At 34.2% G+C, this 62,373-nt stretch overlaps 3 protein-coding genes across 8 annotated transcripts; 2 read left to right on the forward strand and 1 right to left on the reverse strand.

Moving 5' to 3' along the window:
• Positions 1-634: 634 nt before the first annotated feature.
• LOC111510765 (uncharacterized) lies at positions 635-30,366 on the forward strand. 3 transcript variants are annotated; one of them, XM_074180121.1, is made up of 9 exons: positions 652-1,502; positions 1,564-1,839; positions 6,563-6,821; positions 11,060-11,272; positions 13,638-13,946; positions 21,261-21,601; positions 21,753-21,906; positions 26,472-26,740; positions 30,077-30,366. In XM_074180121.1, exons 1-9 carry the CDS (start codon positions 945-947, stop codon positions 30,206-30,208), a joined length of 2,511 nt encoding a protein of 836 aa, XP_074036222.1. In that variant the 5' UTR covers positions 652-944; the 3' UTR covers positions 30,209-30,366. The 3 variants fall into 3 exon arrangements, with proteins under 3 accessions (XP_074036223.1, XP_074036224.1, XP_074036222.1); XM_074180122.1 differs by lacking the exon at positions 26,472-26,740 and having other exon boundaries at positions 635-1,502; XM_074180123.1 differs by lacking the exon at positions 13,638-13,946 and having other exon boundaries at positions 646-1,502.
• A 12,497-nt stretch (positions 30,367-42,863) lies between these two features.
• LOC111510769 (josephin-2) lies at positions 42,864-44,154 on the reverse strand. 4 transcript variants are annotated; one of them, XM_023166704.2, is made up of 3 exons: positions 43,566-44,154; positions 43,204-43,288; positions 42,864-43,158 (listed from the first exon to the last, which is right to left on the reverse strand). In XM_023166704.2, the coding sequence occupies exons 1-3, from the start codon at positions 43,823-43,825 to the stop codon at positions 42,916-42,918; spliced, it is 588 nt and encodes a 195-aa protein (XP_023022472.1). In that variant the 5' UTR covers positions 43,826-44,154; the 3' UTR covers positions 42,864-42,915. The 4 variants fall into 4 exon arrangements, with proteins under 4 accessions (XP_023022472.1, XP_023022471.1, XP_023022473.1 ...); XM_023166703.2 differs by having other exon boundaries at positions 43,204-43,384; positions 43,566-44,147; XM_023166705.2 differs by having other exon boundaries at positions 42,864-43,152; positions 43,566-44,145.
• A 6,606-nt stretch (positions 44,155-50,760) lies between these two features.
• Positions 50,761-54,471, forward strand: crn (pre-mRNA splicing factor crn). Its single transcript, XM_023166696.2, has 4 exons — positions 50,761-50,958; positions 51,015-51,353; positions 52,328-52,557; positions 52,612-54,471. Exons 1-4 carry the CDS (start codon positions 50,920-50,922, stop codon positions 54,275-54,277), a joined length of 2,274 nt encoding a protein of 757 aa, XP_023022464.2. The 5' UTR covers positions 50,761-50,919; the 3' UTR covers positions 54,278-54,471.
• Positions 54,472-62,373: the final 7,902 nt, after the last annotated feature.

The following is a 62,373-nucleotide window of genomic DNA, read 5'->3' on the forward strand; positions in this document are numbered from 1 at the left end:
TTGTCCAAGTAACCTTATTTTGTTGAAAAATATTGAAAAATATCTGTCATTTCAAAGTTTTGGGGTGTGGACCATCGGGGGTAGTCCTGACTTTGTAGCAAAACAACTGACTCCTGCATGAAAGCTCATCGACGGAATTCATTTGTTCAGTCAATTACCAAAATTTGAAAAGTTATCAAAGAAAAACATTTTTCATTTTGTAACTTCGAGGGCCCGTAACTTGGTTACGAAGACTTTTAGGAAAAAAGGTTATATGAAGTACTGGTGATATTTTGACCCCATCTATACATTCCCGAGAGGAAAAGAGGAAGTACAGGGACACCCTGTATACCTACCTAAGAGAAATTTCCCTGTTCCTTGTCTCGTGTTATTCCTAAAATAAAAACCTTTTGAAGTATGATATTCTTTCAATGTATCGTTAAAGTAATCGACAGAAATCGATTATTGCAATTATTTCCTGTCACTAAATTCTATACACTGTACAAAAACACCGATGTACGAATAACATCCATCATTCACCATCGCTGTCAAAAAAAACATCGACATCGAACGCAAAACATCGATGTTTTGAAAACATCAACTGTCGATGGTCTTCCCTAACAAATGTATTTGATTGAACGTTGAATGAATGAGTATATAGGTATTTTCATAATACCTACTTGATATTTCATGATAATTTATTCGACATCAAGTGTTGCCAATATTTTAACATAAAAAGTCCCCCCTTTTTTTAAGCGAAATTTGGTATATTTAGCCATAGGATGTGGAAATGTGTGATTAGGATTAGGCCCACTGAAAAAGATAACCTAGCTCAGCTATCAGCTGATTTTGACATATAGAAAAATTAAAAATGTGGGCTGTGGTAAAATGTTGGAAAAGGCTAATTGAAATAAAATTGTCTCAATGATAGTAGACTCACACTCGTATATTGAAGATACTTGCAGATGATAACCATGGAAAATAATCAAATGATGACTTTTCAAAGTGGTGAAATCTGCACCACTATGTTCCAGAAGTTATTTGAGCAGAAGAAAGCTAGTAGATTTTGTGATGTTAATCTGTTTGTCAACAACAAGATAATAAAAGCTCATCGTAATGTTCTAGCTTGCAGTTCACCCTACTTTGATTCAATACTCAAACATCACAGAGTTGTAAGGGAACAGTTGACAATATCATGTTTAGATAGCGAAATATTCAATATGATTTTGAAGTTCATGTACACAGGAGAGATTACAATACAATATTCCAATGTAGAAGAACTTCTGAAATTAGCTGATCATTTCATTTTAACCAAAGTAATTGAATACTGCATAGAATTCCTAGGAACCAAATTGAATCTAGATAATTGTTTATTTACATATTTTTTGTCACAGCGTTTCAAGTTAAAACATTTAGGAAATATAGTAGAGAATTGGATTTCTAGTCACATAGATGAAATTTGTAAAGGGAAAGAATTTTTAGGGCTAAATTCAATTGAACTGATGGAATTTTTCAGAAATAAGGTGAGTTTGAATGAATTTGATGTATTTTATTATACATTCTTCTCCTCACTTGATTTTTCAGAATTTCATCCTAACAACTAGCAAAGCCCTTAATCTACTTTCCCAGTGGATACTAGTGGATTTGGAACGAAGAGAGAAAAAGTTTGATATGCTCATTAAATGCTTTCCTACTAATAATTTGGAACCCATCGAAGTATTCAAACACTTAGATACTTGTACTCTATACAACAAAAGTGAACTGTGTTTGTATAAATTTTTAGACTACTTGTTGAGAAATAATTGGATGTTGTCTAATTTTAAAACCCGCTATGATGTCTTACAGGCGAGATATGGTCAGGTACGTATCAAAATTCAACTTGATTCCAAAATCTAGATTAATATTTTTTTCTTGAAAATCCACTTCTGCTGCTATCTAATCTGTATAATATATTTGTTGACAGTCATGCATCAAAATTAATATCTGGAGTTTTATTCTGTATAACAACCAATTCATTCTCTTAAAATATGCAATATGTTATAGCATAAGATATGTTTACAATTCAACAATATTTTTTAACATGTTATTTGAATTGACAAAAAAGGGCTTCTGCATTCATAATGATTCACTGATCTCAGCATTTATGATCAAAAGTTGGTATTAGTTCCATGATCTTTATTGGCTTGAGACGGAATTCAAACATCATGCTTGTAGTAGTAAACATCATAGTAAAAATTGTCCCGAGATAAATAAGTATGTCCTGCTTCTAATTTTGTAGTTGAATTACATTACGAAATAAGGTTTGAAGAGAAGTCTGTCTACAGATTGAATAATGACATATTCAGCTGTTTTGAGATCTACTTTCAGATTACTGTTAATTTTTGTGCTAAACCGGAAATCAGGAAGGAACTAGAGAAAGGACAGGGTGCCTAATAGACCTATAACAGCATTGAAGTATCAGAAAAACCAGTTATTAGTTGAAAATAATTTTGTATAGTAACAATCAAAACATTGTGAAGTGACTTGGTTTCAAAACTTTTTATTATTTACTGTGTTTTTTTTTAATTTTTTGTATATTCTAGGAAACCAATGTCGCATGGTGGCAGTGTATACCTTTCAAGGAAAACAATTGTCAAAGTGACATTTTGTAATATTTCTGCTAAATAGTAAATTTAATAATTGAGTTGGTTAAAGTCAAAGTGGTGTAAATCAGTTTGTTATGAAATTTAGCCAAGTAAATATTTGGATTTCTTGTAGTTTAATACACTTTTTGGTACAATCAGCTAAGTCATAGTTCATGTGAAGTAAGTCCCAATCAATATGAGTAATTCAGAATAATGTAATGTGAATGAGCCAAGTATTTTGGCATATTCGGATTGAGATAAATTATTTTTTCCTTGATGCATATATTTTCATTGTGTGATTACCTCACTTTCCCTAATCAAAAAAAGTTGTATTATGGGTACCTACAATAAAAATGATGTCGGTAACTCATATTTTTCGTTTAGTTTTTTGAAACTTACATGTACAAAGTATCATATGTGAGGTGGTGTAAATCATCTTTTAAGGTAAAGTGCTTAGGTCACTGTTCTCAACTAGGATTTTAATTAGAAGGGAATATCAACAGTAAAAAACTGTTTCAGGTAAAGTTATGTAAGCTATCTAAAACTTAATCATTCGTTAATTAAAGAGTTGATTAAGTAAGCTCCCCTATAATGTGGAATGATGCTATCTTATGTAATTAACTCTCAAATTCAAACTATGTCGGTATGAAAAAACTTTTTGCAAAAACCTGATTATTTCAAAACTATGATTTTTGACGTACACTAGTTTGACTTAAACCGGTGCAGTTCAACAAATATCTTCTAAAAGTACTCCAAATAATACTCTTAAGCCAGGTATTTGCTAGACCCTTGGTTATATTTATTTGTTGTAAAGTAGTATAGGATTAATTTGAGCATGCAAGACACATGCGGTCAGCCTGCGGCTTGAACCATCGACTCACACATCGGCCGATTGATTGAGTGAACAAAGCACCCACGTCAAACCGCCCGGATAACCACCGACCTTTCACTTGTATGAAAACGGAATTGTGACTTTTTTTTTTTCGAAAATAGAAATTATCCTAATCTGACGGCAGCTACTTATTTTCTATCTATAACCCTTCTTGAACAGAGGTACGGGTCATGCAATTTCATTGATATTTGAAAGAGTGTTCAGTTTCAGTTATTCTGGTTAACTCTATACTGAATGCCTGGACTCTCAGCAATCTTAGGTAACAATATAGGTAATCAGTCCCTTATTATACGAGGCATGAACCTGCTGTGAGGGTACCAAAATCTGTAGTAAGGAATCAGAGTACTGTGAAGGAATAGAGTACTGTGAAGGACAAAAAACAGTTATCAATGGAATGAGACAGAACTATTGAAGTCTCAGGCACTTAATGCTGTGACAAAGTATGGAATGAATGTTTTCATTGTGGAAAATCTGTAACAAGACCACTAGTGCCAGAAATGGGACAAATACCAGAGCGGGAATTCTTGAATCACTCGTCGTTCACAACATATGTGCAGGCGACGTCACAGCAAATGATTCCTGAGAGTTTGGTAGTCTCGAAACGTTCGCACATCTGTGATTTGATTGTTACCAGCAGAATGAGTGGGCTAAGGATAACATTTGGATCTCTGTTTAAATTATTGTTTCCACGAACGATTGGCACAACTACATATATGCAGAACTGCTAGTTATTCAAGAAAAGGATCTCAGAAAGCCAACACCAGAGCTTGTTAAACCTCAGTTATAGCTGGAATGGATTGTTGCGGACCTGTCACAGTTACCAGTCACTAGACAAGTTGAAAAAAGGTATATTGGGCTTTTTATCTGCGAGAGCATGAAAACTGTAATCCTGAAGATTGCAAGCACCTTGGACGCTGATTCTGAAATTATAATCATTCGTAGTTTACCGAAGAATTAAATTGGAAGTTCAGTTCACCAGCGAGGTAGCCGGATGAGATTAGTCAAATCAGTGAAGGGAATAAGCCATTGACCTAAGGAAGCAGCGGTGAGTTTTTCGGGGGCTGTATAAAATGTTTCATAGGAAATAGATAAAGGAATACCGGCACACTTCAAATTTGACTAGTTGAAGACATTCAAAGTCAATGAGAGAGAGAGAGAGAGAGAGAATATGCTTTATTGTTCGAAAAAACACAATCTTGTTGACAAAGTAAAGGCCTAAAACAATCTCAAATTAAGGTAAAGTAAAATACACACACACACAGAAAGAAGAAATAGGACAATACGTCAACACCCACATTGTACTAAAATGTCTCATACCTAAAACAATATATAAAATCTAGCACATGAGAAACATCTTACAACATACTACAACAAGCTTGAGTTAAAATGTGTCATTATACAATTCTTGAAAACTATAATAGGGTTTATCCAACAGGAGAGCTTTTACTCCCTTTCTGAAATGTTCTACGGAACTTATTTCTTTAATGTGTTTTGGTAAGTGATTGAACGTCTCACCGTCTCCATAAATTACTGAATCTTTAATTAGTTTCAGTGATGGGATCGGGAGTTTAATGTTTGCAATGATTTTGTTATTAAAATTGATGACACTGAAACAAAAAACACTTGGCCGTCAAGCTCCATACCACCATGTATGTATGTATGTGTATCACTTCAACGAAAGTCATTATTTTGTGGAGGAAAATAAGTTTTTTATCGACCTTTTTTGGGTAATTGTTACCTTCCACAATCTGAAAAATATAAAAATTATAATGAAGAACTTTATACAAGTGTAAAAGGGCAAACTTTTTAGTTTACCCCGATAAGTTACTGCTTAAAAATTAAAGTATTTTTCACAAAGAAAAATCTTCTATTTATCAGTAACTTGTCGTATTTAACAATTTTGCCTATCAAAAAAATTATTAAGAAATAATTCAATACTTATCTTTACGTTTCGGAGGCCAAAATCTGCCTCCATCTTCAGAAATGGACAAAAAAATTCTAATATATTGGCAGTTATTCCTTTTTGATTATTTATTTCTTTACTTCTTCAAAGGAGTTCGACAGATGTCAAACTCCTTTGACAACATGACGGAGGCAGATTTTGGCCTCCGAAATGTAAAGATAAGTATTGTATTATTTCTTAACAATTTTTTTGATAGGCAAAATTGTTAAATACGACAAGTTACTGATGAATAGAAGATTTGAAGATTTTTCTTCGTGAAAAATACTTTGATTTTTACGCAGTAACTTATCGGGGTAAATAAACTAAAAAGTTTGCCCTTCTACACTTGCATAAAGTTCTCCATTATAATTTTTATATTTTTCAGATTGTGAAAGGCAACAAATACCCAAAAAAGGTCGATAAAAAATGTGTTTCACATTGTACTCAATTATAGTTTTTGGGTTTAATGTTAGTTTTTAGTTTTTATTTTTCTTAGTTTTTAGTCTTTATTTTTGTAAGTTCAATTTTTTAGGTTTAGTTTTAATACTAATCTTTATCATAAGTATTTATGTACACCTTTGTAATAACATGTTTGTATATTGGGTGCTGCCCGTTATATAAATAAATAAAATAAAAGGTAAAACTGGAAAAGGAGTCCAAATGCAAGCACTTTTTCCAATAACCAGAAATGCAATACTTTTTTCGACGCGCGATGAAGAAAACCGTTTTCTTTCTCCGTGTTAAAATGGATGTTGAATGTGTAAAATAGGATGTTGAAATGTTTCATTGAATATTATTATTATTGAACTTTTGTTTGAAAATTGTTTTTTTTATTCATTTGATATGAAACATTAGTTGGGAGAAATGTTAAATATATTTAGTTTTTGATGTTTATGGTAGACTTGAAAGTTCTTTTTCGTTTTGTATGTATTTGGAGAAGATACCGATTCCATGAATATATGTTCAATCTTAAGGACTCTAAAATGTAGAATGGCAAAGATTAGACATCATATAAATCCAAGGTTATTGAAATTATAAAAGGCTCCAAGCATTGGCTTGGTCTCATGAAAGGCTGGAATGGCTGTACTACCATTATCATTTAATATAGAGCAAAAAATGTTTCAGATATCATCTGATAAGGGTACTGATATGGATGCAAAGCATGATAAAATAATGATTCAAGAAAAAAGTGAATTTGATTCAATCCAAAATAATTTCAATTCAGTAACAGTAAAAGCCAAACTGAAAAACAGAAAACAATTGATCCTCAAAAAGCTAATGTTATTTGGATTAAAACCAAGTTTAAGAATGGCCGCTTTGAAGATGCTTGCTTGCAAGAAACAAAACATATCGCTGTCTGACAACGAGAAAGAAGAGAATGAAGGTAATTGATGGTGATTATATCACGTTTTCTATTTTATAAAATTTGATACAAAAAAAGAGATGTGGGAATCTTCAAAAAAAAAAAATAAGGAAGTAATCAATATAAATAAAAAATGGAGTTGTAGAAAGCCAAAAACTTTCTTCCCCACAACTTAATCTCTCCTAAAAATAGAACCCTTTCAATTGAAAATAAAATTCTCTTGGGATTAAATCAAATAGGTGAATGAATGTCATCACGATGTCATCGATGACATAAGCAGATCAAGCTTAATCTGTGACATTAAAAATCATAATTCATGAATGAATTGTGTGTATTTTCTATAATGTTATCCAATTTGGTACTGAAGAGCCTTAAGGCAAATGTCTTACGGCTAAACATCGATGTATACCAGTGAGGATGACAGTGTTCCATGTAAGTGTAATTTGTTACCATTAATTCAAAGTAGAACTCATGTGAATGATATCTGATTTTATTCCATAACGAATGTTTGGAATACAAACTGAGTAGAGAAAAGTATCTTCTGTAAAATTCAGTGTTCATTTAAGAGTATTTGTTTCGAAATATTTTTTTTCTTTCGTGTAATTCAATGTTTATATGAGAGTAGGTTTTTCAGGAGGACTTTCTTGCAGTTTGTGTCTGAAAGTTACTTCTTTGCATGATCTACACATCCATGTATAGAGTTACTTATTTTCAAATTGATTACTTCCTTTTTTTTGGAAGATTCCCACATCTCTTTTTTTGTATCAAGATGGAGTAGTAGAAAGCCAAAAACTTTCTTCCCCACAAATTAATCACTCTTAAAAATATAACCCCTTCAATTCAAAATAAAATTTGATTCGTTCAGCCTCTATACTCTATGTCCCAGATAAAAAGTGTCAACATGGAAAAATCGGAAACCGTGAGAGATACAACTTTGGTTAAATTTAAAAGAAGTCGTTTATCTAGAGCTTATTAAAGTGACTTTTTAAAATTTGACCTGATAAAACTTGTGTGTTGTGTTCAATCTGAGGCAAATCAAATCATTCCCTCAACATGTTTCAGATATTAACTAACAACGGCCTAATCAAAGCTTCCGCCAGTTTTTCAGATGAATTCTATGTTCTTCAATGACCCCGATATTACTTTTATGAATGATATTGGAATTGATAGCAGCAAGATCTGAAATTGTAAAAAAATTCTAAGGGGCCATCGTCAACAAAATCTAGAAACAGAATACGAAAGAAATGAAATATAAACAACATCTGTATATTTTTTTGGGGTTTTAGTTTATAATACAATACAATAATACACAGTCCTTCTCAAAACCAAACATGCTTCTAGGTACAAGTCGCTTTGCATTTATAAACACTGGTGGAATTATTTTTTTGTTTTTTCTGAGGATACTGATGGTAATTGTTTTCTTACCAAATAATTATTTGACCAAAGGCATTGACGTAAAGTAATTCTACTCGTGACGTTGTTAGTCTAAAGCAAGCAGTTGCAAATATTGAATTATCCCAAAGTTCTTTAGTATTCACATATTGAGCCTTCCTAACCCCTAAATTATATATGAGAGGCCTATAAGAACATATTCTTCTATGATATCCGTGTAACACCAATTTCTTTCCTTGCTATAATTATATATTCTTTTTCATACAATTTGTTCAACAATCTCCTGTTATATGTAATCTTCAACAAGTTTCCACAGTATTTTTATTTTTTGCAATATTTTTGACCCCAGGAAAGGTGATAATATTCTTTTTTAGCCTTTCTACATTGGTCGCGGAGAATAAGCCATCCAGTAAGATTTTTCATCTTTACCAGTAAAGTGATATATAGAGCTATATGCAAGATTTTCGTCAATTTCTTGGAGATTTCGAATTGGGGTGAAAGTCACCAGGTTCAAGTCAATGCCACAAAAACCCAGGCATCGGTTTTCTCCAAGATGGTAAATGTCTGCGAACCGGATATAATAATGTCAGGTCAGACAATTCCGCTTTCTGCTTCGATAAGTTTGTTGGGGATTATAATGGAAACCAATATATCTTGGCACAATCATGTCGCTGGAATTGCAAAAACTGCTTCTCCAAAGCTTGGAACACTGTTCCGAACCAGAATACTGTACACACCTCAGCAACTTTTGATGCTTCATAAAACTCAGATCAGACCTTCTTTGGAGTATTCTTCTCATGTATGGAGCTTCGCCCCCTAAGAATGCCCTGAAGCTGTTGGATTCTATCCAGTAAAGAGCCATTTGTTTGATTGGAGACACGAACATCACTTGCAACCTTTACAGTCTGGAACACCAAAGAAAGATTGGAGATTTGTACCCCTTCAATAGATACTTTCACAGGAACGTTCAAGTGACTTGGCACATTTGAAATACACGACGGATTGTGGCTGCTCATCGTTTTGAGGTTCAACTCAGTACACCTCGAGCTTCACTGTTTAAAAACTCTTTCATTTGGAGAACTGCGTTTTTGTGAAATAAACTTCCTGAGAACGTTTTTCCAAATGAATTTAATCTCCAGCGATTCAAATCCAACGTGAATTTCTACTTTCGTACAGGTACCGCTCTTAAAGCGACCTAAGAATTTTCCTGTAGTGCTTGTGTTTTGCCCTTGAAAAAATATCAACATCTAGATCAGTTCCGAATCAGTATTGTGTATTGTGACTTTGGCTCTGACTCTCTTCATATTGCCATATCCCAAATTCTGCAAGCATCCGTCCTCTACTCATTGGTTACAATGTAAAACAATATATTCATTATTGTAGAACACTTTGTATATTTGAAACAAACTCACCTATAAAAAACAAGTTTATTCGATCTAAAAAAATAATATACTACGTTAGAACTCGCGCGATGAAAGGCACCCTCACGGAGCTCCTCAAATGTGTAAGAAATCCTCGATATTTAATATCAAGTCACGAAGAGCTGTAAAAAGTCAGCTAGAAGTGAGAGTAGCAGTATGAGTGATTTTACATAGAATGTGCATAATATGAGCCGAAGTGAGAAAAACGCTCATAACGCGAATGAGGGTTAACTAATCTCGATTAGTTCCAGAGATATTTAAAAAGAACCGAAATTCGCTAATTTCATTTTAATTTTCTTCAGGTGTTATTCAAAAAGATATTAAAAAGCTCATTGTCACTTTGGAGGCTCTACAAGGTGGTTTTTATTAACTCGCTTCTATTAGCTTCACCTGTATGTATGTATGTTTGTAACTCTCGAACTCGGGATCTGTATTTGACAGAATTATCGACATTATTGCTTGATCTATTCGCGGGCAGATGGCGCTGTACGTAACCTCCTTGATATATCGACATTATTGGTTGATCTATTCGCGAGCAGATGGCGCTATACGTAACCTCCTTGATATAATTCGAACTCGCTTTACATGTATTTCTTCATTTGAAAAAAGTATTTTTTTTATTAACACGCGCGCCTGCTGCCTTATTTGTAACCCTCCTTTGCGCGCCAGCTGCCTTCCTTGGGATTGGTAGCTGATTTTCAGGTTCCTTCTCCGGAATCGGAAAATATCAATGGTCATTTTTCTGAACAACATACGGCTGATTGTTCCCAAAGTTTAGATAAAATAAATATAGTTTAAAAAGACTAAAAAACATCCTTTTATAGCACACGAAACTAAAAAATGAAAAATATATATAGTTTAAAAAACTAAAAAAACACGCTTTTAAAGAACATCGAAATAAAAAGTTGAAAATATTTTTTTAATAAGCTTGAAACAATAACGAACGAAAAATACAAGTATTATTGTGAAAAAAGCGTGGGCGCTTTGTGCCATATTTTTTGTATATAAAGCTTTTTTAGCTTTTTTCACAATAATACTAGTATTTTTCGTTCGTTATTGTTTTAAGCTTATTTAAAAAAATATTTTCAACTTTTTAGTTCGATGTTCTTTAAAAGAGCGTTTTTTTAGTTTTCTAAACTATATTATTTCAGATTTTCAATCTGACATTTCTTCTCCGAGTAACCATTACCACATTAAAAAATCTTATGAGCTAGAAAAAAGTATCAGACAGTATAAGTTAGCATTTTTAGCAATAACTTAGTTTTAAAACGTTATTTAAATAAGCTCTAAAATGGGTATCTTTCTCATAATTAAACCAACTTTGTGTCTCTTATCTAGATTTTCTTGCCGGCTCTCCTTTTCTTGAACACATTGCATAGTGGTAATATATTTTGATTATAATGATATTTCAAAATTTTAATATCTATTGAAATTGTTTTGTTTCAGTTGAAGATCCTGATGAAAAAGTTGGTATTAAATGTCCTATATGCTTCACTACGATAAATGACAGTTTACTTCTTGAACAGCACCTTGCATTAAGTCATGCAAAAGATGTTACATATAAGTGTGGACTATGTTCTTTCGTTTGTCAGTATCACGGAGATTACCTAAATCATATGAAGACCCACTTCTCTGGACCCCCTTTCAAGTGTGACTATTGTGAGTATTATTAAAACTGTGTTCGTAAACAAATTAATTTCAATAATTATAACAATTTTTGGATGAAATGGGTCTAAGTCTTTTGCAATAATATCTTTATTATTTGACTTTTACTTTTAGCGAAAACTTTCATTTTGATACTCTGACTCGTTACTTGGTGAAAATTGAATACATTATTAACGATAATAATTACAAATCTTCACAATATAGACTTTATTTCCAATAAGCATTTCACTACAACCGTAATAGTGTAACTATGAATAATAAACATTTTTCGCGGATGATTTGAAAATATTTTATTTTTTCCAGTATTTCTTTAGAGGATCTTCCAAGTTACAATAATAAATAATTAATGAGAAATTTTTTACTAAAAAAAAAATACCTTTGCTGTAAATCAAAACTTTGGGACCCAAGCTTTCCCAACCAATGGTGAATCAGTGTTCAAAGTTTTTGCGAAAAATGTGTTTTGCCCACATCAATATATATATTATGTTGTGTAGCGTTCCTGTATATGATATCTGTTTCAATTCAATTACGAATAAGAGAACAAAATTCGGGCTGGCAAGTCATTATCGTTTGGTCTACTATTGTGCAAGACTTCTTCAGTTGAATATTAATTGACTTTGGGGACAAGTTAGTATCTCGAAGTCTCATCAACGGCAAGTCAGTCAACAAACATAATACTGAAAATGTCTGCCGCAGCAACAGATGAAACTACTGCCTCGTTGTTGCTGAGACTTCGAGATAATGCAGTCAGCGCATATACAACTGAAGATATCTGCCGCAAGAGCAAATGAAACTTTTGGTACTTTGAATTTCTATTAGTGTTTGGTTTACAAATTGAATAAGAAAATGATTTCCAGTGATTCAACAGTCATAATCAAAAATATTTGTTTCGATAGATTTTTTTCTGTATCTGAAAGAAATATTTGTGCCAGATCCACACATCTTTTCAAAGAGTTTTTATTGGTATATTAAATTTTTAAAGATGAGTAGATCATGAATAGAAGTTTCTTTGGGGTACAAGCTGTTCCATTCTCTTAAACTCATTTATTTTGTTTCACACTGTATGTATTTATATTGACACGGGTACCTTCGAGTATCGTTCACGAAACGAGGGACTCAATGCCTCTCTGTCAGTGTCTAAAAATCTGCCTGCGCAACTATATAGCTCAACTCACTAGGGTATGTCGTGAAAGTACCATGCAGTGATATTTCTAATTTATAAAGTATCAGTAACCTTATTATATACAGTCTGCTAATATTGAAAATCACCACCTATTTTTGGTCCAATCGAACCGGGATTTATATTTTTAGCAATAGCATTGTTGTTTTTTTTTTTCAAGTCATAATTAAAACATTCGTACTTCTCTCGATTTAAATTCGTATTTATCTTTAGGTACGAACGCTCAACTCAGTTTCTGGCAATATTTCATGCACGTTTGGTTTTTTTTACCAGTGAATGTTCTGTTCAGGCAAAAAGTCGCTTTATGTCTCGATTCTCGCTGGTAGATGATTCAATAGATACTCATAGAATATTATATAATATAGTATATACTCTCTCATTTTATAATATCTCTCACTCACACATACTAAAATAATATTGTGTCTGCTTCATTATCTCTCATATAAGTTTGAATTATTCTCTTTGAAAATAAATAACTTTTTTTCATACTCATTATATGCCATCTCTATTGTTTAATAACTTTTATATAATTAAATAAATTAAAACTCTTTTCTCATTATCATCGCTCATGTATAAAGTACTTACTTACTTACTTACTATATATAAAAAGACTCTGATACCTCGTCATTGAACACAACATTGAGTTGTTTTTTTTTTCATTCTCGTTGTTCGAACTCGAACAGTTGACTTCGTTTTTTCTTTTTCTTCATTTTTTTTTGGTTCTTCGTAAATATATTGTAAATTTGTTATTTTCTTGGTCTTTGTTGATCTGAAATGGCGTATGCAAAGAAAATAAAACAATATATTTGCCCTATATTAGTAAATTAAAAAGTTTGAAACTGGTCCGTTCACGTGAATTTTCAGTGTAGATATAAACACATTGATACGATAGATGATGCTTTTCAGGAAAATCGCAGTAATTCAACTGCTTTATTAACCTCGACAGACAGCGATGATCTTCCCTCCCAACATGATATTCACAGTTTGTTTATGGACGAATTTTATGAAATCCAAACAATCTACACAAGAGAAACTACGAGTACTTGATTATTTATTGTCGGCCAGAAAATCTGAATGTTACTGTTGGTCATATATAACTCTCAACTAGTTATTTGGCTATTTTATTTATTACCTGAAAGTTTGTTGGGAATAGATATTACTGTCATTACTTCATTTCAGGTGACTTCAACATAGAACAGATATCAAAATTGATATCTCACCGTGCTCAACACTTAGATGAATCTATTTACAATTGCACTTTCTGTTCATTCAAATGTCGCCTCAAGCAGAATTACATCTCTCATATGAAAATGCATACTCCAGAAAAAATATTCAAATGCGAACATTGCACAAAATCATTCAGATTCAAGCAAAATCTAGAATCTCATCAATTGACTCATGCTGCTGAAAAAAGTTTATCTTGCGATTTGTGTGGGTTTCATACAAAGTTTTTGAGTCATATGATTGCTCATAAAAGAATTCACGCAGGTAAGTGGTGTGGTGGTACCTTCGTATGCTGGAAGGCCAGACTCTATTCACTATTCTTTTAAAATTGACAGATAAAACTTGTACTCTAATCAACAAGTTGATAAACGTGAAGAATAAAGATAAAACTCCTAAAAATATGAGCAATAATCACTCATTCCATTTGGAATATGTAGAAATATTTTCGAAGGATTTCATAGAAGATAAAAAATTACGATTGTATTGTTTTAAACAAAATAATTGAGAAAAAAATGAGACAATAAAAAATTCCCCGGAAATGTATATATAATCTATATGAAGTCAATCCGAACAGCTTAATAAAAGACTGATGTACGGGGTCTGATAAATTTACTAGTTAATACCACATAAAACCTTCCTCATAGAAATGATGATTAGACCTCGTAATTATACCACGCCGCCCATGCCATACAAAGAAACTACCGACGTTCGGCAACTATTCAGTTTTTATGTTATTCGAATTGACTTCGTATATACCAAGCCTCCATTATTTATCATTTTAATTTAACGCAGGAAATAGGGCTTCGCGCGCCTGTTTTACCACAGAAGCATCGCCGCTGAGATAGCGTTTCACTTGAAGAATGAGATCTCGCTGTTTTTTTAATTTTTCATGAAGGTATGCTTTTGTTAATGAATAAATTATTATCGTTTCTCTGCTCTTACAAATAGTTAAATGAAAGTTCAAATAAGGGACTTGAAAAGATTTCACCTCGTGGAGCCCTTTTTATATGTATACTTGAGAAAATCATGTGGTAAAGGTTTATAAAAGTTTTTTTTTGTTTATTATAATTTTTTCAAGTGAAAAACTTAATAGGTATCAAAGAAACGAGGGTAAAACATTTTTGTTTTATTATCAAATGACAGTAATTGATCTCGGTTGCAATATTTCAACTCATTTGTTAACAAATTGCTTATAAACACATAGAAAAAAATGATTTGTCATTTTGTTGATACTTTGTTAAGGTCCTTTTTTTTAATGATTTTTTTTATTTCAATACTTTAAATAATTAATTAAGAAAAATGTTTTCTTCTAAAAATCATTAATTGTGTTTCTCAACACAGTTTAAAAAAATTGCATCCATAATTTAATTGTTAATCATTTAAGAGTTCTCACAATTTTTTTCTAAAAGTGAATGTAATTCTAAAAACAAAACTATATGTAACAAAATACCAAAAATGTGAGTATGAGATGGCATTAAATGCTCAAAAAGCACACCGATCAGTTTAACAAAGGATAAATCAGTTGATTTTCGGGCTTGATAAAAGAAATCTGAAATCGACCGACCTTACGCGATCCTCACTCTACTATGTAGGTATAGTGATGTTTGTTACGTGTTCGGAAGTAGTCTGACCTTGCACGATCTGCTTCCTACTACATAGGTATTGTTGTAAAAATCAACAACAATACCTATGGTGTAGGAAGCAGATCGTTGTTGTTGATTTTTACTAGAATAAAAACAGTAAAAATCAGGTAAAAATCAACAACCATACTTATGTAGTAGGAGGCAGATCGTTGTTGTTGATATTTACCTGATTTTTGCAACAATACCTATGTAGTAGATCATGCAAGGTCAGTCTACTTCCGAACACATAACAAACATCACTATACCTATATAGTAGGGAGCGGATCGAGTAAGGTCGGCCGACTTCCTGAATACATCACTAGTAGATGACAATTGAGACTTTGTTGAAATGTTGAGATCAATCCCAGTGAGGATAATAACACAGAAAACGAACCAAAACCCGAAAATCAGTTGAAAATGAGCGACTTATATATAAATATTTTATTTATTTCACTAGTACAAAAAATGTCTTTGTTTTGGAGAATAAATCCTCATTACAATACAGGTCCGTATTTAAAAAATAAAGTTGATGATGAAATCTAATGAACGAAACGTCGCATTAGTTAGTTTATATCAAATTATAACAAATATGAAAACTAAATGGCAAAAAAATTAACTATTAAATTTCCCTATTTATTTATGGACAATTTGTTAACGAATGGCAAAAAAATTATCCTAGTTTTTTATATGAATTAAACTTTCACCTAAATATACCAGGCGAAATTTTTCCAGGTCGTTATTTAAACTTTTATTCAATTATTTGTAAGGGCAGAGATCTGATAATAATTTGTTGATTAATAAAAACATAACTTCATGAGGAGGATAACAATTTTGTGTCCAACATCCATTGTGAAATCTTTTGATAACACTTTTCTAGAGCTCATTCCGAATCGAACATGGAAGTAGAAAACTTCCATGGAATCGAATTAGATTTTGCTCATATTTTTAAGAGCTTTATCTTTATTTTTCATGTTTTCAACTTGTTGATTAAACTATTGACCTCTGTTGGAATATTATTTCAATAGGTTTATTGCCTCGTTTCAGTTATTTAATAAAGTTTGACGTTTATGATTGATTTCATTGAAGTATATTTGTACCATAAAATATTAGGCGATAATTAAAACTAGATTTCAGTTTATGGAAATTCCAAACTATTATTCTTATCAATGGCATCATGCCAATGAAGCCATTAACAAATTTGGAAGAGAATGCATTTTTAACCAATGATAATTGCCGTATTTGTAAAAAACTCTTCGAATTGGGTGATGTCAGAGTAAGAGATCATTGTCACCTGACGGGAAGGAAAGGATATGGAGGCTGCACATTCTCGATATAATTTGAATTAGAAGTTAACAGGTTTCATTTAAAAAAAAATCCATAATTGCAGCGGCTTTGAAAGCCATTTGTTCATTATTAAAGAGGTATTAACTAATAGAAACAAGGTGGATGTCATCGGCCAAACAAAGGAAAATTACATTTCTTCCACTATACTTCTATTGATGGGTTCCACAAAAGATAAATTTGGTAATTTTGAAAAAACAATTCCTGAAGCTGATATTTATCCATAACTTTATATTTTCATGACATCATCACTGCAGCAGTTAGGGTAGAGTATGTCAGATGAGCAATGTTATGAAACGCCAAGAAGCTTTCGGAAAATGAAAAATGTCTTTTCATGAGACAGTTTTCTCAAGGATTTGACCAAGTTGAATTGTACTGAGCTACCATCAAAATCAGAAACATATCTGACGATGATTATGAGAGGCAAAACGTGTATTATGGTCCTTATTCAATTGCGAAACAGGAGGCTATTCAGATTTGAAATGGGATGTATTAATTTCATGTGATATATTCAAAAATTTCCATGATATTTGTCTGAATAAAGCCAAAGTTTATAAAGCCAACTCTACAACGTTCTGCTAACTCGTTCCGCAATTGCAATCTTCTTGGTGCTAAATGTTGAGTAATAATTGATATATTATTATTTTTTATTTATTATTTGTTCAATTACAATGAAGTAAAATGCCCAGATGAGCGTAGAACATGTCAGTGTAATAAATATACAGTTAAAAACATTTAAAAATTAAAATCAATTAAATGTGAGACATTTTAGCAGGTAAAATCTGAAGGGATGGTATCTTTAAAATATTCATCAGTTGAGTAGTATGCTCTATTTAGAAGAAAGTTTTTAAGTTTATTTTTGAGTGTTGTTTTAGAGAGGCTTTTTAGTGCATTTGGAAGTTTGTTATAGATTTTTATTAGAGTATACGGTATATTTTTCTGAATAAAAGTAAAATTAGGAATATTAGTAACCAAATCTGCTTTATTTCTTGTTGGGTAGATGTGTGCTTTATCAAAGTCGTTAAAAAGCTTTGGATTGCTTTTAATAAACATTATGCTGTCGAGAATATACTGACTGTATAGGGTTAGTACTTTCTTTTCTATGAATAAAGGTTTACAGCTATCAGTTTGTTTGGATTTATGAATAATTCTAAGGCAACGTTTTTGAAGTGAAAAAATTTTTTTAACGTTCACAGATGCACCCCAAAAAATTAAGCCGTATTTAAGTCTTGAGTGGACTTGTGCATAATAGACAGACATTGACGCTTGAACATTTATTGTTTTAGTGATGACTCTTAGGGCATAGCAATGCCTTGCAACATTTTCTGACAAAGTATCCAGATGAGATTTCCAATCTAGTCTAAAATCTAGCTCAATTCCCAGGAATTTTGAACTTTTACTAGTTGTTATTGTTGATTTACCATCCGAAAAAGTATAATCATTTTCAGCTGACTGTGAGAATTTGATTACCTGTGTTTTATTAGGGTTCAGCTTTAGGTGATTTTGTGCAAACCAAGCTTCCAGGGGATATAGTGCTCACTCATTAGCGATGAGAATTTAGAATTATAGAACTCGATGCCATGATTATATTGAAGGTTTTCGGAGCACATTTGGCATCTTTGAGCATACTCCGCAATTTTATTTTTCAACGGCCTTGACCATACGTACTTCGAATAACAGTTGATCACTATGAGTATGTAACTGTGACCTTTATTTTCTTCAGCGTGTATTTGCATTTCCATCAAATCAATCTGCCGCAAATCCGAAAAACCCCTATTATTGTTTTTCATCGGGTAAATTTCGACGCACCGCCTTTTGTATCTCAATCATAACCTGCATTTTTGCGGCACTCATATCATTAATTTATGACAAGAGTCGATTCTAAGCAAGGGGGATATGATAATTGTCCAGCCCCCCAGTATTTAGGTGGAGCTTTAGCGGTTGACTGTTCAACTTTAACAACTCGCTCATCTAAAGTACCAACTCGCTCAGCGCAGTTCGGTTATTCTTGATTCAAAGTACGCTCTCGCATTGCGAATCATTTATGTAGCGGATTCTTCGGAAACGCTCAACGTTAATTCATTGGTTTCCAAATGCAATCATCGACCAAGTTTCCACTGCCAACATTCTGCAGCCGCCTATTCTGGATGTCATAATCTCCTCGTGGTGTTACAATGAATCCAACACCAGATCTCCCCCCCCCACAATTGTCCTACTAATGCTACCTCTCCTACGCCATAATTTGTCATTTATAGCATGCATTGTTAGAATATCTATGAGCACCTGAGCAAATCCTTCACATACCAGTGAATAATAAGCGAATAGTGTTAATAGATAATTCCCTCTTCAAGTAATTCCTCTATTATGGCCAATCTCATTATAGTCGCCGGTGAACTCCGAAGTAATCAAAGACAATCAACCAACTCTTTCAACTCATTACAATAAACATAATCAATATGTTTAATTCGATTACATGTTTTCTGGGAGGGTAGTTTCACCTTACCCTCTTCAGAAGGGTTCTACAGGAAATTCTCAATGGATAATAGCGGTAGGATTACTTCCAATTATTCGATTGAACACCAGCTTTCCTCTCATTATATTTATATGCCACCTTTGTTAATCTAATTATATTACCATAAACATCCCTGTCAGAACTGGACATTTTTCCATGAATATTAATTTATAATGTAACTTTTGTGTGTGCTTTTTCACGTCATCACCGCCGTCAGGTAGGTATCTTGGACGCTTCTGAATCTGGAGTTGCATTTCCATAAGAAAAACCATTCCGACATAATTTTTCCCGTGCCTCCCACCAGATTCTTCGATTTTATATTGGGGTGTACTTTTAACTATAGCTTTTGCGATAAATGGTGAAGCATTTTTACCTGAAGATTTTGGTATTGTATAAGGTGTATCTGTGTTGGTCGATATTTCTTTAAAAGGCTATTATCGGCTCATGGAGTTTTTCGAGTGTAGCTTGATCACCAAGACGATTACTCCTGATGATATCGATTTTTTTTCGAACTGCTTCCCTTGCTTCAATGAACTTTCTTTTCATAAAATTGCTTCATAGTTTTTACCCTCCATTGCGTTATGGATGTGGTACTGTGAACAATGAAGTGTCACACACGCTATTTATCACACGATTGAACCAATCCTTTTCGATAACGTCCGCTTTGTACTTCTCTATCCTCATCATTCACTAATAATCTCTCCCCCTCTCTCTCACACATATCTTGAAATCGCTTGTACGTCACATCAGGTGGCATATAATTGAACATCATAATAAAAGTTGAATCAACTGTTTCGGAATTGGACCAGATAAATCCTCATTTTTATGTCGGTCCATACTGAAGTATAATCGGATGCAGTTTCTCGCACATGGCATCATCGAAAATAAATATTGAATCATATTTGGCGTCCGATAATTCCACTTTTTCTGACGCGTTATCAGCGAAAGAGTAGAACCCCAATTATTTGCTGGGAGCTAGTACTTTACGTAAGTACTCATATTTGGGCTGATAAAGAGAGTGAATAAAGTTAAACAGAGAAATCATGACATTAGTCTTTCCACAGTTTGAAGGTCCGACAATGAACGGATAATGGGAGTAAAGTATCATGACGTTGTTTAACACCGCTTTCTTATTAAAATTATCGATGGTGAAATGCTGTTTCTGCTCAACAATGTATGGCAGTTGGAGACTATATAAGGGGGCCTCTTGTTGAATCCTTTATTTAAATGGGGATCAGCAGCCGATGCAGGTGTGCTCAATTACGGTCAAATAAAACGGGTTATGGAATAGTCAAGATTGAACAGTGGTGATCCAGCCGTCAATTAGTTGCATTTCGCATGTTAAGAGCACGACTTTTCATCTCGCAGAATCTAGACAATCTTACGGCCAGCCTCAGGGCGGACCAGCAGCTTTGAATCGATAGCTTTGTTAATATCAGTCACTAGAATAAAAGTACTGATGTCTAATTCACTTGCTTATGAATACACTGGCCCGTTACTTGATGGCAATTAATAACAGTATCCATGATAATAACGGTAAATAAATAAATAAATATCGTCTGCTAAGAAATACTATTTCAATCTTGCTGAGAATATTAATTGATGGATGTAAAAATATCGTCTGCTAAGAAATACTATTTCTATACTATATACTATACTATACTATTGCTGAGAATATAAATTGATGGATGTAGCCGTTACTACGTGGTAGGAGATCATCATGAAAATTGAGAAATAAGACTTCCTATGTTTTTATATCACTTGTATTTGTAACTAACGTTACTGCAGTTTCGTCCTATAAGGACATTTTCAAACAAAAAAACTATTAGTTTGAAGTTTATTCCTCAATTTTCTTGCTGAGAATATTTCAAGTCAGTATGTATCCGTTTGATTTCCACTCTGCCACTGTAAATTCTATTGAATAATATTCGTCGCTAATTATTTGTAGTGTTTTTAGAATAAATACACAATTGTATTGCTAATGTTCTGTATTCATTCAACGTATTTCTTGATATTTTATTCTAGTTCACACAATCTGTTATACATATTAACATATAGAATTACATTCAACAACAAAAATGAATTAATGTTATTCCATTTTAGCGGATATATATCGATGTTCATATCCCCATTGCAAATATACAACTTCTAAGAAAACTCAACTTGCTAGCCATGCTAAAACCCATAACGGTGTTCGTCCTCATACTTGTGGTATTTGTGGAAGGGGTTTTATGGAGAAATCTCATCTTGTTCGTCATGAACGTATACACTTGGAAGAAAAACCATTCAAATGTTCAAATTGTGATTATGCCAGCTCGAGAAGGGACAAGTTGAAGGAGCATTATACTAGGCATCATGGAGAAAACGCTTCAGCTAAAGTGCCATACAAAGCCAGACCGTTACGAAATAATAATAACAACACATCTTCCAGACCAAAATCACAGGTAAAAAGAGTGAGATAGTTTTAGTTTTTTATTGTCAAACTGATAAGGACACGAATAAATCGTTAATCGGTTAGAAATTCAAAGATAGGACTATATAACTAAATTCAAAATAATATTTCAAATGTTATAATTCTATTTATATTGTTCACAGTCCTCTCAAGAAACATCTCCTGGAACAACAGCTAATGCAAGCAGTGTAAATTTTACTCAAACGAACAGTACCACCGTGGCTCCTTCATCACAGTCAATGGGTTCAGAAATACAGGAGTTGATTATGCATCATCAAAGTCATTCTACTTCTGCTGGTGAGTTTAATTATTTGCAATATCTGAATATTTGAAAGATTTTTGAAAGTTCAGTTTCTGAAACAAAACATTGATTCAAATTTAATTTGGATCAAAAATTCAATTTGAAAACCGTTTAGTGAAATTTATTTGCTGTAGCAAAGAAGATTCCTATATCACCAATTATACCCTACAATATCTGTATTTTAAGATATAATGACTTACTTTAGACCCGGCACAGACTGGCGTACAACCAATCATCTGCAAATTATGCAGACGTTGTGAAAATTATTGAATACATTGGCAGTATTAGTATACAGGGTGTCCCATATAAAACTCCGCGGCAAATATCTAAAAAATTAAAAAGAATATCTATATTTTGTGAAAGCAGATAATTTTGGTGTCAAAGGGTCCTCTTATTTACGTAGAGATCCAGCACCAGGCGTCATCCGTTAGGGCGTCGCGACACCGACGCCAATATTTTTAAATGGTAACCCAGTATTTTCAATTGGTTTTTGAATCCCAAATTAAATTCTAAATTCAGCCATATAGCACATTGTAGTTTTCCTTGAATACTGATGAAAAAAGGCAATTTTATTGTGTATTATAAAGGCCATGAATAAGTCAAAATAAATGAAATAATGTATTTATCGATCTGTCAGAAGACCTGTCTGATTTGACGAAAGTGTATTCAGTTTTGTATTGGTTTTTCGTAAAATTGAAAAATGGTTCAATTTTCAAATGCAGAAAAGTTGGATATGATATGTATTTATGGCGAAGCAAGAAGAAATTCAAAAGAAGCAGTAAGAATATATGCTAATTGGCTCGAAATGGATGTTTTAATGAACGGAAGCGAAAAAACCAAAAACGGCTACTGATGAGAATCACAGTGTTGCAGTGCTAGGTCAAATGGTGTTTGAACCATATAGTTCTACCAGACAAGTAGCAATGCATTGTAACATTTCGAAATCGTCAATACAACGTATTTTGTCAAAAAACAAATTCCATCCATACAAAATACATTTGGCTAAAGAACTACATCCAGGTAATAATCTTCATATTTCATTTTTAATAACTAAAATATATTCCTGTATTCAGGAGATGCTGATAGAAGATTGAACTTCATTGCATGGTCGTCAACTCGTATTCATGATGATGATCAGTTTCTGAAAAAAATATTATGGAGTGATGAAAGCCGTTTCCATAAAAACGGTATAATAAACAAACATAATTGTCACTATTGGTCTGACGTGAACCCTCATTGGGTGCAAGAAACGAGATTTCAGTCTGTGTGAGGGGTTAATGTTTGGTGCGAAATCATTGATGGGTATTTGATAGGACCTCATTTTTTCGAAGGAATTCTTAATGGGTAGAGGTACTTGGTTTTTCTACATGTGTTGCCGAATCTCTTGGAGAATTTACCAATACAAACTCGACTGAATATGTGGTTTCAACAAGATGGGGCACCTCCACATATTAATAGAATAGTTACCCAATATTTCGATGATACTTTTAATGAGAAATAGATTGAAAATAAGGGTCCAATACCATGGCCAGCTCGAAGTCCAGATATTACTTCACTAGATTTCTCTTTGTGGGGATATATCAAAGACTTAGTTTATATGCAACGTCCACAAAATGTAGAGGATTTGAAAAATATTATCACAAATGTTTGTGCTTCCATAAGGCGAGAGACGCTTTTAGCTGTCACGAATCGGGAATTACTAAAAAGATGCAATATGTGTATTCTACGTGAAGGGAGGCAGTTCTAACACTTACTAAAATGATTCTTGTTATCACTAATTGATTTCATTATCATCATGTTAGTCGAGTTATGGTCAAAGTAACATATTTTTTGGTAATTTGAAACATTAATTTTAATTTGTAAAGAAATACGCAACTAGATAAAATTGAATAGACAATGAAATCATAACTGATAGATTCATTTCATTAAACTCGTATTATTTATTTTTTATTTATTTAATATCGTTTAATGTCTTAAGAACTAACATCTTGTTGACAAACACTTTGTAACTCTAATGCGTGTTACCATACGATAGATGCAATATATGAAATAGGGAATAAGCTTTTTTCCATTGGCAGGTACTTATTAAACACTAAGTTACAATGTAAATAATACTAAGTTCAGATCATAGATGAGGGAGAGAGTATCTTATAAATATGTATAAATTAAGTTTTTATGTATAAATAAAATTGTCTTAAAAAATTAAAATTGTAAGATAAAATTAAATTAAAATTAAAATAAGATTAAAATTAGAGTTGCACTTGTATAGATAAAATTAATATTGTATAAATAAAATTAATGTTGTATAAATAAAGTTGTCAATAGAATTAAAATTTGTATAAATGTCAAATTATTGCATTCATTTTGACTTATTCATGGCCCTTTTTATAATATGCAATAAAATTCCTTTTTTTCATCAGTATTCAAGGAAAACTACAAGTGTACTATATGACTGAATTCAGAATTTAATGCAGAATCCAAAAATGAATCAGAAAATTTAGGTTACCATTTAAAAAAATTGGCGTCGGTGTCGCGACGCCCTAATGAATGACGCCTATTGCTGGATCTGTTCGCAAATAAGAGGACCCTTTGACATCAAAATCATCTGCCTTCACGAAATATGGATATTCTCTCTCATTTTTCAGATATTTGCCCAGGGAGTTTTATATGGGACACCCTGTACAGGCTGATTCACGGTGGATGGCACATTAGACGTTTCTGGTGAACCAGACAACGGATCACTTTGAAAATTTAATGGAGGGCATATTCGGACATTCTCTAGCCAACTAAAATATTTTCGACAATGCGGTGTTGCCACTTCTATTAGAAAGCAGTAGCAACTTTGATTTTTCAAATGGAACACTCTGTATATAATATTATTTTTGGAATTTCCAACAATTGCCCGACAACTTTTCTTGATATTTCCCTATACCTATCTGTTACCGTTTTCGAAATAAAAATTAATTTCAATTTTTTTCTTCGAAAATCATGACTTCTAAAAATGCCGATATCTTTTAGTTGAGAAGTACTATGATATCGAAATTTGGTTTGGAGTTAGGTGATACTTGGACACTTCCCACACGTCAGCCTAATCTCCGTTACTTCAATACAGGGTGGTAAAAAAATACAGTTTTTTCGTTTGCTTGAAAAAGTTGCTGAAATTTGATTATTTTAAATGGAACACCCTGTATATTATTGAAAATTCGGAAAGCTGCTGAAATTTGCTTTCTTTCTATGTATATCATACCTATACCTAACTAGTCAAGTTTCGGACTTATGAACATTTATTTGTGAAAATGTCCCTTCAGAATGGTATTTCCATTCGGTATTTGGTTAGCAGGCCATGATTACTATTTGACAGTAGCGTTGTGACATTCTCCTAATAATATCGACATTTTCGTCACTTCAGAAGTTGCAAATACCTTCAAAACGATGGAACAAAACTATTCAAACGAAGTTCTTATGAATTTGTTTATTATTTTTGGACAGTGTGACAAAATTATCAGCAGAACATGTAGAGAGTTCAATGAAATGTATCCGAATCTACCGCCAATGAACCTCAAGAAATTTATACGAATTCAGAACAATTTCAATATGTTTGCATAAACTTTAAAAAAGCACCAAGAAACTTGAAATTGGAAATATTGATATGAATAATTATAAAAAAGTAAAACAATCATGTGGAATATTTCAAAATATGTTCGAATCGCTGGCCGTTCACTTCCAAGCACTTTAAAATGCGGGTGTTGACTGCTTTCGTGGTGGCAGATCTAATTGATCCGTTGTCTGGTTCACCAGAAACGTCTAATGTGCCATCCACCGTGAATCAGCCTGTATAGTGTTACTCTCATATAAGCCAACACAGTCTAGCGAATGCGCGTGTATACGACGCTCATTTGCGTTGGCTCTTGAAAGAAAACATATTTCAAAATCGTCCACATAATTTGCCCCTCGTTGATTGTATGCCTGTCTGCACCGGGTCTTGACATATAATAATTTTAATTATATGAATAGATTCCACCAAAATGATTACATACTAGCATACATTGTAACTCGAACTTACCTTTTTTTTTTTTTCTACTACTTGGGAGCCGTCTGACTTGTCCGTATCTGCCATGTCTCCTGTTTGACCAAAAAATGTCAGAGATTCTACCTATTCTTCAAAGTTCGACTAGGTCACATTTATTAAGGTTTACAAGAAATTCTTGATAGAATTCATTTTGTTCATGAGTCTATTCTTTTTTTAAAAGTTGGTGTTTAAAGCAAGAGTGACTTCCTATAGTTAATTAATTAATTTAGGAATGTTACAGTGTTTTCGGTACTTAAGGCACCATTTATATCATATCATCTTTCTATCCTGATTTTCAGCCACTTCTATATTATCGATTTCATTGTAAGATAATAAATTCAAAAATGCTAGTAATAGAATTCTATTTATGTTATTTTTCCCAGAGAATACTTATAGAAAATGGTTTTTTCCTCTTGGATATCCTTTCATGAAAAATAAAACTTCAAATGTATTATAACCTGTTTAAAATCTGTTTTTCATTCAATATTCCAGCTACAAATCTAACAGCAATAAATTCAAATTACCACCATTTTGGAGAGCCCTCTGAATTTCACCATTCACATAATCATGCCCACAATATCCATAACCAAATCATTGGAGCCTCGAGCAACAACCAGCGTTCCACGACCCAACAACACAATAATAATATCGTCAACCACCACATGTTGACGTCGAGAACAAATCCTGCAACTGCAACATCGACAGCTGCTGCAGTTGCTGCAGCTATGATGTTGGACCCCAGATTTCATCATGGGTCAACGGTAAGATTCAACTCAACATTATTAAATGAATAATTTTTTGACTTTTTGTTTGAAACTTTCTCAACCCATTCAAAACCATGTTGAATTTAATTTTTGTGCAGATTTATGTTCAAAATGAATTTTGTCTAATTGACATTTATAAATAGAACAAGGAGGGAAAATACTTTGGTGTCTAATTTGAGGAATATAGCTTAAGGAATGATTGAAACTTAATGAATAGCAAATGAAGAAAAATCAACATTTTAATGAAAGAAAACAATTTCTATACCTTTGAAATTAAAATCGCCCTTTTTTACATTATACAGGAGAAAACAAATATAATGATGACCATCAGGCAAGATCAGCAAAATAGCATTAGTGAGATGATGGCCAGCTGTGATAATGGGTTGGATTCAGAACTATCATGTGCTGGTTGCAGGTTCAACCAATGCCTGGTCTTGACAATTTTAAACATGGCCTTGATTATGGAACATGAAAGATGGCATGCTTTGAGCTTATGCTCAGTGATTTCTCATTTACCCATGACTTTTCCCTTTTTGTTCAGTACAATGAGTATTGATAGGGATTGTTAATTTTATTTATTGTTGGACAACAGTACCAACCGTTATCTAAATGAAAATATCTACATCTACAAACACCATGAGTCTTCAGTGATACCAATCGGTCCCAGGTTTCGGTCATATTGTCCGAGAATATGTTTGATGTTTGTTCCTCCACATATTTCGAAATTTCTGTTTTATTCGATCCCGATACATGCATATGTTACCATGGGTTCCATCACCTTTGTGTTTATCCAATACATCATGTCTGGTTTAAGCCCCCATATCTTTTGTAGTTGTGTCTGGCCAGCATCAGTGCTACCTCCGCCTTATCTTTTATTAACTCTTCCTAGATGTTGGTTGGAGACCAACCTGGGATCTAGTATCACTCCTAGATATTTGACCTCTCCCGACAGATTTATCCCATCACCTCAAAGTTTCAGAGGTACCAGACCCTCTTTTGTCAATTTCATCGGGCTTGTGTTCAGCCCTTCTTCATTGATCCATTTAGTTATAATATTCAGAGTTTGCTGCATGTGTCCCTTTACTATATTATATTTGCTTCGACCTTTGTGTTCATGTTGGTCCAGAAGGCGTAGTAACTCGTCCATTACAAGGCTCCATAAGAGTAGGGACAACCACCCCACTTCACCCTGAAGACAACTGCTTAGTACCCGTGCCACTACTGCCTCTGCCATTATGGTTGTACAATATACCAATCTTCCTCTAAGCATGCAGACTATCCACCTACAGCTTGACTGAGTCATGGCCGGTGGGAGAAATCGTAACTGCGTAAAGTTTGGGACAGTGTATGCCAAGGAAAGTATTGGGAAAAAAGGAATAGAAACTTGTGTTTGCTTTACGTAGTACGGCTCAAATAATCTAACAGACCGATAACAGATTTCTACACATCTACTACACATCTTGAGGGAGGGGCTCATGATTTTGTCTGGCAGCTGTACAGCTTGTGCTGTCGATCCCTCTTCTCCTCAACATCTGGATGATTGATTCTTTCCATGTCCAAGAAAACAGCTGAAAGCACTTCCTTATAAACATATTCTGCTTTTTCTGTCGACATACATGATCTATAATAGGCATATTGGTCCGATGCACTGGTCTGTTCTTGTAAGCATATTCTGATTTTTCCTTGACTCGACATAAAGCTGTTTCTCTCGACATATACCTGATCTGTAGATATATTGGTCTCAATGCAGTGGTCTGGTAGCCAATGCTATGTCCCTAATATGCCTGGAAAGTAATTTCATTAATATCTTTAATGTAAAAGACATGAGACTGATTTGTTTCAAGGCCTTTGCCGAGTCTTTTCCGATTTTTCCAGGTTTTGGAATGAAGGTGGCCTTATTTAGCCAATGTTTGGTATAAATCCCAGAGCCAAACTTGTTCTGAGGATTAAACACAATTGAATATATAATAAAGAAAATAACTTTTGTTTAATTTCTGAGTTAATTATTTGTTACGACCGGTTTCTACAAAATAAATAGGATACTATCGAACAAGTTAAACATAGTTGTTCAAATAAAAGTTCCGGGCCTTTTTGCAGTGTTGTCTTCACATAAATGGAAACTTTCTATAGAGAGCTTCGAGAATCTGCGTCCGTTTAGCTGATCAACTCTAAAACTCCGAAAAATATTATTATATTTTTATTATACATTCACCAACGACTGAGCGGCCATGGATTCCTGAGTTTGGAGTATCTACTCAACAAATGTGGCTGTAACATGTAAAGTCATCAGGGATTCGGCAGACTCCGTGACCATAAAAAATAAAGGAAAGAAACCGATAAACTAGGCTTTGTTTATGAACTGAATGAGGTAATCAATTGGAATGAACTCGCTCAATGATAAGCCCATATAAAGCAGCAGAGATGAATTTACTCTTGAGGCTTACATAGAGATAAACTAATGCATCAGATCTTCACTAGTATTGAAGACCTGGGCTTATCCCAATAACCAGAGCTTTGCTTTCCTTGGTCAAATATTGCCCAAAAGAAGGAAAAATAAATTAGACGCCGTGCCGTGCTTTACTCTTTGAACTCTGCCCAGACCACTCTGTTGAAATGGTTGCATTTATTATAGAACTCTTTGATGGAATGATGATGGGATATCATCAATTTGTAATAAATTATAGGATGGCCAATATTAATATTACTGGAGGTTTTTCCCAACACCAAACCGTTATTTTAACACCTTGACACATGTCGATCACCAAGTGATCATCTTGAAGAGAGACCTTCCTCTTGAAGATGATCACTTGGTGATCAAAACTCGTGTCGAGGTGTTGGGAAAATATTCATTGCTACACCAAAGATTCCAAACAGTGCATCACAAGGTGGCCAATATACTAAAATTACATTACACTTTTTGAGTCAGGGGTGTTGCTAACCACCAAGCAGCACTGCAGTGCTTTGAGTTAAGATTTCAAGAAATCATCTTCCAGTGTATACCTTTTCCAAAAAAAAGAAGTTTTATATCTAACAAAAAGAAATAGTTTATTTCAATGTGCCAAAAATCAAGTGGAATTTATTGCTAAGAAAACTCTGGTTTGGTTTCTTTTTTTCTAAGAGAAATGAACTGAGGGCACACATTCCTTTCAAATAAATTGTATTTGCATTATAAGTGCAAACAATATGAATTAAATTTCTGATTTGAATCTCGAACCCGTCTCAATAAGTCAACTAAGAAATCGGATGATATCTATCAGAAATCTAGTTTGCTATGTAGAAGATTCCACTTATTTCAATTGATTACCGATCAATATTTAGCAAAATGTTTTTCAGGTGCCATATCATCCTACCACCACTCCTGTGTCAATGGCAATGGCTGCTGTGCAATCGTCTCAACAAATTCAGGCAACTGGACAACCAACCGAATATACTCCTACTTTGCAAAATTGCATGACACTTTTCTAGTCAAAAATATAATTGTCATTTATATAAAAACATTTTGTTATTTAGTGTGTATCAATATTAATGCAAGTTTTTGTTATTAGTCGAAAGTACAAAATTGTGATTCATTTGATATATTTTGTTATTTAGTATTTATCAACATTATGATTGTTTGAGTTTTATTTATTTCGTTTTGTTTTCAAATCAAATATGCACTTCAAAATAAATTAATATACTGTCAAAAAATTATAGTGTTTATATTGTGAAAGTGTCGAGTACGAAGTACTTTGTGTTTGCTGTCATTAAATTTAATGATTTGTTTTTTACAATTGTCCAATGAAAACATCCATTCTCAAACTCAAGAAATCTGCATGCTTATATGACAAAATTATTAGAAGTAATGAGTCAAGGGCAGGCTTAATTAGAGATAATCCAACTCGGCATTTTGAAAGCACCCTGCTTGGGAAACTTTTCAAAAATGACCGTTTATTGGAAGGTTATATACCCAAAAAACAGTTTGAAAAAATGTAGGGTTTATTCACCCAAAAAATTTTTTGTAACTTGATTTCAAAATGAGTTTCTCCGTTACTAGCTCCTGTCACCTCACCAAGTCGAGACTTGGGAGTCAAAAATTGATTAGCTCTTACCTTTTACTTGCATGATTTCTAGCATGGATCGACCCCGCTGGATTGGATTATTCAGTGTATACCACTGAATAATCCAATCCAGCGGGGTCGATGACCCAAACTTTATTCAATCTTAAAATAATTACAATCCATACAATGTTACAGTGAAACCTGAATAAACAATTCTAAATAAATATCAATTATCCTATAAAGGGTATTTCAAATTCGATCCTCCCTTGGGATCTCGGAAACTATGGGAAATACGAAGATGGTTGAATTGGAGCAAAGTTGCGCATTTACCTGAATAACAATATGCCGTTGAGAAAGTTCTGAAATTTCGAGTATATCCGGAAAAAACAGAAATTTCGCAAAATGGTTTTTATTTTTTTTCAGCTTCATTTTCCGAAGGATTCAAATATAAATTGCACTTCCACATTGCCACTTTTTCCCTGCTACATAATGGTGTTTTCAGATTTGCTCTCCGACGTTTCCACCATCATCAACTTTATTTTTTCTTATGTGTGCTACATTACATTCTTTCTGTTTTAAATATAACCAGATTTTACCTTTTTAATGATGTATCATAAGTTATCATTCTTTTTCCAAAAATTGGAGATATTGAAAAAAATTAATTTTTATCATAATAGGCTTTGACTTTGGTGTTTATGAATTTGACTTTCAATTTGTTGCACTCAGTGACATTTTGTTATTGTACCAGTCATTGAATTTTTGGCGAAAAATGGCTTTTACGAATGAAGAAAAAAGAGATATGATACAAATTTATAACAAATACGATAGAAACAGTGTTACGACATTTGAAATGTATTTAAACTTGTATCCCGAAAGAAGACAACCACATCGAACTATGTTCAAGTCATTGGATCAAAATCTCACCGAGTTTGGTTCATTTGAAAAACCGAGGAAAAAATACGGAGACAGAAAGGACCAGGAAACTAAAGAAAATTTTATAAATGAGTTGTGTATGAGGTAAATTAGACATGTCCTTTTCGATGAAAATAGCACTTGAACAAATAACAATAATTTACTAAAATGTGAAGACAAAAGTAAATTACAGCAAATGCTCAAAATGCTGGCCTTCTTCAAATATTATTCACTGCACGATTAATTTCCCTCCTTCTCAATCTTCCAAACTCTCTAACAATGCTATGTTGAAGGTCCTCAATATTTTGATATTCCCTCTGACCATAAACTCTATTTTTCAGTGTACCCCATAAGAATGTATCCATAACACTTAAGTCTGGAGACCTTGCTGGCCACCTCACTAAACCATTATTCCCTATCCATTTATTACCAAACCTTTCAGTCAGGTAATTGAATACTCGTTTGGTAGTGTGTGGTGGAGCACCATCATATTGAAACCCGATGTTATACTTAGCCAAAGGTAGAGCATCCAAATAGTCTACGAAAATAGACATTAAAAACTGGTGATGAGTTTCTCCATTCAGAATTCCGTCAAATAAATGACCCAAAATTCTATCTTTGGAAAATTCTGCCCATATGTAAATACTAAATCGCACTTGAGGTTGAATTTCTCGGAACTGCCTGGGGTTGTTTATGCTCCAAATGTGTTTGTTATTTCAGTTGAATATCCCACAATTCGTAAAAGTGATTTCATCTGTCCAAATTACATTTTCCAGAAAAACAGGAAATTCAGGTCTTCTTATTAGCCAATTACAAAATTCTAATCGCCTTTCGGGAACACCTGCATGCAATTTTTGAGATATGTGTATTCTCTAACATTTTAAACCGCTTCTTTGAGATGTCTCCTAGCACTTGTATGACAAATATTAATTTCGGAAAAAATTTGACGTGTAGATCTACGCCAGGTCCATGTTCATCTGCAAATTATTAATTTTTATTGAAAAGGACACAATGTCTAAATTACCTCATTTATCAAAATGTCTAAATCACCTCATACATACCTCATTTATCAAAATTTCTTTAGTTTCCTGGTCCATTCTGTTTCCGTATTTTTTCCTCGGCTTTTCAAATGAACCAAACTCTGTGAGATTTTGATCCAATAACTTGAACATAGTTCGATGTGGTTGTCATCTTTCGGGATACAAGTTTAAATACATTTCCGATGTCCTAACACTGTTTCTATCGTATTTGATAACTTATGATACATCATTGAAAAGGTAAAATCTGAGTCTATTCAAAACAGAAAGAATCTAATGTAGCACCCATAAGAAAAAATAAAGTTGATGATGGTGGCCGGAAGACGAAACGTCGGATAGCAAATTTGAAAACACCATTTTTAGCAGAGAAAAAGTGGCAACTTGAAAGTGCAATTTATTTTCGAATCCTTCGAGAAATGAAGCTAGAAAAAAATAAAAACCATTTTCCGAAATTTCTGTTTTTTCCGGATATCTTCGGATATACTCAGAATTTCAGAACTTTCTCAACGGCATATTGTTAGTCAGGTAAATGTACAACTTTGCCCCCAATTTAACCATCTTCGTATCTTTCATAGTTACCGATATCCCAATGGTGAGGAACGAATTTGAAACACACTGTATATACACTTTATCAGAAAAAGAAAAAAAAAAATAATTGAACAAAACACAAACTCGTCAAAATACAGCCGTTTTCAGCTCACCATACTATAATGTTATAACAATTGGTTTTGAATATCAAAAAACACAAGAATCCAGTAATATTTATTTTACCAGAAGGCACTAACATCTAAGTTTCACAAATCAGATCATGTAAATTTGAAAAAGTCTGTCCGTATTGAGAAGACCGTCACTACTTCGGTTTTCTGATTTGGCATGCTGGTAGCTTGCCTCTCACCCGTCCCGTTCATCCCTCACCACACTCTCTGCCCACCCATTCATTCGCAGCACGTATCCATTCATTTCTTCTTCCATTGCTATCTCTCAGTTGCATTCCTCCCTTTTTTTGTTCCAGTCGTTCTTTTCATTCTCGCTACCCAACTCTCCATCCATACATCTTTCAAGCACATGTTTTGCCGTTTCAGGCTCCCCTATCCACATGGGCAAGGCACCTCCGGTCCCAAGTTGAATCTGGCCAGGTAACCCGGAAAGTTACCGTGCCCCGTGAACAGTTGAACTGCCTTCCCAGACAATCTAGTGATTCATACCCGACTGTCTTACAAACTCTGTAGAGCAGTCGCCCAGTCATACCGTTATCCCATTTCCGCTGCCATTCTTTCGTGATACATTCCTTTATCCTCTTTCTCTCTTCACTCTTGCTACTCATTTTTCTTACATTCCATGATATGCTATCCTTTCTCATATCTTTAATGGTCTCCTCGTGGGCCTTTTCATTTTCCAGGTTGTCTTTTTGATGTCCCTTTCGTGCTCCCCTTTCACTCTTCAATCATTTTTTGAATCATAGCCACCCTTTTGTTGTTCACTTGTGTCGCTTTCATCCTTTCCACCGTCATGGCAGAGTCACTAATTACTCCAACATTATATTATTCATACCCCACATATCTATCACTCTCTCTATCTCAATCAATTCCGCTTCGTTCACGCTGTTCTGTCCGGAAATCCTTTCATTCCCTAGAACCTACTCCTTTCATACGTCTCTCCTCGTCCACCCTCGCTTCGGCATCCACATACACCTCTGTCATCCCCTCGTCTTGCATCTCCTCAAGCAACATCCCTTGCATCTATGGGAGTATCTTGTCTGTACCTTTCATTTTGTCTTCAGTCTTCCTTTCACCCTTCATTCTCCTCTCATGGTATCTGGCCCCGGATTCCGACAGCCATCTTAATTTCAAACAGGTTGGAGCCTGGCTCCCTTACCCTTACGTCTGACGCTAGTCAGAAGGACAAATGGATCATAACTGATCATGGGATGGCGGCATGAATGTCCTCAGACATCAGTACCGCCCTTCACGGTGAACTCCTGCCTGGCTGGAGTGTTTTGGATGAAGGGAGAATAGAATAGAATAGAATAGAATAGAAATTTATTCATCATTAAAAGATTTTATACATGTGGTACATACAGCATAAAACTTTATCAGACTAGTCAGAACCGAACACAAAGCAATTGTGCTTATCTATAGTTAGTGTATATATACATGTTATTAGAAGTTAAGTAGACATAATAAAAAGATGCAAGAACAGTGACAAATAATATATGCAAGTAGCTTAAATTAGTTAAAATTGTGAAATCTATTTTTTTTTTATTATTATTTGTACAAGTAAAATAAAGTAACTACACAATAATAGCTAGAGTTGAAGAAATTCTTCAGTGAAATTACAAGTGTTTCCAAATAGCTGAAGTGCTTTATTATAGCAGATGATACCTTGATAACTTGAGGATCCCTGACCAAGAGCCAGTCGAGAGTAGGGTAGTCGCAGTTCATTACCATTCCGAGTGTGATGTTTATGTATCATGTTATTTTTAATGTAGCTTGATTCATTTTTCTTGATATTCATTGTTATGATTAATATATACAGTGAAGGCAATGTTAAGAGTGCCAGTTCAGTGAAGGTATTTCTACAGGATTCTCTGTGACGTAGACCTGCCATACATCTTATTATCCTTTTTTGCATAGTGAATACTTTTGTCATATGGGCGGAATTTCCCCAAAAGGCCAGCCCATAAGACATTGCAGACTGTATGAGTGCAAAATATGTCAGTTTGAGTACCTGCAATGAAACAGTTCCCCGTAACTGTCTCATTACAAAACACAAGCTACTCATTTTTGAGGTAAGATTTTCTGCATGTAGTTCCCAAGTCAGTTTTTGGTCAATTGTAAGTCCTAAGTATTTAATATGACTGACCTGCTCTATAGATTTATGATCGATTCTTATGAGGGGACTGTAATCATATGTAGTATTTTTTTGTTGGAAGAGCATGAAGACTGTTTTGTTTATATTAACTTGTAAACCATTATTTTTACACCAGTGTGAGAATTCTTCTGCAGTTTTATTTGCAACTTCTATCGAGAGTGGAAGGTTGTTTTTCGCTACTATTAGGCTTGTATCATCTGCATATGCTATAGTTTTATTCGGTAACAAAGATGCAAGTATTATATCACTCATAAAGATGATGAAAAATAGCGGGGCTAGTGTTGATCCTTGTGGGACCCCCATTTTAACAAGGGCAGGTTCTGATTTTACCGAATCAATAACTACTACCTGCATCCTGTTTTTTAGATATGAGGCAACCCAGTCATTGGCTATCCCCCTAATCCCTATTCGGTTAAGTTTTTCAAGAAGTAATTCATGATTAATGGTGTCGAAAGCCCTAGTAAGATCAAAATATAGGCACACTGGAAATTGCTTCTCATTTAGGTTCATATATACGTGATCACAGAGTTCATTTATCGCAGTAGATGTTGATCTTTTCTGCCTAAAGCCGTGCTGGCAATCAGGAATAATTTTGTGCTGTTCAGTGAATTTACTCAATCTCATATAGTAGCTATAATCAATTATTTTTGCTAGTTGTGATTGCAGACATACGTTTCTGTAGTTTTTTACTTCATTTTTTGATCCTTTGTTTTTATAGATCGGGACAGATTTTGATATTTTGAGCGCATCCGGATAAATCCCTTCACAGAATGATTTGTCTATAATGTATGATAGGGGATGACATATAATGTCACTGACAGCCCTCAAGGTTTTTCCATGTATTTCATCTACACCTGGAGTTGGCGTTTTTGTTGTTTTTTTTATAATCTCTTGAACCTCCATTGGGGTTGTCGAGTATAGAAATAAACTATTGTTAAAAAATGATGCTAATTTTATATCTTTCTTTGGCTCGATTTTCTCAATATTTATGAAGAAATCATTGAAGTAATTACCAATTGCTTCCCTATCTGTTATTATATCATTGTTGTTAGTGAGTTCAATTGTATTTCTAGTTTTTGTGATGTTTCTACTTTCATTAATAATTTTCCAGCTCTCCTTGTTTACATTACTTGCATTCAAGATTCGTTTATTATTGTACTCTGTTTTAGTTTTTTTTATTAGCTCTTCATATAGGTATTTAAGTTGTTTGTATTTGTTTTTTATGACTTCATTATTAGTAGACTTAACTATTTTACACATATCACATACCATTTGATGTAGCTCTTTGATGTCCCTAGTTATCCAGGGTTTGTCCCCATTTTTAGTTGTCCTTACTTTTTTCAGTGGAAATGCATTATAGTAATGGAATTGAAATATTGTATAGAACATATCGAAACTTTGATTTACATCTGTGTATTTGTACACATCTTCCCATTCTTCGTCAATTAATAAATTCCTGAAAGTCATCAAGTTATCATCTGAATAATAACGACTATAGGTTATGTTAATATTCTTACTGTGAAGTGTTGGTAACTCAAATATACACAGTTGAAATCTATGATCTGACAGATGGGTGTCCTCAACATATACACCTGTAGCAGAAATATTGCTGATTATAACATCTATACCCTTATTGAGACGTGTGGGAGAAGTGATCTGGTTATTCATATTGAATTCGCAAAAGATATTTTTTATTTTTCGTGATTCACAGTGATCAGTTAGTAGATCGACATTTATATCACCACATAGAATGTAGTAGTTGTTTTTTATGTAAAGGTTACACATCAGATCATAGATTTCATCTATAAATATATTGATATCACTGTTTGGTGTTCTGTACACTGTTATAATATATAATTGGCAATTTTTACAGTTTGTTTCATAGGTAGCTATTGTTACTTCGAAGTTTTTTTCTATACATTTGTTAAAGGAAAAAGGTTTAAGAAAACATCTTTTCTTTGATAGGATACAGACCCCACCATGGCTATGAATTTCTCTACAGTAATTATTAACTAAATTGTAGTTCGATATGTTTAGGACTTTAATTTCTGGTGCTGTAAGCCAGTGTTCTGATAGGCATACAATGTCTGGTTGATTGCGATCCATTAGAACTTCTAGCTGTTGAATTTTCCTTGTTGCCATGCCCTGGATATTGAGATGCATAATGGTTAGAGATGATTTCACATTTGTACAATCGTCCTTTTGTTGCCCTGATACTTTTCCGATATTTTCTTCTGCCTTTTCAGTGATAAACCCTTTCGATAGACAGGTATTAATGTGTTTGGTTCTTAAAAATCCTCCCTTATATGGTCGAAGCGATTTGAATGATGCTGGTGTGAATAGTATTTCTTAAAATCAAAGCGTCTTATAGCTACGCTTTTTGGCCAGTTGTTCGGGTTATACAGTTCATCCTTCAGACTGAAGTCAGCACTAAGCATGAAGCACTTGTTTTGTGTAGTAGGCGTTTGTAATTCATCTGTTAACGAGGGACATGAGGGCCTCATTCGACAGAGTGTCTAGGCCTTCTATATCGGGAGTGGTCGTCTACAGCGTAATCTATAGCTTCCCTAACTAAGACCCCGGCTTCAATATGAAGTGGAGCCTGAGATCACACTGAGCGCAGCCGACGGCGCCTTCCTATACGCCCCACATGAAGCAATAATAAAAGGTCTCTGCGCCGCGCTCAGCTGTCTCCTGACTATGATGTCGTGCACCCTACACCCCCACACTTGCACTCCATACATAGCTGCAGGTTTCGCTACCCTTTCGTATATGATTCTGACCCAGTCTCCCCTCAGTCCAATATTCCTTCCGGTCCATCTCCTCATTTTCCCCGCCACTGTATTTAGTTTTTTCCTATCCTCTTATTGGTGGTCTATGAACAATAATCCAGAGTCCACCACAATTCCCAGGTATTTCACATTCATTCCGATTTCCATCTCTTTGTCTAATTCATTCTCATAACCGGGAGTCTTTCATCCCGTCTGGCCTGTATGTACATGAATTCTGTCTTCCTTTCATTGTATTCCAACCACATCTCTTCCTCCCATGCTTTACATTTATTACAGACCAGATTCCATTTTTTTTCGATGTCGCCTACGGAGCCACCTTCAACGATGAGCAGCTGGTCATCTGTGTAGGCTCCTGGGCTCATCAGCCATAGAATCGGTCCCAGACTAGAACCCTGTGGACAGCCTCTGTTTATGATTTCAGAGACCGTTCCACAAGTGACTGTTCTCTTCCCCACATTTTCCAGCATACCCATTCGCGTCATGCAATTCTCAATTACCGGTACCCACGCGGTATTGAAGACATTGGACAAGTCCAACGCCACAACCAGGCTGTGTCTCCTTCCTCTCTTATTCTCTTTAATCCTTTTCATTAATTTCTCAACAGCCATTACTGTATCCATTTCTCCTATAAAACCATATTGGTTTCACTTTCCCTTTCACACCAGGCTTGAATCCTACCATTAAGGAGCCTGTCCAACATGCGCCCCATGCCTGTCAATAAGCTGATAGGCTTGTAGTTTCCGTCCTTTTTTGGTATCCATACGACCTTTGTTTGCTTCCATACCGCAGGGAAATACCTTCTTTCCAGACAGCCGTTGAAAAGTCTCATCATGTATTCTCCCTCCGATTCAGTGACCCTACGAATCACTTCGTTGGGACCCCATCTATGCCAGTCGCCTTTCCATCGAGTAGCTGATCAGCTACTGCCCGCAGTGCCCGCAGCTCCTCAATAGAAAAGAGCGGCTGATCCTCACGCCACTCCCCCCTTTCTCCATCCCTTATTTGACTGCCTGACAGGAGTGTCGCTCAAGTGATCATCGTTAGGAAAGTATTTGTTATTATTATTATTACTCTTTATTAGCAAATAATGCTCTTCATAGTAGAGCGAGTCACTTATAAAATACAAAACAATAAAAAATATATATAAAATTAGAGACAAGTCACATTTTAAAAACAAGAAACTAGAAAACAAGACGAATTATTGATGACAATTACTTGAAATATATTCACTACATTTTCTTTTGAATGAATTTAATGAATCACAGCTTTTTATATGACTTGGCAAATTATTAAATACAATCAGACAAAAACTATACAACGAGTCACAACCTATATGTTTTCTGTTGATATAAAAATTTCCTAATCTATTTCTAGTGGAGTGTGTATGAATACTACTTGTGTAGGTTAACTGATCACTTAGATAACTTTGCAACATATTCTGTTTAATTTTAAATATAAATATTAGCATATTCAGTGTTACCCTTTGAGACAGTGTTTCCAACATGTATTCCACAGATGTGTGTTTATTACAACTTAATATTGCCCTCATGGATCTGTTTTGAAGCTTCTGTAGTTTGTTTAGATTTTTCATTGCTCACAAAATAGAGTAATGTACTGCAATAGTCAAAGTGGGGTGCTATTATTGATTTATAAATTGTTAATTTTGCATATTCACTTATTTTATTTTTCAATCTATATAAAAGATGAATTTTCATGGCTATTTTCTTCTGAATATAACTACAGTGCGCATTAAAGTTCAATTCTTGATCTAATACCACTCCCAGATATTTAAAAGTTGTTACCCTTTCAATGATGACATTATCAATATAAAGATTCAATGACAGCTGTTCATCTTGCAGTTGTCTTCAACGATATTTGCTACCTATTAACATGCAGGAATCTGCTGGTTTCTTCCTTCCCCCTGTATAAGTTCCATGATCTCTCACAACTTTGGAAGGATTTCCCTGACTCTATCATCGTTGAGGAGTTGGTAGGCGCGGTTCCACGGATTTTCATCCTGAATCCGCTCCACTCTCTCCTTCAACCACGCAATTCTAGCACTCCCTCCCATTCTTTTATACCTATTCCTTTCTCTCCTATACTCATTTATTCTTCGTCTCCTTGCCTCTTCGTCCCTTGTGCTTTTCTTCTCAGTATCCTTACACTCTTCCGTGAGTTTTTCAACTTCACGTTCCACCATTCTTTCTCAGGGACGATCAGTTTTTCACTCTTAGGTATGTACCTCATACATGCTTCCCTCAGTTTCTCTTGAAGCTTAGTAGCTTGATATCGCTCTATCCCAACCCAGTTGGCTCCTCAGACATTTGTCACCATCACTTTCGCATCTTTGGTAGACCCATCAGGCAGAACTCAATCATACAATGGTCACTCATGGTTTCCTCCATACACACTTTCCAGTCATCTACCTGCATACTTCCACTAATGGTCAAATCGATCCAGCTTTCCCCTCTGTTGTTGTACCACATACAGTGGAATCCTTACTTGTCACTGCCAAATACGAGGTCTGTTCAAAAGTTGAGTTCTGATTTTTCTCAAAAAATATGTATTCATCAATTTCTAATTTTCCCCTCCAAAGTAGCCCCCCTCAGATATAATACACTTGTGTCAGGGTTTTTTCCAATCCTCGAAGCAGTTCTGATATGCACTTTTTGGTATGTCCTTGAGCTCTCTCAGCGATTCAGTTTTTATCTCCTCAATCGTGGTTTATACTAGAATAGACGAATTCTTGAGAATAAAAACCAATCCAAATTCCTGGGAATCGTCATGGGTAACAAATTAAAATTTGATCAACATCAACAACAACAGCTTTGAATAAAAAATTTGCATCAGGATGTTATGCACTTCGAATAGTTTCAAATGAACTGAGTTCATCCACAACAAAAATGATATATCATTCCCTGATTGAGTCCCACCTGAGATATGGTGTTGCCTTCTGGGGATTTTGCAGTCAACAACTTTTTCATTCAGTGTTTGTTTTGCAAAAGTGAGCGGTTAGATACTTATGCATGGTGAGTCATGCAGACCATTATTTTTGAGAGAAAAAATTGTAACTGTTAGTTGTATTTTCATAATGGAAACTGTTTACCTGATTTACAAAAAACATAATATGGTTGGAACTCCGGAACATATAAATTACATAACCTGGCAAATAACAGAAAATAAAATACATCTTCCTGTTCCAAAAACAAGTCAGACATATTCTTTAATTTATGAAAGTAAAAAGCTGTATAATCACATACCTTACGAAATTAGGAAGGAAAAAAAGCTATAAAAAGTTCAGAAATCTTGTTAAAGATGCCCTTGCAACAAAAACGTACTACAATCTTGATGAATATTACAATGGAACTTTGCTGTGATTTAATATGTTTTTTTTTGTAGTTTATATTGACACCTGTACTTTAAATTATATTTTATACTGGGATATATCTTATTTTATTGCCATGACATGTGAACTTATGTTCAAATTATGTATATTTGTTTTTTACATTTTTTGAAAGGGACTATACAAACTATTTTGTTTATAATTTTATTGTTATATGTTATCTATCAGATATGTGAACTTAGTTTGGCTCAAATTGTGTTTCTGGGTATTTGCGTTTTTGAATTGTTTCTTTTCTTTTATTCTTTGAAATGCTATACATACCAGATTTTTTAAGAAGCTTTGTCAATAAGATTATATTTTCTTGGAAAATTAAGTATATGTCTATCTATTTATCTATCAATACAAAACTTGGATTTTGAAAAAAAACACCGTTCTGCTTTTTCAAATTAGGAGGTTACTACTTCTGTCAGTCCTGCGAAATTCGATACTATGATTAATAAAATTTTGTCATCAGTATATTTATTTATATAAAATATGAACAAAAGTGGTTCCAAGATAATTATTATAAGATATCCCCGCCTTAGACCGAATAAGGTTTTCAGAGTTTGGAAAGTTTCACTCTTGCCATCTGACCTGAAAGATCTCTCACCAAATAAGTCAACGGCTTCGTGAAGAAGCTGGACTTACTTACCGGAGTTTGAATAGGTGTGACCCAACAGATTGAGCTCAAGTACTAAAATATTAACCTTCCAGTAGATACCACAATTTTTTTTACATTAGTTGTTGTCCTGGTCTGTTCGATTGGTATTCAATAATTCTTTTTTTTTATAAAAAAAATCTTTTACGATTTGGTCATAATTTGGGATTATATGATCAGTTACAAAAAAATAATTAGAATGAATCAAAAAGATTTTTTAGTTTCGTTTCCTGAACCAAAGTTTTTTTTCAATTTATTAACTAAAGTTTGAAAAAGCTGATTGAACTTGTCACAAAAAAGGTAAAACAAACTTCTGGCGTATTATAATTCCGAAATAATTAGGAAGGTTATAGTCACAAGAGCTTACTACTTCTAGTTTCCATAAAATCATAAATATATTTCACCACTACTAGAAGATCAATAACACCAAGTAGACATTAATTTAGATTTTATTCACGAATATATAGATGATTCATGTAAAAGTTAGCTTTGATACTGATATGAATTCTCAACTGGGAAATTTATGAATTGATCATTATTTATATCACTCAATGGAACAATATCTGAATCTCTGCTGTTTATGATACCTGTTGTATTCATGTAATTATTTCCATCACATAACCAAGTATGGTCTTTTGCTGCTTCCTCAGTGACAACCAAAAACAGCTGTTTCTCAATACAGTCCAATTCGTCTCTCAGGTAATTCAACAGGTCATTATCCTGAAACTAACCATTTTCATAACTATTTTTTTGAATTATGTTTTAACTTACACGTCCAATAAGTAGCGGATTATCTAGTTTAGAATCCAAGTTATAAAATAATCCAGCGATATCTCTGATTGTCACCCAATGCTTTCTACGAAGTGGTAATGTTATGAAACTTATTTTATAATCACTTGGTACATTCAATATGAAACCACAAATTTTATTTAAGTTCAAACAACTAGGATCTCTAAAATATACGAATATTTAAATTACTAAAAATATATTTATAGGAAGAGACACTAGTCACTCTTTTACTGAAAAATCTTGTTGACACTGATGAATTTGATTGAACCAACTCACCATATAATATGCTCAATAAATGATTTTTCAATAATAGAATGCTTCTAGCATCAAAGTGAAATTCTCACTTTCGTTTATCAAACCATATTGCCTCACAACCTCTTGACTGCAGTGCTTTCATAATTACATTAATATCATAATTCCCAAGTCCTAGAATTGACTTATGAGGGTTTATCCAGTGATCAGGTGAAAGAGAGTAGCAAATTAAGTCCAACTCTGATTTTGTGAATGCATCCCTTGATTGAAACAAATTGTTGAGGGCATGGAGAGCGCATAATTCTCTTATTTGTTTCTCGTGATATATAATATTTGAAGTGTTTGAATTCATATCACAAGGAGGTCAAGGAATTATTGTCCAAATCGATTTCAGAGATTCATTCAACATATTTTTAAAATTTCCACATAGGGAGTATAGGTCAGGTTTTCTTGCACAGGATAAGTTTAAATTATCCTTCAATTTTACATTCGGAAGTCAACAAAAATTGACTACAAATTGTATGGTATAACTTGATCACGACTTCCATACACTGAACTATTTATCAATAAAATAGTAGAACAAAAAAGCGTCATTGGCAAAGACTAGAGTACAGTATTCCATCACAAACCACTTACTCTAGAGTAAGTGGTTTGTGGGTTTGTGCTTTCTAATCACTACCACAAGTTCTGTGATCACTACTCACCGACATAACCTATAACTTTCTACTGTGTCTGTGCCACCGACATATCTATGTCGATGGTCTGTGCCATCGACATGATTAAGGTTATGTCGATGGTCTGTGCCATCGACATGATTAAGGTTATGTCGATGGTCTGTGCTAGAATTTTATAAACCATTGAGTGTTGCTAGATTACGGTAGATTATTACCAACAGCAAACCAGAAATATTGATGTTTTGACTTTGAAATTGAAATGCTTTAAATCAAACTTGGCTTTGTTCAAGTGTTGACAAAAATACCCAATCTACGGCTCTCTTGATTGTTCATAAAATAAAGATATCTAACATATTTCGGCAATCCATTAACAGAGGCGCTAAGCGCACACCAATGTTTACATTTTGAAACGGTTGTTGTTCTATCTATCAACATGTGTACGAAGTTGGGGCAATCTCATTTCTCGCGTCAAGAGATTTTGACAAAACAAAAGCGAATATGCTAAAACATAGAATCATAGAAATTATAATGTATATCATATATAGTATATAACTATAGTTTCTATGCAATTTTTGATGCCAATCTTTTCATCTTCTCTTCTGACTTTTGACTTGTCCCCACTTGCCACTTCCACCTTCCACTGATACAGTGATACATTATTGTTTACTATTTCGTCACTGCCAGGTCCATAGTGAAAAGAAATACCAGGAGGGGGGATGGAATCCAAATTTTCCCAACCCCACCAGCAAAATGTCCCAACTTTCGAAAAAATGGAAGCCACCATATTCACCATGGATAGAAATATCCAATACAAATGAAAGGAAACAAATGAAATCCCACCCTTTTCCCGGTTCTTTCCCTTTTCTTATTACCTCTTCCTTTATTTTCTCTCATTTTTATTTTCTCAATTTTCATTCATTTTTTTACTATTATTTTTTTCTATCTTTACGGCCCAAAATTTCCCAACTTTTTCCCAAGTCGAAAAAGCAGCTCCTCCCCATCCCCCCATGGCGACGGCCCTGGTCACAGCATGTCTAGAAAACTCAAACATATTGTGACAAATTAAAGAATTAATTGTCTTAAGCAGATTTATTTCCAACAATATTTCACTAATCACAAACTTTTTATTTACTACAACACTTAACGCTTAATTTATTTCAACTATTTGAATTTCTTGTTTAAGCACTCGATTCACTTTCTGAACTGCCTTCTTTGGTCGGGAAGACATGCTTATATTGGTAAAGGTCCTTTCTAGAATTCTGTAGTCGGTTTGGTACTAGAATTTTACCGGCGACTCCCGACTGCATTCTTTCATGGTGATGTCATGTTTGTTCCATGTACTGGTCAGGGGTGGCTTCAGATTCTTTACATTGCCCCCTTCTTAAAGAAATTTCGCCCCGAAATGTCATCCTGGCGTGTGTCGATACCTGCAGGACTCCCCATATCTGCATTGTAAAGTTCGATGGAAGTAACACTCCACAGTCTTCATGCTCGGTCGTGGAAGATGGTTACCGCACACCAAAATCTTGATGCCGCCAACATGCTTCTCACAATTCTCCAATCCAGCCTGTCAAGCCCAGAGGCTAATTTCGGGATTGTCAAGTCCACAAGGTTCTGGTCGAGTATCGTAACCCTCAGTCTGGTAAGACTCCTTCAGACATCTTCATAGGACGGTTTATCTCGAGAATGCTTTTTGGTCACCAAGTAGAAAATGATTCTCTGACCCTTCTTCAAGTGTAGCACTCCTCCGACTTCTGGATTCTGATCTCGTAATGTTTGGAGCTGACTGATTTTCTTGTTGAATACCACAGCGATACCCCTGGACATTTGGAGGTTCTCTGCCACGCAGTGAGCTAGTGCGTAATCAACTGGAACCTTGAAAAGGTCTCGTGGCTCTTCTTGACTAACCCAATGTACGACCTTCTGTGCGTTCGATTATATAAAGACATGAACTTCTGGAACGTCATTTCATCCTCTGCTGGTCTGAGGACGCGAAGTTGGTCATGCTTTCCAGCATTAGGAGCCAATCTATTGAAATGGACGACCCTAGGCTTTCCTCGAGGTGGCTTACGGATTCGGTAGACGAGGTCATTTATCTTCTTCATGATTTTGTACGGACCTTCCCACGATGTCCGCAACTTTGGTGATAAACCACGGCGTCGCTTAGGGTTGTACAGCCAAACTAGGTCACCACTTTCGAATCTTCCAGCATTCGCCTTGATGTCATAGGACTTCTTCATAGTATCGCTGGCACTCCGGATATTCAGGTAGACTCGTTCATGTATGTCGTCTATTCTCTGCCGAAGCTTGCTGACATAGTTTTTCCCCGCAGTGTCTTGTTCTGGCGGTGCCCCAAATTTCAGATCGCAAGGAAGCCGCAGCTCTCGGCCCATTATAATACTGGTAGGGGTTTGGCCGGTTGACTCGTGTTTATGGTCTAATTCATTCGTTCCACCATTCTATCGGACTGTGGATGTAAGGCTGTGGTTCTGGTCTTTCGAATGTCCAACACTTTACACATTTCTTGGAACAGGTTGGACTCGAAATTTCTGCCCTGGTCCGAATGCGGCTCCAATAGGACATCGATAACTAATTCAATTAGGAATAATAGTTATTTATTATACAAGTGAAAAAAGTATTACATTTTAGTTCGAGGTTGTGCTGTTGGGTTGTGGAACGCTGGTTGTTGCTCGAGGCTCCAATGATTTGGTTATGGATATTGTGGGCATGATTATGTGAATGGTGAAATTCAGAGGGCTCACCAATTTGAATTTATTGCTGTTAGATTTGTAGCTGTGATATTGAATAAAATAGTTATTTATTGTACAAGGGAAAAAGTATTAGATTTAAGGTCGAGGCTGTGTTGTGTTTGTCAAAAAACCGAGAGCTAAAATATAATATTTTTCCCGTGTATAACACACAATTTTTTTTTTGTGACGGGAAAAACGACGATTTAATATTGAAAAATTAAATTTTTACCTTATCCGTGAAAAAGTACTCACTTTTTTCACGGGGAAAAAATGATTTCATAAAAAGTGACATTTGTTACCTGTCATAGAGATAGAATATCAAATTTTTTTTCCGTCACAGAAAAAAAGTACTAACCTTTTTCCCGGGGAAAAAAGTAATTTCATAAAAAGTGACATTTTGTTACCTGCTATCACATATAAAATGCCAAACTTTTTTCCCGTCACAGAAAAAACTCATTTAAAAAATACTAAAAATATGGTAACTCTTTCATTTTACAATTGCATGCGACGAAAAATTCAATTAAACATATATAAAAACTGTTCCAAGATTTCTACTAAAGACAATATAAAATAGGTATTTCAATATAGCTGTAATAAAACCTCCCAATTACATGAATATTTCTTCCTATCCCTGTTCAATGACATCTTCATCAATAAATTGTTGTCTCTTTTTTATCAGTTTGGCCATCTTGCTATTAACTTTAGCATTATCAATTGTATCTCCATGAGCTTACTCAAACTCTCTCCAATTTTCAGCAATAAATTCAGATGAATTTTTTAGGTTCTCATTGGCTCTTTCAAATACTCTTCTGGATAACAGAACATTCATGTTGGGTTTTGATTGTGTGTTAAGTTCGAATGTGGCATAAGACAGCCACACTTTCTAGCAGTCTTTCATAGATTTGTCTAGCATTTTCAGGTTCTTCCTGAGAAATTCCAAAGTCTATATAAGACTTCCAAGGTAACTTTTGTAATATGTATTTGTAGGTATATCCATTTCATCCATTGTCTCTTGATGTTATTTTTTTGTGAAATGAATCTTAAAGTGTTGATAGAAGTATAATTTTTTTTCTACTGGAAGATAATTGCAGCATTATTGTAACAATATTTTCTAGAGGCTTGGTAAGTTTTCGTTTTGAAGGCACCCGGCGATTTTTAAAAAAATTTTGAGTGTACTTACGTATGTTGATGCGTAGATTACGAATCCGAAAGGAAAAAGAGGCGCTCTCCCTTATTTACAAAGTTACGGCCCTTCAAAGTTCAGAAAAGGGCGACTTTTCAGCCTTCTTTTTCACAAAATGAACTATTTAAAAACACAAGCATTTATTCACTAAGGTCACCTTTACTCCTTATTCCTCATCCAAACAATACAGAATGCTAACACCTTCGAATGCTTCTACATGAGATCAGATGCCCAATTTCATTTGAAGCGTTGAAAACTGTAGATGTCACTTACATCCCACTTTCCAATTCACGTGCAAGGCTCTAGGTCTACTCGAAGATGATCGGCATTGTTGTGGAATTGGCCGTGGTGGTAGTGCGCCCCTCACGATCGGAAGACCGTGGGTTCGATTCCTGCCTCGACCAGTTATTTTTCTCGAGAGAATTTATCTGGTTGAAGCTGGGATGATTCTGCAACCGTGTTGGAAATCACACGTTAAAAGGTAAGACCTCGTTAGTCCTTAGCTCGCACAAGTTTTTCAACTTCCAAGAGTTGTCGTTCGGAGATTGATTAACGGAAAAACAGATTTTTTAAAACATATTTGGATTCAGCTCTTGAATAGGCAGCACTTTGTCAAACACTACATATGATTCGAGAGGTTTTTGTTATCATTTTATTGTTCTGCCAGGTTTCCGACCCCCTACGTCTTTGGGAAAAATATAAAGAATACCTTTCTGAAGACTTTAAAAAACAACTGGAAAGGCAAGGTGACATGGATGTAGAGCACTCATCGGACCTGATATTTAACAAATACCTGTCGGTATTAGAGGATACCGTATTATCATTAGGCGGCCGTCCTCTTAAAGAGTATGGATTACCTCAGCCAATAACATCAATAGAGAGTACGTGAAGGAGACCAGTTACGATACAGTGGCCTTAGAAGACGCAGTAAGAAAAAATGAACCATCCTTGAATGACGAGCAATAGGAAGTTTACAATAAAATTATCACAAGTGTAGATGCAAATGACGGTCGAATATTCTTCTTAGACGCTCCAGGTGGAACTAGTAAAACCTTCCTTTGGTGGTCGAACTGCTCATGCTGCTTTTAAGTTACCACACAATGTAATCACTGCCGAGAATCCCATTTGCAACATCTCCAAACAAAGTAATTTTGCTGAAATTTCAAAGAGTACAAAAGTAATCGTCTGGGACGAAAAAAACGATGGCTCATAAAGGTGGTATTGAAGCCTTAAACAGATTACTAAGGGATATAAGGGGTACCAATACAAAATTAATGGGTGGCGTAACTCTTTTGCTGGCCGGAGACTTTCTGCAGACTCTACCAGTGGTGCCAAAAGGAACCAGAGCTGACGAAGTAAAGTCGTGCATTAAGAAATATAATTTGTGGCCCCAGGTTAATATTCTTAAGGATGAGTCTGCTGGTAAATTTTGAGATCTCCTTTTTAAAATCTGTAATGGTGATTTTCCATCGTTTGATGGAAAGATAACCATCCCGGAAGAATTGTGCACAGTTGCTACTACGGTTCAAGAATTGCTGTCTAAAGTTTATCCAGACAACATTCATATACATGACAAGCCTATTGAATGGTTATGTGAGCGTACCATACCTACTCCAAAGAACGATCAAGCAGCAACTATCAACGATATCCTGCTCATGTCGTTTGAGGACGAAGAAAAGGTCTATAATTCGATTGATACTGTGGTTAATACAGATGACGCTACTAATTACCCTGTAGAATTTTTAAATTCATTAAAACCGCTAGGTTTGCCTTGTCATAAACTAATTCTGCGTGTGGGCACTCCAACTATAATGTTGCGGAATTTAAAACCACCAAAACTTTGTAACGGTACGAGACTGCAAGTGAAAGCGTTACATCGCAATATAGTAGAAGCCACCATATTAACTGGGTGGGCGAAAGGGGAAACTGTATTTATACCACGAATCCCATTAATACCTAATGATATCCCGTTCGAATTTAAACGATTACAGTTTCCCCTAAAAGTCTGCTTTGCCATGACAATAAACAAGTGTCAGGGGCAAACTTTCAAATTTGCGGGTATTGACTTGAGAGAACATTGCTTCTCTCATGGACAGTTTTATGTTGCTTGCTCACGAGTAAGTTCACCCAATAGCTTGATAGTTTTAGCGCCTAATGACAGATTAGTAAAGAATATTGTGTACAATAATTTTTTACACATGCTAAACAAAAGTAAAGTCGCAAACACTATACCTAATTAATAATAATACTTCTTAACGCGAGCGAAGCCACGGGCAAAAGCTAGTTTTATCCTATAAAAAGACAAATTTTCCCTGCCGATACTAATGAAACAAAATAAGTTTCGTTTTGAGATATTTATTCAAATCCAGCACAGCTTGAAGGACCCAGTGTCACTACATTTTATTTTTGTAATCTACGGAAATATGATGTGAAAGTTCAGTGATGTCAATAGTAATATATTATATTCTAACAACTTTTGTGTAGGGTGTGTTTTTTTTTGTTTAACCATCTTTCAAATTTTCACCGCCGACGCCACGCCTTCCTCAATTCTGCCGCCCCTCATTATTTGCAAAATAGATCGGGCGCTGCTTTAACTGAAACATCCTGAATTCCATAGGAAGGGTGATGATAGGATGAAAGACTGGTAAATTGCTCCAGATAGAAGAGCCATAATCAAATAAGCAAGTCAAGTCAGTTATGCTGTGACCTTGTCAGCCTATACTATGAGGTATAAAATAGTAAACATTTGTTTATTATTCTGTATATGAGGCTCAACAGAGACAAACAAGAAATTTAAACAGCCACAATATAAAAAAGCATTTTTATAAAGAAGTGAATCATGGAAAACAGACCCCAGAAAATGCCCAAGGTGGCGAAGGTACCAGTGTTATTTCTCTTAACTCTAATTTATTCACTTTTCCTTTAAATTTATAGGTCAAAAATAAAGCCCCTGCAGAAATTCAAATCACTGCTGAACAATTGTTAAGAGAAGCTAAAGAGAGAGATTTGGAAATTCTCCCACCCCCACCAAAGCAGAAAATTTCTGATCCTGCTGAGCTTGCAGATTATCAGTTGCGAAGACGGAAACAGTTCGAAGACAACATAAGAAAAAATAGAACCAACATATCTAACTGGATGAAATATGCACGATGGGAGGAATCTCAGAAAGACATACAACGTGCAAGATCAGTTTGGGAGAGAGCTTTAGACGTGGATCACCAGAGAGTCCCAATATGGTTAAAATATACAGAAATGGAAATGAGAAATCGGCAGGTAATATTATATTAAAATCACTACATTCTTAGGACATGAATAGGTATCTACACACAATATTTTCATACCCTAAACCTCTATAGCACTTTTTTGAAGCATTGGTAATATTCAAAGACTGAGGATTTCAACTAAGCAATTTATTGGAATGAAATTATTAGATTGTAGTGCTTGTGTTTGCCTTATCTTATTACATGATCACAATATCAATCAGAAAGATTAATATTGAATAGGTGTATATTAACTCAAATATGCAAATACATGTACTATTGCAAGGTCATGAAGATATTTCATTGAATTATTTGCCATTATTAGAAGCAGTGGTCCCTATATAAATCCCTGAGGATCAACTGACTTCATTGTCCCCAGTGATTATTCAATTGATTTCTGTGACGTCCTGCTGCTGGACGAACAAGAAATATCTGCAAGAACTTTCTCTGTTAGATATAACTTATAATAATAATAACAATAAAGGCCTTTTATCAATTTTCAGTTATATTTATACATGTGAACTAAAGAAGTAAATGGGCGAGATTCAGTATAAAAATCGGTATTAGTTGTGGAAGTATTTGTTTGTAGTTTCCACACTGGTCATACTTGACTTGAAATATACATTTACCTGTACTCAAAACCACCCCATAAGTTGTTGCACTGATCCTTTTCTATATGCAGTTGAGAAGCTTTCTTAACTTTCTTTCATCCATTATCTCTTGATGTTATTTTTTTGTGGAATGAATTTTAAAAGTGTTTTTTTCTAATGGAAGATAATTGCAGCATTATTATAACAATAGTTTCTAGAGCCTCTAAAAAATAGTGGCTTGGATTGCATATTCTATTTTAGAATATACTTTAACACAAAAATGTTTTTGAAGCATCAGTGAAATTCTCTGAGGTTAGCAAAACAAGCCTAGTTCACAGTTTCAAATTTATGATAGTAAAAAAAATTATATTCAATATGTTAATTAGCTGTTTTTTAGGTAAACCATGCAAGAAATTTGTGGGATCGAGCTGTTACGATATTACCTAGGATTGATACTTTTTGGTACAAATACACTTATATGGAGGAAATGTTGGAAAATGTACCTGGAGCCCGTGCTGTCTTTGAACGATGGATGGAGTGGCAGCCTGATGAGCAGGCATGGCAAACTTACATCAATTTTGAACTTCGGTATAAAGAAATTGATAGAGCCAGACAAATATATGAAAGGTATTCGGTTCATTATTACTTTTGAAAATTATTCTATCTAAAATTATATTGTAGGTTTGTTATGACTCACCCAGAAGTTAAACACTGGATTAAGTATGCAAAATTTGAGGAAAAACATGGTTTCATTCATTCTGCTCGCAAAATCTTTGAACGTGCTGTTAATTTTTTTGGTGACGATCATTTGGATGAAAATTTGTATATTGCTTTTGCTAAATTCGAAGAAAATCAGAAAGAGCATGAAAGAGCAAGGGTAATCTACAAATATGCGCTTGATCACATACCCAAAGACCAGACTAAAGAACTCTATAAGTCATACACAATACATGAAAAAAAATATGGAGACAAAAGTGACATAGATGAGGTGATTGAATCGAAGCGAAAATTTCAGTACGAACAGGAAATTTTGCAAAATCCAACTAATTACGATGCTTGGTTTGATTATATTAGGTTAGTAGAAGGTGAAGGAGACTTAGAATTTATCAGAGAGACGTATGAAAGAGCCATTGCCAACATACCTCCTTCAAATCAAAAGCAATTTTGGAGAAGATATATATATCTTTGGATAAACTATGCCTTGTTTGAAGAATTAGAAGCCAAGGACTATGACCGTACCAGGCAAGTGTATAAGGCGTGTTTAGAGTTACTGCCCCACAAGGTTTTCACTTTCTCAAAAATATGGTTGCTTTTTGCAAAGTTTGAAATTAGACAAAAAAATTTAACTCCTGCCAGAAAAATTCTTGGAATGGCTTTGGGAATGTGTCCGAGGGATAAGCTGTTTCGCGGATACATAGATCTGGAGTTACAACTCAGAGAATTTGACAGATGTCGAACCCTTTATGAAAAATTTTTGGAATTTGGACCAGAGAATTGTGTGACCTGGATGAAATTTGCCGAACTAGAAACTTTATTAGGCGACATTGATCGAGCAAGGGCTATTTACGAATTGGCTATAAGTCAGCCTAGGTTGGATATGCCAGAGTTACTTTGGAAGGCTTATATAGACTTTGAAATTTCTCAGGAAGAACCTGAAAATGCTAGACAAATCTATGAAAGGCTGCTAGAAAAAACATCACATGTCAAAGTATGGTTGTCTTATGCCAAATTTGAACTTAACACACAATCAGAACCCGACATGAATGTTCTGTTATCCAGGAGAGTATTTGAAAGAGCCAACGAGAGCCTAAAAAATTCATCTGAAAAAGAGGCAAGAGTTCTACTTCTTGAAAACTGGAGGGAGTTTGAGAAAGCCCATGGAGATGAAACTGATAATGCTAAAGTTAATAGCAAGATGCCCAAACGTATAAAAAAGAGACAAAAAATTATTGATGAAGATGGCATTGAACAGGGATGGGAAGAAATTTTTGATTACATTTTTCCTGAAGATGAGGCTAACAGACCTGGTTTAAAATTCGTGGCATTGGTTAAAAATTGGAAAACAAAGTCAGCTCAAGAGTCAGAGGCACAGGCTGAGGAAGAAACCAGTAGACCTGGAGCTCTGAATGCAAGTTCTGCTGCTAAAGTCGATAGCAGCGATAGAGTAAGGGAAAAATTGCTGGGTCTGTCAAACAAATGGAAAAAAATCAGTAGCAGTCATGTGAATGATTCAGAAAATGAGACAAATGTTGTGTCAGAACAAAAAAAGGATTTTGAGTCCGTAAATAAGGAAGAAAATACAAAAAGTAAAAGAGAATCAGATTCTGAAAATGATAGCAACAGTTAGCAATCTCGAAGTTCATGAAAAAATAAAATCTATAACATTGTACAAAACCTTATTGAATATTTATGTACAGTTACCCCTTTAAAAAATCAACATCATATATGTTACTAGAAACAATAGTGTATCAATGTGGTTAAATTGAAAACTGCTAATGTGAATGTAAACATAAGTTTAAATAAATTATTTAATTTTGAGTATTCCTTAGGTTATCTATAAGTATTCCACGATGCTAGACTGTGGAATTGACTAATCAATCAGCTCTTAGCTTTCAACTCAATAAATATGTTATGTTGTATAATAGTATGTTTTTAGATGTCAATTTATGACAAAACAAAATAAATCCTTTAATTTTCAACTGTTGGTGCTGTAAATTGAATTATTAAATAGAAACTAGTGGAAATGGAGATATAAAGACATCCCATGACTTCGAAATAAAAGAGAGGATAGTTTTTATTTATTCCTTCCTTCTTAATAAAGCCAACATTTAGTGAAAAAGCCAAGAGTCCCAGAAAAAAGCAAAGATTATTTAAAATGTGTTTGAGTTGAAAAAGATGTAGTGAGTACCCATTCAAATTGTTTTTATCGACCTTTTTTGGGTATTTTCATCTTCCACAATTTGAAAAAATATAAAATGGTAATAGGGAACTTTGTACAAATGTTTCAATTGAAATGAAATGAAATGAATTATGTATAAATTCAGATTGGGTACAGTGCAATTATATAGTACAATATTTGTAAACAATAAATTTCCATTTCGAGTGGGGCGACATTACCTAAGCATGTGATATGCTTGTGCTGCTTTGTCAACCCACCTCGAAGTGGACTACACACTAGTTATAATTCGCCGAGCGAGAAATTAATAGTACCTAAATAATACATGTAAAATCAATTTTAATATAGAGGGTGTACAACTAAGTACAATAATAAACTAATACTTATTCAATGAGATGTTAAAAAAAGTAACAAAATAGAGAAAAATAATAAAATTACATAAAGAAATGGAGTTGAGAGAGAGAGAGAGCGAGGGAAAATAAGACTGGAGTCTTTCTTATGAATTGAGTGGGGAGATCAGATAATGCAAAATATATTTGGGTTTTCACGTATACAATTTTTTACCGCTTTTTTGAACAGATGTGTTTTTTCTATAACCTTGATTTCCATGGGTAACGCATTGAAAAATTTAGCACCAAAATAAAAAATACATCTTTGTGTATGAGTTTTATTGAACTTTGGGATGCTGATGAATAGATTTTCCACAGATCTGGTTTGCCTTTGTATTTCATTGTTATATATTTTAGTGAAAGTAAAGTTATGTTTATTTGAATGCATCCATAGGAGACAGTTATAAATATATAAACTACGGGTATTCATTAATCCATTTTCTTGATACAATTTTTCTGTTGAGAAAATTTTAGGTTTCTTGAATAATATTTTTAGGACAGTATTCTGGGTTGTTTGTAGACAGGGTAAGCTTTTTAGTTTTCCCCAATAAGTTACTGCGTAAATTCAAAGTATTTTTCATAAAGAAAGGTGTACTATTCATCAGTGAGCTGAAAAATTATAAACATTCTTATTTTGATTTTGCAGAATTGGAAAAAATCTAATGATACTTGCAGTTTTTTCTTTGGTTCGTTATTTTCAAACGGGCTCTACACATGTCAAAGTAGTTTTGAAATGTGAAATATATCGGATCTCTGGAAGGTGAAAGTACCAAAAAGGTTTTCCCAAAAAAAAATTAAATTATTATTGTGTTTCAACACTATCACTGTGGTTGAAAACATTAACACTGAGTCCAAAAACAAGCACTTTTCCCAATCACCGGAAATGCAATACTCTTCTCGGCACACGTTTTAGCAACCAATTTGGCAGCTTCAGGAGATGAGGAAAACTTCATCTCTAGAAAAGTATTCCATTTATGATAATTGGAAAAAAGTGCTAATTTTGGATTTATTCTAGCCCAGAGAAAGTGGATAATCTTAACGATTGGACAAATGTACAATAAAATGGATTAACAGGGTCTCTCAGTCAAAATATCAAATATATATATATATATATATATATATATATATATATATATATATATATATATATATATATATATATATATATAGTTATTCTTATATAATCAGAAATGATTATTGAGCAACGAAATTAGTTAGCGCCCTAACTATATCATTAAACGGGAGCTGCTGGAAGGTATAGGTTGCACTTATTTCGTTTACTTGAACTATATTATTCCTTTTATATACACTTGCCAAGCGGAGCAATAATATGTAGTATTTAACAAAGAATATTTAAAAAAAAATAGATAAAATGAAAATCATAAAATAAGGTAGATGTGACTCCTCCAAAGAGTGTCCTGCACTTATCTTTGCGGTCTTTCTTTAGCTTTCTATCTACAGGGTGTTTATTAAAGATGCGGCAAACATTTAATGGACTGTTCTAAGGATATTTTGTCTTTTGATGATTTTTGATAGGGCGCTTTGTTTCGAAAATATGGAGCGAAAGAGAATTTCAACAATAACAATTTATTACTAAATATTACATGTAATGTTTCTTAATCTACAAGAACTGTTGAAAATTACTACCCCCCCCCTCTGATGCAAGAATCCAATCTTCTCCTCATCGACTCCCGTCCCGAACATCAGTATTGTTTCTGATTGCGTTACACCCAGCAATGCTCCTGTTTCACGAAATCATTGATGTACATTTTGGAAGGTTTTTCTATTAGGTACATTACGATTAGGAAATTGTTCACTGTTCCTTAGACAATGCCCTAGATTCCATAAATTAAGTCCATAAATGAAATTCATGACTACATGTATACGTGTTCTCTGCTTTCTACTGTGTCTGTGCTAGAATTTCATGAAGCATTGAATGACAGTGTTGATAAATTACGGTAGACTATTACCAACAGCAAACAGAAATATTGCTGTCTTGACTTTGAAATTGAAATGCTTTAAATATATGATCAAACCTTGGCTTTGTTTAAGTGTTATGGACAATTTTAACATTGACAAAAATTTCCTGTATGGTTATAATTGGTTCATATTTGGAAGGTTATGGCTGGTTCATATTTGGAAGGTTATGGCTGGTTCATATTTGAAACTTTATCACTGGTTTATATTTGATGATACCTTGCAGGAGTACACGGTCCAGCTTAACCTCCGTTTATCCTTCTTTATGAGACAAGATAACTTGATTAATGAAAACTCCTTTAATCAAGGCGGAGTCATAAGTTTATTACTAGACTTTTTCCTGCGATTGAAAATCTAATGTGCTATTAGAAGAATTAGGAATTTAAAATTTGATGCCAGCGCTAATAGTGGCGAAAGTACAAAACACAGATGTCTACTTTGAATTTAGGTAATGTTCAATTATATCTGCAAACCAGTGTATTTGTTTTGAAATTTCCTAAATATTTTGTGATTTGTGTTTATGTAGCTCGTGCAAATACTTGTTCCGTATGTTATTTACCATCTTGGTATTGAATGAATATTTTTTTCGAATCATGTGAATTTTTGAAAGTGCTTTCTCTTCAGAATGATGCAAGCTCTCCAGATTTTTTGAAACCAGTTTGAATTTCTGAAACTTTTCGATGTTTTGAGTTGATTAGTATCAATATTTTTATAATTACTAAATATTTCTGAATTTGGTTTCATAGACTAATGCACAGATCAAATCTGTGTGTTGAAGATTTTCCAATCACACGAATTGGTTGGAATAGTAGAGATTAATTTTCCTAATTTTCAACATATTTAGTTAGGAGTTCCATTCATCTACATACTAATAATAATAATAATATAATAATAATAATCGGCTTTATTCATCGAATAATTACAAATTAAACACAGTGTAACAATCGATGAAAGGCGAAGTTCAGCTTATGCTGTTTTTCAACTTAACCTGTTTTTCAACTACTCTTTTAATCCTAAATTAGTTTTCATTACAACTTTGACTCGATTTTTTCGTGAAGAATAACTAAACTTGATGTCACTGCATGCACAAAACTCACATTGAGGGAGACTGATGATTTAAACTTAATTCAAATAGAGAACAAGTGATGATCAACAAATTATCACCAATTCAACTGAAAAATAAATATTATAACAGCAACAAAAATACATACCTGTAATGACTACCAAAATAAATAATGTACCTATTGTTTCTATAGTCTATTTCAAAAGAGTGTAGAGTAATAAATCATGAAGTGTCATAAAATTTGCCTGAATTTCGTTGTCGTCCATGGGCGTAGGCAAATCTTAGGATTATTAAACTTAATAATTAAAGTAAATTAAAAATTACAGACATAGATAATAGTAAAAGGCCATTTTTGGGAAGTAATTTGGTCTAAAACTAAGTACCTACATGTATTTAGGTAAGTAAAATTTCTTAAAAAAAGATTAAGATTAATTTTAGTGGTTCTTGTAAACTTATTTAATATGCAATTTGGGTTCATATACTTGAGCATGATTTCTCAAAAAAGGGTTAACACTTAGTTCCGAGGTGCCATGTCATTATAATAATCCCTTTTTGACCCTGCCCACCAATCATGCAATACCTATTAAACCCAGGTAATTAAGAAAAAGGGTTTAAATATATTGTAATGGTGTCTTAAACATTCGAGTTATAATAGTAATTGTTACTACACCAATTAAACGTACAGTGATATTGTGATATAGAAATAGTGAAAAAGTTATAAAATGGGGACATTTACTCCAAAGAAAAGAAGTGTAAAAAATTCTCCGCTATCTGTTTGCGAAAAAGTTATAATTTTAAATGTATATGATTGCATAAAACACGATCACCCTAGTTTGTCTGTGCAAGAAAGTGTTGAGCGATGTGCCCGAATGACTGGAATTGGACAGTCCACGATTTTTAAATTATTGCGAGAAAGAAAGATATCAGGCCAGGTAAGTCCATGCAAGAGAAAATCAGGAAGACCAATAAAAATCTTAGATGAAGACACCAAATGTGACATTCGAAGAAAAGTTCATTCGTTTTATTTTAAAAAGGAAATACCCACTCTTGAAAAAATATTTATCGAGATAAGCCAAGATAACGATATTCCTTTGATATCCAGAAAACTTTTATGGAAAACTTTAAAAAGTATGAATTTTGCCTGGGAAAAGCACAATCGAAAGGCACTATTACTGGAAAGTGATGAAATTGTTTGCTGGAGACGAAAATATTTGACAACTATAAAGCAGTACCGCAGAGAGCAAAAGAAAATTTTTTATCTTGATGAGACGTGGATAAACGAAGGTTATATAGTCAAAAAAATGTGGCAAGATAAAAATATAACAAGTTCTCGCCAAGCTTTCATAGAAGGCCTTTCGACGGGTATTAAAGTGCCTTCGGGAAAAGGGAAGAGGCTTATAATTGCTCACATTGGAAGCGAAGACGGATTTTTAAAAGAAGGTTTGTTAAGCTTTGAGTCGTGCCGGACGGGAGATTATCATGAGGACATGAATTCGGATGTCTTCGAAGACTACTTCGGGGAAATGTTAAAATTTCTTTCAGCTGATTCGGTCGTGGTTATGGATAATGCAAGCTACCATTCAAGGCGCTTAGAGAAGGTACCAACTTCAGCTTGGAGAAAGCAAGAAATTATTAACTGGCTGTCAAATAAAGGTATTCAGTTTGAGACGAATTCAGTAAAGAAGGAACTACTAGCCATAGTAAAACAACATAAATCTCGCTTCATGAAATATGCCGTAGAAGATGTAGCAGAAAAGTATAAAGTAACTGTGCTGCGCCTACCGCCATATCATTGCGAATTAAATCCTATAGAACTTATATGGGCACAAGTTAAAGGATATGTTGCAAGGCACAATACCACATTTAAAATGAAAGATGTCAAGGTATTGTTTGATCAAGCCATTATGGAAATCACATCAGAAAACTGGCAAAAAGCAATCCAGCATGTTTTAAAAGAGGAAGATAAAATGTGGGAACTGGACAACTTGGTCGATCAGGTGGTTGACCCTATAATTATAACACCAGGGGATGATGACAGTTCTTCGGATGAAGACTATACTGATGTAGAATAATTTAATTGAATTGTAAATATACTGTAGCGGGATAAGCAATCTGGACAGAGACCAGTGTATCAGTGACAGTGACACTTTTGCTTAGGTTAGGGTTTAGAATTAAGGGTAGTCTGAATAATTATTTTCTCGGAAGGTTCTCGAAAATTGTACCTAGTAATCTCTAGAACATTCAATTAGGGTATAAATAGAGTGTTGTTAAACGTTAAGGGAAGTTCACAGTTTTAGTATTGTTCAAGTGTCAAATTGTAATAACGTATCCAGTAAAGTTCTTGTCGTTTTTGTGAATAAATTGATTTAAAGTCCCCACAAGTGTTTCAATACGTAAAGTTCGTTCGTGTGTGTTTGTGAGTATTTCCCGATTTCGGTTCGTATATATTTTATTGTTACATTTTATATTTTTTTAATAACACTGTTCTGCTGTATTAAATTTTTATTTCCTTTAATATAATTTTTATGAATGCATATTCTTTTGGCAATTATCCCACTAGCGCGCCTCTGGCTCAGTATTTATCCGTCGATAACAATGGACAAATCCCTTAAAACAGGGTGATACCTACCTGCTCTTTATGAAACGACATAATTTTGCAATGCGGACTAGGGAAGTGACAGAATTTATTGACGGATCACCCTGTAGCGCTTTTGAATACTTAATGAGATTTTATTACTCTACACTCTTTTGAAATAGACTATAGTTCACAACATCGACACAAGAGGAAGTATCGCTTATTTTGAATTCCCTATAATGCCCGGAATTATTTACGATTCTCTTCTCTATTCTAAAGTATTTCTCATAATTATTATGTTCTATTGATTGTCAATATTTTTTTCATAAACTTCTCAAAACATATGTGGTTAATGATTTCGGTATTTATATTGAGATTTTAAAGTTCATACTAGGATAGGAAAAATTTTATATTGGTTTCTTTGTAAATAATTATGGAATTCTTTATTTTTCAAGGCCATGGAGAGGTTGGATATCCTCGTTTTCCAAAATTGTACACTTTTGATTTTAACAGACATAGGCGGTTTATTTATACATTGTATTAAGAATGCTACTATTCTTTGCCACGAACTTTTCTCTCTCTTTATATGTAGCTCTAGATCTATAATTTTAGTAATATTTTTATACTACTATTCTGCAGTTTTCGCAGCGGACCGTAACTTTATTTGAAGAGATAGACCCCGTAGTTTCTTTGGATCAGCATAAATATTTTTTTGAAAATCCCTTCACCCACAGTGTCCATCTGTCCGTCTGGCTGTTATGGTTCTGGGATCTTTTTTTCAATTTTTTCGCGAACTAGAAAAGATATCGAATTGAAATTTCCGTCATCGATTGAGTTAGCGGAGATTCAGATTGCATTGTATTAAGAGGAAAATCGGAAAATGGGAAACCGACGAGAAACAATTTGAAACTAAAACTTGGAAACATTGAAAAGATTTTCAGGACTTTTTCAGTTCCCATTGAAAAGCTGAATAAAACCTTTCATTAAGATTTTGCCGTAAACAAAACCGTGAAACGCGGCTTCACTGCTTGCTCGTAAATTTGACGTGAAAGCTTTCAGACTGCATTGAGCTCATTTTTCTTATGAAATGGAAAACCACAAATGAATAGGGCAGCACCGCTTCTGCGACAAAATAGCATTATTTTCTTATGCGGTAGAGCAGAAAATTGCAGAACACCCACCTGGAGATGGTGTGGCGTGTGCAAGAGTGAGACGAACGGTATTATCACAATAGAATATGTTGATTTTTATTATGGTATTATATTTTTGTATGAGTGAGAAGGCGAGTTGCAGAAAAAAGACAAACATTGTGGCGATGCGTTTCACGCATTTGTTACTGTTATTCTAAGTTCTCTCCTAATGCTCTAATGGGATGCTAAACCTTCTCTTTCGAGCAGCTTTGCTCATTTCGATTTTCAAATTTCGATGCCTGTCAGTGGTGTTTCATGTACGGTTTGTTGCGGGCGTTGCTGTATTAATCGCGTTTTTAGTTAAAATATCATAATTTTTATGTATATTTCGATTACTCAGACTAAAATTATAA

The sequence above is a fragment of the Leptinotarsa decemlineata genome, unplaced genomic scaffold (assembly GCF_025532065.1).
Source record: "Leptinotarsa decemlineata unplaced genomic scaffold, Ldec_3_MD MMD2_tig00026294_RagTag_RagTag, whole genome shotgun sequence".
Lineage (NCBI taxonomy): Eukaryota > Metazoa > Arthropoda > Insecta > Coleoptera > Chrysomelidae > Leptinotarsa > Leptinotarsa decemlineata.

Coding starts and splice junctions, on each gene's coding strand:
- LOC111510765 (XM_074180121.1), top strand. CDS start 945: ATGATAACCATGGAAAATAATCAAATGATGACTTTTCAAAGTGGTGAA. Junction 11,273..13,637: donor CCCTTTCAAGTGTGACTATT/GTGAGTATTATT, acceptor ACTTCATTTCAG/GTGACTTCAACATAGAACAG. Junction 21,602..21,752: donor CTTCCAGACCAAAATCACAG/GTAAAAAGAGTG, acceptor TATTGTTCACAG/TCCTCTCAAGAAACATCTCC.
- LOC111510769 (XM_023166703.2), bottom strand. CDS start 43,825: ATGAATTCAAACACTTCAAATATTATATATCACGAGAAACAAATAAGA. Junction 43,385..43,565: donor ATATGGTTTGATAAACGAAA/GTGAGAATTTCA, acceptor CGTATATTTTAG/AGATCCTAGTTGTTTGAACT. Junction 43,159..43,203: donor ATCCGCTACTTATTGGACGT/GTAAGTTAAAAC, acceptor GAAAATGGTTAG/TTTCAGGATAATGACCTGTT.
- crn (XM_023166696.2), top strand. CDS start 50,920: ATGGAAAACAGACCCCAGAAAATGCCCAAGGTGGCGAAG. Junction 50,959..51,014: donor AAATGCCCAAGGTGGCGAAG/GTACCAGTGTTA, acceptor TTAAATTTATAG/GTCAAAAATAAAGCCCCTGC. Junction 52,558..52,611: donor GCCAGACAAATATATGAAAG/GTATTCGGTTCA, acceptor ATTATATTGTAG/GTTTGTTATGACTCACCCAG.